Consider the following 72,089-nt stretch of genomic DNA (forward strand, 5'->3'; position numbering starts at 1 on the left):
TTTCGTTTTTAGGTCGAGAGAGAATTTTTTGAGCCTGAATTCATGTTCAGATCCAGTATTGATGCCACCAGAAGGGAGGATGTAGAGCTGGGGAATTAAATCTGAAGGGGCTTGGAACAGAATTTGGTTCCAGGTACATGAATATTTCTATATCCAGAGACTTGTCTGATATTTTTCTCAAAAAAAGAAAAAAAAGAAAGAAAAATTACGGTAATTTAGATTTTAGAAATAAGATGGAAAATGTGTTGCCCTATATAGCGAAAAGATTCAGGTCAAACTATGCGTGTTACTCTGATATAACCAAAATGGACCACCCAAGTATATTACACATTATCTACCATATTTCTGCTTTATATTGACATTTAATAGTTTTAATTTTGGAATTTTTGGAAGAGAACGTAATCCAATAAGCCGTGGAGAATTCTATTCTCTGAATTGGCCTTGCAAATCCATCAGAATGGAAACTCCTGAATAAATTCGAAGATAAGCCTTCTAACATGGCTGCTCTAGAAATTGCAAATTGATAATTCCTGGGGCTGTGGGAACGGGACGTCCTTCCTTGTGTCCCTGGTTTTGATGCCGTGTTCCAGTGGTCGAGGTATATAGATGACATCTTTATTTGGCAAGGCTTGACGTTGCAGTTTGACTCTCTACAGTCATTAAACCATAATGAGCTCAACATACGCCTCACTTGGCATTACAGTCAAACAAAAGTGATTCTGAAGGCTATGTCTCTACTGACGTTTTCAGGAAGGAAATCTCTATGAACACCCTCCTCCACGCCACATCTTCACATTACCCTAAATTAAAACAATCCATTTCTACTGGTCAATTCCTCCGGATGATGCGTATCTGCTCCAGTACCTGCAACTTCGACAGGCCTGTGATTTGGTAGAACGTTTTAAAAAGGTGGGGTTATAGCAACAGAGTAGTCAAAAGAGGCTACTTGTGAGCCAAAAATACCCCACATACTGTAGCTCACTTTTGGTAAGTGAAAACTCTGGGACTACTAGAGGGCAACAAGATGATGCAATTCTGCGTTGTGCTGGGGGATTAAATCTGAAGGGGCTTGGAACAGAATTTGGTTCCAGGTACATGAATATTTCTATATCCAGAGATTTGTCTGATATGTTTCTCTAAAAATCTCACCATAACTCATATCTTTTAGAAATAAGATGACAAGTTGGAAAGTATTGCTCTATTCTTTGATGGATAGGATTGTGTTAATAAAGATCACCCCTCTCCTGCAGCTGATACTCAGTATTTGCTCCAGTCTCTCCCATTTGGCTTCCTTACAGTATGTTTAATAGTTTTGATACTATTAAAATTCTCAGATTAGTAAAAAGCCTCAGGTCACACTGTTACGCTGCGAGCTAAATTCTAAATTTGGAAAAATATCACATTTTTCCAAAATGTGAAATGCTCTGCTTTTCAGACAGTCCTATTATCCAAATACATGATCTACCATCTCTGCTTTATATTGGCATCTTTTAATTGTTTAATTTCGTTTGCCACTGTGGATTTTCCCACAGCACTTATTTGCCACAACCTGGATTGAGCCTGAATTCATGTTTAGATCCAGTATTGATGCCACCAGAAGGTCAGGATGTAGAGCCGGGGGATTAAATTTGAAGGTGCTTAGAATTTGGTTCCAGGTACATGGATATTTCTATATCCAGGGACATATATTTCCGTAAAAATCTCACCATAATTAAGATCTTTTATGAATAAGATCAAAAGTTGGAATATGCTGTCCTAACCCCATTATTGAAGAAATCGCCCTTGAACTGTCCTGTGTGGATAACTATCGACCAGTCTCTAACCTCCCTTTCATCTCCAAAACCTTGGAATACTTGATCTATTCTCTTATTCTTATGGTAGAGTTGGAAGGGACCTCATGGGCCATCGGGTCCAACCCCCTGCGAGTGCAGGTTTTCCTAAATCATCCCAGCTATATGTTTATCCAGATTCCGCTTGAAGATTTCCATTGATGGAGCGCCCACCACCTCCCGTGGCAGTCTATTCCACTCTCTCACTACCCTCACTGTCAGAAAGTTTTTCCTAATGTCTAATCTGTATCTCTTTCCCTTTAGTTTCATCCCATTGCTTCTTGTACTTCCTTGTGCTAATGAGAATAGGGGAGATCCCTCTGCACTGTGACTACCTTTCAGATATTTGTAGACTGCTATTAAATCTCCCCTCAGCCTTCTCTTCTGCAAACTAAACAATCCCAGTTCTTTTAGCCGCTCCTCATAGGACATGGTTTGCAGACCTTCCACCATTTTGGTTGCTCTTCTCTGGACTTGCTCCAATATATCGATGTCTTTCTTGAATTGAGGCGCCCAGAACTGTACACAGTATTCCAGGTGTGGCCTGACCAGGGAAGAGTACAGCGGAATAATGACTTCTCTTGATCTAGATTCAATGCTTGTCTTAATACATCCCAGAATTTTATTAGCCTTTTTTGCAGCAGCACCGCACTGTTGGCTCATGTTGAATTTGTGATCTACTATTATGCCCAAGTCCTTTTCCCCTATGCTATCACTTAGTTCTATTCCTTCCATACTATATATGTTTTTTACATTTCTGTTACCCAGATGTAGAACTTTGCATTTGTCCCTGTTAAATACCATTTTGTTCGCCTCAGCCCATTGTTCCAGTGTGTCTAAGTCCTTTTGAATACACTCGCTCTCCTCTCTAGTGTTGGCTATTCCTCCTATCTTCGTATCATCTGCAAATTTTATGAGTTCCCCAATAATTCCATCGTCCAGATCATTTATAAAGATATTAAAAAGTACTGGGCCCAGAACAGAGCCCTGCGGCATCCCGCTTTTGACTTTCTTCCAGTTCGATGTGTAGCCATTTAGTATTACTCGTTGTGCCCTATCATTAAGCCAGTTGTGAATCCACCTAACTGATTTTTTGTCAAAGCCATACTTAATCATTTTTTCAATAAGAAGGTTATGTGATACTTTATCAAATGCCTTACTGAAGTCAAGATATACTATGTCCACGGCATTCCCTTGGTCCAACCATTCAGTGATTTTGTTGTAGAAGGAAATCAGGTTAGTCTGACAAGATTTATTGGTCATAAAGCCGTGCTGGCTCTGGTTAATTAATGCCTTCCCATCCAGGTACCGAAGTAAATGTTCCTTGACAATTTGCTCAAAGATTTTTCCTGCTATCGAGGTCAGACTTACCGGCCTGTAATTTCCTGGATCGTCCCTTTTACCCTTTTTGTAGATGGGGACAACATTTGCCCTTTTCCAATCTAAAGGGACCACTCCTGTTTCCCATGACTTACCGAAGATTATAGCAAGGGGTTCTGTTATTTCCTCTGCTATCTCTTTCAGGACTCTAGGGTGTAAATCATCTGGTCCTGGGGACTTGGTTTCCTGTAACTTGGCTAAGTGCTCTCTTACCAGACCTTCGCTTATAGTCAGCTTGGAGTCCTCCTTCCCCTCATCTCCATCACCATTAATGTCGATATTTCCATTAGTTTCTTGGGAGAAGACGGATACAAAATATGAATTTAGTAGCTCCACCTGCTGTTCCACCATGTTAACTGTTTCTCCTTTGTCATTCTTCAGGACTCCAATGGTCTCCTTCACTTTTCTTTTGCTTTTAACATATCCCCAAAATCCTTTTACCTTACTCTTTGCCTCTTTTGCAAGCTTCAATTCGTGTTCAGCCTTAGCTCCTTTGATGCTTGTCTTGCAGAGTCTGCAGACTGCTGTGTACTCTTCCTTAGGTATAGTTCCCATCTTCCACTTTTTGTATGTTTCCTTTTTCCTTTTTAGCAGGTTATGTAATTTTTTGGTCATCCATCCTGATATTTTTAGGTGCTTCCCATTTTTCTTCCTTCTAGGTATTGTTAGTTCCTGTGCTTTAATGATTTCCCTACGGAAGATTTCCCACCCTTCATGTGCATTTTTGTGCTTAAGAATTTTGCACCATGGAATTCTGCTAACCCTTGCCTTCAGGCTCTTGAAGTCTGCCCTGCTAAAGTCGAGCCTTGAAGTCTGTGTCTTCTCAGGTCTTCTTCTTCTTGCAACCCCAAACTCAAGTATAGCATGATCGCTGAATCCCAGTGTCCCTGCTACCCGTAGTCCCTCAACCATGTGCTCTTTGTTGGTTAGGACTAGGTCCAAAATGGATGTTCCTCTCGTGTTTTCTTCTACTAGCTGGGCAATGAAGTTGTCTGCTAGAGAGGATAAAAATTTGATGGAGCCTTTACTCTTGGCTGTGTGGGTTTCCCAATGAATGTCAGGGTAATTGAAATCTCCCATGATCACTATTTCATGTTTCTTTGAGAGCGTGGTCATTTGCTGTGAAAAAATCTCATCCATGTCTTCTGTCTGTCCTGGTGGTCTGTAATAAACGCCTAGTATGATGTCCTTATCATTGTTTTTCCCTTGAATTACTACCCAAATAATTTCCAGTAGATTATCATTCTGTAAAACTGTAATTTCTGTGGAGATGTGTTCTTTTTTAACATACAATGCAACTCCACCCCCTCTTTTATTCTCATTTAATCTGCTATCTTTCCCGTAACTTCTTAACCCCTTACAATCTGGCCTCTGCACTCTGCACTACTGAAACAACCCTCACAAAAGTGTCCAACGATCTCCTGACGGCTAAATCCAATGGTGACTTCGACCTTCTTATTCTTCTGGATCTCTCGGCATTTGACACTGTTGACCATCATCTCCTCCTCACTATGCTCTGCTCAGTCGACCTCACGGACACCGTACTCTCCTGGTTCTTTTATCTCTCAGATCGCACTTTCAGTGAATCATTTGCAGGCTGTTTCTTTCCCTTATCGCTGGGGTTTCTCAGGGCTTGGTCCTAGGTGCCCTTCTCTCTCTACACAGCCCCCATTGGGCAAACCATCAGATTCGGATTCGGCTTCTGGTACCATCTTTAAGCTGATGACACCCAATTATGCACATCCTCCATCAGTGACTGTCTTTCTGTTGTCTCAAATATATCTTCACTATCTGAAACTCTCAAACACTGAACTAGGTGTTTTAACCATATTATAGATCTGTCTTTGATATATCCATTGCAGTCTCCGGCCTTACTATAACTCCTAGGCAGTATGCCCGCTGCCTCAGGGTTATGCTCGACTGAGACCTTGCCTTCATCCTCCATATTCACTCACATGCTCATGTCCTCTCCATCTCAAAAACCTCTCCTGAATATGCGCTTTCCTTACTACAGATACATTAAAGAAACTTTGTCTTTTGGAGAGGACTTCATTACTTGGATTTCCTTTTTCCATAGTTCCCCCAGAGCGGCGTTGTCAATTAATGGCTCGCTGTCTCCGTAGTTTTCATTGGGTAGAGGCACGCGGCGAGGCTGCCCACTCTCACCGCTACTGTTTGCCCTTGCTGTAGAACCCCTAGCTATACTATTTAGATGAGACCCTGTCTACAAGGATATAACCATTGGGTCCCGGGAGGAGAGAACCACGCATTATGCCGATCTCCTATTTATGACTGATCCCTCTGTATTGTTACCCTGAGCCATGGCGTTGATAGATGAATTTGGCAACTACTTGGGTCTGCGGACGAACTGGGTCAAATCCTCTTACATGCACATCGGCCATGCATCGGCTGCGGTGGAGGGAAATGTGATGTGGGGGTTAACAGTGGTTTCAGCCTGTAAATATCTAGACATTGTTATTACTAAAGATCATAAGAGATTCCTAGACCAGAATATCTTCCCCCTTATCTCACACTTTAGGACAAGATTTCAGACCTGGGGGGCTTCTTTGCCTTTATCGGTAGCAGGCAGGAATAACGTGGTGAAGATGATCATTTTACCCAAATGTCTGTATGCTCTCCGATTATTTAAACACATGGACTCCTTGATAATTTCCTTGGTATGGGGCCACACCAGATCCAAGTTGCAGTTATCTGCTCTGCAGAGACCAAAGCAGCTCTGGTGGTGCTTCGCTCCTCGACCCATTTATGATCTAGTGCAGACTTGGGCAAAGCCCGCCCCCCGGGCCATATCCGGCCCTCTGACTGATTCAGTCCGGCCCGCACAGCTTTGACTAGGGAGGCGTGTCTAGGGGGCGTGTCTAGGGGGCATGTCTTAATAAACATGAAACAGGACAGATGACTTCCATCATACATATCGATATGTACTTCTGAATAATCTTATATAGGCTTGGTACAGGCCCACCATCATGACTTCTCGGTAAGATAGTTCCCATCTGTAAATTATAGTCATAGATTACGTGAACTAAAATAGATACAGATTGTCATATAGCAAAATACATAGAAATGGAAATAATTCATTTTATAGCGCTATTTACGTGGTGTAAATGTGAAAAAAACGCAGCATTTTACAGTCGCTGCAAATCAAATCCCATCCATTTTGGTTTTGGAAATTGCAGCATGTCACCATCGCGGTTTTTCCCTCAGTGCTTTTTTGTTGCGACTCGCTATGTGTGACCTTAGCCCCACAAATTTTAGGTTTATTAAATTCCCTCTGGGGATTAGATCACTTCCTATAACTAATATTATGTTATATTTTGCGTTGATACAATGTTGCTGGCTTAATAGATTGTAATTCAGAAGTCTGCCACTAGATGGCACATAGGTATCACTCCTTTCATATTCTAAGTACATGTAAGTACATATACAGATATGTGTCTCCAATAATTTCAGAGCCGCAGTTTTCAAGGCTTCACTTCTGATACATTTCTCAGTTTGATTGATTGAGAATCTGAATGTCTCCTACTTTAACAGGAAAGTTTCCAGCAGAGGCGTCAGAAGCTCCTGGGCCCCAGTGCAAAATCTGTATTGGGGCCCAATACCTATAATAGTGGTATACTATGTGACAATGGGACCTTCTGGACCCTCTCAGGGTCCAAGGCCTGATAGTGACTGCTCCCTCCGAACGTGCACACTGGGCGGGCATTCAGGGTGTGTCTTCTTCTTCATCCACGCCTCCTCTTCCTGCGATGTCCTCCGGTCCCGTCCTCCTCCGGCGCTCCCAAACGGACTTTGATAAAAAAAAAAAAAAAAAAAATGGCCTGCGCACATGCGCAGTAGCATGCGGCTTCTACTACGGCTACTGCGCATGCGCCCAGGTCATTTTTTTTTATCAAAGCGCCGGAGGAGGACGGGACTGGAGGACATCGCAGGAAGAAGAGGCGTGGATGAAGATGAAGACACACCCTGAATGCCCGCCCAGCGTGCACGATCCGTAAGTAGATCATTTTTTTTTAGGGTATTATTTTAAAACGGGGGGGGGTAGTTTAATATAACATTTACGGTGCCTGAATAGCCTTTTTAAAGGCTATTCACACATATGTGGGGCTCTAGCAGCATGATTTTGCTGATAGAGCCCCTTTAACATGCAGGACTTTCATCACTTTTTCTAAAAAAAAAAATTTTTTTGGGGGGGAACCAAAGTGACCAAATGTTAATTTGCACATTATGATATAATTTTTTTTACAGCATTCACCATACAGAATACTTCATGCTATTTTTGGATAGTGAGGACTTGTACACATGGCGATTCCTTATTTTTATTTACATAAAGTATTTTGTTAGAGATAAAACGTGTTTTTTACTTTTTGTTCATTTATTTGTAAACAGTCACAGAATGGAATAAACCTACTAGAAAAATAAAAAAAACTTAATATAGTAGGGGCAACACGGTGGCTCAGTGGTTAGCAGTGCAGCACTGGAGTCCTGGGTTCGAATCTCACCAGGAACAACATCTGCAAGGAGTTTGTATGTTCTCTCCGTGTTTGCGTGGATTTCCTCCCATTCTACAAAGGCATACCGATAGGGAAAAAAAAACCCAAAGAGCTTAATATAGTATTAGAAGGTGGACATGCCACCAAAAATTGAGCATCTAAGATGGTGTTAGTGTACCTAAAATACAAATAAGTTGTGGAGCTAAATCACTGAGATCCCATCATCCTACAAAAGGATATAGCATGAATGTAAGGGGTTAATAGGTCAGAGAACACAACCCCTACACCTGATAGTGTATCAATAGGCCTAATGTAACAGCCCACAATACATATAGAACATCAAAGGGAGTATGTGGCCCTTAACCTATTGGCTATAGATAAGATCCTAAATTATCCTAGAGCAAATATTAAAGGGGTTGTCCCATCACAAGGATCCTATCTATACTGCTTGTAAATGTGGATGTAAGACTTTTCCTAAATACACTGCTTCAGCAAAACTGCTTTGTTTGTCCACTATATTACTTTATTCATTTTTTTGTGGCCACAGCCCTGACCTAGCTGCTCCTGAGTCAAGTGATGTGTCTGCTGCTCTCAGGAGGAGGGGCTAAGTACACGGGAGCGAGCCTGGAGGGGGGGGGTAGTTTACCCTTTGGGGGAAGGGGCCTCCAATGCAGGGTTAGACGCCGGCACAAGTGAGGTCAGCAACATCTCTATGCTTTTGGGCGCGGAGGAGCGGAATAACAGCATCGCTTCTGCCGCTGCTTGCTTCATGCAGGGCAGAAGCATAGCGATGTTGCTGGCTTCACCTGTGCCGGCGTCTAACACTCCCCAGCATCCGCTGTAATAGAGAGAGACAGTTAGACGCTGGCACAGGTGAAGCCAGCAACATCGCTGAAGCAAGCAGCCGCAGAAGCGATGCTGTTATTCCGCTCCGGGGTCACATAGGCAAAGCCAAGTGGCGAGATGCCGCCGGCCCTGCGTGCACGCTCATACACCAGTCTAGCCTTCACAATGCGAATACAGACCCGACACCCTGTCGGGTCTGTATTTGCATTGTGAAGGCTAGACTGGTGTATGAACGCGCACGCAGGGCCAGCGGCATCTCGCTGCTTGGCTTTGCCTATGTGACCCTGCTCACCAATGACGAAACAAAGCCGGAAGAAAGAAGATTTCACAGAAACAAAGACGGGTAAGTATGAGACATTGGACAACCCCTTTAAAGAGGACCTTTCACCACTTTTGGGCACATGCAGTGTTATATACTGCTGGAAAGCTGACAGTGCTCTGATTTCAGCGCACTGTCGGCTTTCCCGATCTGTGCCCAGTGTGAAGAGCTTACGGCCCGGTACCGTAGCTCTTCTATGGTCAGAAGGGCGTTTCTGACCATTAGCCAGAGACGTCCTTCTGCCTCGCGGCGCCTATCGCGCTGTGCTGTGGAGCCGGGAGGAACGCCCCCTCCCTCTGCTCACACAGCTCGTCCATAGACGAGTATTATCAGAAGCGGGAGGGGGGAGTTCCTCCCCGCTCCACAGCACAGCGCGATTGGCGCCGCGAGGCAGAAGGACGTCTCTGGCTAATGGTCAGAAACGCCCTTCTGACCATAGAGCACTACGGTACCGGCACCGTAAGCTCTTTACACCGGGCACAGATCGGGAAAGCCGACAGTGTGCTGAACTCAGCGCACTGTCAGCTTTCCAGCAGTATATAACACTGCATGTGCCCAAAAGTGGTGAAAGGTCCTCTTTAAGTCCACAGACGGTACAGAACACAAATATAGAGCATGTATAGCACAGACACTGTGTGCGGGGAGAGCAAACCCCACTGCTAAGCACAAATCAAAAGTCCTGAATCTAGTAGGCCGAAGAGAGCTCCAATCTACAGCTCATAGGTGTATATGGGGATAGCTATTAGTACAGACACTAGGTGTGTCCCCCCCCCAGCCACGCCCCAATAGAACTCTATTGGGAGGCTTTTTTTGGAGGCTGATTTTGAGGCGTATTCAGCATCAAAATCCTCACCAAAAAACTCAGTGTGAATTGACCCTTAGGGGGCATACACATGGAGTAAAGTGGCGCTGATTCTTCCATGGTACCTCGCGGCAGAATCAGCGCTGATAAAAAGACTCTCATTGCTGCCGTTCTCCATGTGACAAATAAGATACAATCACAGGCCTCAGCAGTGACCTGCGAGAGGTGAGTGATGTAATCTATCATTATTATAGTCTGGGTGCTGAAGAAAATTTTGGGTTCAGCCAAGCCTGAAATTTTTGGAAAACTCCGAATGAACCTGGTTTTATTCTCTCCTCTCTAGTCTTTACTCCGGCCCCCCAGTCATTTCTATGGCGGTCATGTTACATGTGGCCGATACTACTATAGCTTGGCCTCTGGAGCTGGCGCTGCCTCTGGTATACAACAGTTTAGACAGTTGTCTGGTATTGTGCGACTGCCGCTGTTACTTGCTGCCGGAGCAATTCATAACTCAAGGACGGACTCGTTTCCCAAATCTTGTGAGTTATTGGTATAACATCAATAGTTGCCCCTCACAACATGTCCGCCTGGCTATCAGACCCTGCACAGACACATGGCTGGCTCTCTACTTCCTGTCTCTGAGTGTGTATGTGTGTTTTTTTTAACACAACTTTATTAACATGACAATATCCCAAGAGACAAGCTCATACTTATAGTACATAGAGAAGTAGTTGTTGCATTAACCACAGCATTGCGTATTATACCAACACTTACTGTATCGGGTCTGCAAAGATGCAGAATAGTGTGGGGGCCCAATAAAGGGAGAATTACTGTATCTAGGCCTATAAAGGGAGCGATATACCATGTGGGGGGACATTATGTTGTGTAGGAGGCTAGAAAATAGGGATGTTATACTATGAGGGGGGTAGCAAAGGGGATATTATATTGTGTGGGGGCCAGGAAAGGGAGCATTATACTCTGTGGGAGCCAGGAAATGGGACGATATACCATGTGGGGGCCAGGACAGGGGGCATTATACCGTGTGGGGACCAGTAAAGGTTGCGCTATACTATGTGAGGCCTTGCAAAGGTGTCTTCTATTGTGTGGGAGCCAGTAAAAGGTGCACTGGACTATGTGAGGCCAGGAAAAGGTGCATTACACTTTGTGGGCGCTAGTAAAGGGTGCGAAATATCATGTGGGGCCAGGAAAGGGTGTAATATGCTTTGGGGGGGCCTGTAAACGGTGCGCTATACTTTGTGAGGCCAGGAATAGGTGCATTATACTGTGTGGTGGCCAGTAAAGGGTGCACTATACTATGTGAGGCCAGGAAAAGGTGCCTTATACTGTGTGGTGGCCAGTAAAGGGTGCACTATACTATGTGAGGCCAGGAAAAGATGAGTTATACTTTTTTGGGGTCAGTAAAGGATGCAAAATACCATATGGGGCCAGGAAAGGGTGCGTTATACTGTGAGGGGCTGGTAAAAAGCTGATCAGTGGGTAAAGCTCTGATTTCAGAAGTCTCCCGCAATCCCTCTTCATTTTCCACCATTTGAATAAGACCTTGCTCTTCCCTAACCTTCTGAGAACTACAACACACAACAGCCCCAGATCCTCAAGAACTGCTGAGAGTTGAAGTTTTAATCTTGTCAACCACTAATAATAATAATAATAATACATTTTATTTATATAGCGCCAACATATTCCGCAGCGCTGTACAATTTGTAGGGTTCAAATACAGACAGAAAGATACATTACAGAGAAAGTCGTTTCACACAATGGGACTGAGGGCCCTGCTCGCAAGAGCTTACAATCTATGAGGTAGAGGGGGTGACACAAGAGGTAGCAGGGGCGGCATTGCTTATGCAGAGGTCAGACACTTTTGTAATAGAGGTGACTGTCATTACATAAACATAAGACTTTATGAGCCGTCACCAGTGGTGTCCTGTAACATGTGGATGGAGCTTGGACCTATAAAGTTAGCATGAGATGACATCATATCATGTGGGGAAATGTGGGAGTGGGGACAGAGGAGGGTTAAGGGTTTACGTTAGACATTGTGTCTGAAAAGATGTGTCTTTAGTTTGCGTTTGAAACTGTAGAAATTGGGAGTTAATCTGATAGTCCGGGTAGAGCATTCCAGAGAAGTGGTGCAGCTCGGGAGAAGTCTTGTATACGAGCGTGGGAGGTTCTGATGATAGAGGATGTAAGTATTAGGTCATTCAGTGAACGGAGAACACGGGTTGGGCGGTAGACAGAGATGAGGGAGGAAATGTAGGGAGGTGCGGCATTATGGAGAGCCTTGTGGATGAAGGTGATAAATTTATATTTTATTCTATAATGAATAGGCAGCCAATGTAACGACTGGCACTGTACTATTATGCTGCAGTAATAGTGCCTGCTAGAGACGAGCGAATAGTATTCGAAACTCTAGCTTCGAATACCTCGCTCCATAGGAATGAATGGAAGCGGCCAGGGCTTAACCTCTTGGTGTTCGGCCGCTTCCATTCATTCCTATGGGAGTGAGGTATTCGAAACTAGAGTTTCGAATACTATTTGCTCAACTCTAGTGCCTGCTCTAATGGTGGAGAAAACAGCCTCACCTATTTAACCCTGCAGATGCTGCTGTCAATACAGACTGTGACACCTCTGACTAGTATAGAAAATATAAACTGCATGAAAAATGTCATGAGTCTCCCATGAGTCATTATACTTTATATAACGTCCTTTGATTTTATATACTACACTCAGACTTGGTTTACATACCTAATAAATACAGAACATGAAACAGTCATATTCCACCATTCTACCCCCTCCCACCTATAAACCAGTTTACCAATTTTTTTTTTTTTAATCTTCTTTATACCAATTGTTCCAGCCATGACATGTCAGTGATGGTCGACTTTCTAATCTGGTAAATCCGAAGATTATGTAAATGATTTAATCCTTTAATTGTTCCTTTCCTGCCGCCTTTTGCATGATTTTGTGGATTGTGACTTTTGCTTCTATTCACATTTTTGATGCCAAATGTGTATTGTGTGTGCTGTGAGTCATGTGCTCGGTGCCAGGATCTGGCTGTTATCCTGCTCTCTGACTCTCAGCAGAAATTACAGACCGGCCATCGCTCTGGAAGGTATTTCTATCCACTTTATACCGATTATTCAGAATTTGTGGAATGCATAGACTATATTCATCCTAATATTGCTACGTACTGACAGCCTTGACTGTTGGAATGTTAGCAATGTGCAAATCGCAACAGACTGTGATTCCAGCCAGATCCCACCCCCTCATAATCTGCGACTGCCAGTGTCACCAGTTTTCTGTTCAGTGCTCTCATTTTACTGTATGTGGCCTGCTATAGGTCTGTGGATAGGTCTGGTCAGTGACGTATCTGTTTTCTGTCCTCATATTTATTTATATGCACGGCCGTCCTTCTTGCATCCGGCTGACCAGATGACTGACAACTAAAGAGCAGACGTCGAAAGATCACAGCCACGTAGCGACATGCCCCTGGTGTCGGTGAGTGTGACAACTTCATAAAGCAAAAATCCAAAAAAACTAAAATCATTCTATAGTCTAAATGAAATTTACTATAACATGTAATAAGCGTTTAATCCGACTGACTGGTTTGGTTGTATTTGTGATTGTTACACAGCCTTAGGCTCTGTTCACAGTGATATTTGACTTCCAGTTTTCGGATTGAAACGGAAAACCTAATGGAGAACAGATGAGCGTCATATTCCAGTTTCCTTTTAGCTCACTACAATATTCTGCCTGCTAAGAAAGTGGATGGGGGATAACTTATAGTTCCCAGAATCCCCCCTTTCACACGGGTGCCAGGCGAGTCGAGCAGACAAATCTCATCTATGTCTTATTGCTTTCATATAGCAGTCATATTTATTTTGCACAGAACATTTTGCAGGATTTCAAGTTTCTTTAGTACGTAGTATATCCGGTGTTCTACTTTAACGTGTTCACATCTGACACTAGGACACCCAGCGCAGAACTGTGTAAAGTCGTTAGATGAAAAAAGCCATGTACTAACTGATGGGCACCCGATGGGCGCCATTGAGATCCCTTAAGTCCTGTTCATGTCCATACCAGAAGAAGCGAAATCCCGCACAGATATGAAGCTAGCCTTAGTGATGCCTACACGTGCAAGGAAAAATATATTTTATCCTAATGGAATGAGGCTGTAAAAACATTGTATGGCTACAAATATCATGTGACGTACATAGTAAAGGGGTCGGGGTCAGCTGACCCTGAACAAAGCTGATGGGTGGGGATCCTTGGTGTCAAACCACTACTGATCTTTGAGGGTATGTTCACACAGAGTTTTTTGCAAGCGGATTTGGACGCAGAATCCACCTGCAAAAATGTCTCCCATTGATTTCAAAGGGAGTCCCTCACATTTTTTTCACCTAGCGGTAAAAACCGCGGTATGGACACTTGGCGATTTTCAAAAACCAGTGCAGTTTTGGACATCGCAGCATGTCAGTTATACCTACATAAATGTTTACCCATAGTTGGAATTGAAACAAAGTCCGCAGAGGAAACCTCTGTGAACTTTCTGTAGAAGGCTAATGCCCCACGTTTCAGAAACGCAGCTTTTTTTTGTTGCAGATTGTTGTTTTTTTGAGCCAAAGCCAGGAGTGGATTGAGCAGTAGGAAGAGGTAGAAGAACTCCCTATATATTTCCCAATCCTTTTGTAGTCATTGTAAAAAAAAAATGCAACAAAAAAAAGCAGCATTTCCGCAACGTGTGGCCCTAACCTAAAGTGCTGCGTGAAGAACGGCAATGTGTTGCCTCTGCAGTTTTTCCCGCAGCAATTTTTTATACTGAAGACCAAAACTAAAGTTAGATTATAAACCCTGAAAAACTCCTTTAACACAAGAGCATGTTTTCAGTTTATACTAGGTTCACATTTGCGCTGGCTCTTGTTCATTTTGCTCCGACAGAGGCAGACTGCTAAAATAGTGTTTACACGTGAAGCCCAGGGGACCACATTGACTATAATGGGATCCCACATTTTAAAACTGAAACTGGCAGGACTTTCCACTGCCACTTTTCGGTGGTCAATGCAATGGAGACTCCAGCGCAGAGGTGAACATAGCCTTAGTATACCACACCATGCAGTTTAGGGGCATCTAGGATATAGATACAGTATATTGGTATGACCCTATAACCCTGTTTTGGCATATCCAAATGCTCCTTTGCTCTTACGTAATCTGAACTGTTTAACCCTTGAAATACTGATGATAAAGGGAATGAAAAATGTCTTGCAGTAGTTTTCATACAATCACTGGTCACCAGCTGAAGGTGAGTCTATCACTGGAGTCCTTTTGATATGTCTGCGCTGTGGAGTCCTCAGGGTTAGTTCACACAGTTTTTTGGTCAGGATTTTGAGGCCGTATGCGCCTCAAAATCCTGACCAAAAAGATGGCTCCTCTTGAAATCAATGGGAGCCACCCAGGCTCCCGGAAAAAGAAGCGAGGTGCTCATTCTTCAGGCTGTTTTGCATTGCGATTCGGCCTGAAGACACTCCCTTCTCCGGACTAGGCCCATTCATTGGGCCTAATCCGAAGCGGAGTGCGCGGCTGGATACCGGTGCAGTGTACCAGCTCTCAGTCGCGGTTACCCGGCTTTTGGATCGGAACCTGAGGCGGCCTCCACCTCAGGTTCCAATCCAAAAAATCCCGTGTGAATTTACCCTCAATGTTTACAAGCTGCCGGCTTCCCCCTCCCACCTGCCACAGAATGGTAGTTTTCTCCCTGTGCAAACAATAAGGAGAAAGCTGTCAATAAACGGCAGCAAGTCGGAGAAGGAACATGTACCTAGCTGATAAATAGTGATTGTATAAAAACTACTGCAAAAAAATGACGTACATGGTGTCTATCACTGAGAAGGGCAGCGTAAATCCGGTGACAGATTCCCTTTAAGTCTGACTGAGGTCTTGGCCATATGCCTGATAATCCTTGTCTCTGGGATGCATGCTTTCTGATTTTCTGTTGACTGCCTCTGTTGTGCAACAGTGAATACTGTCACTAGACCAACAATTTCCATTGCATTCAATGACATTGGCAGGAATCCATCTAAAGTATTTTTTCATCTGAGTCACCCTGGAGCCTTCCACTTGTGCTAGTCACATCAGCTTTTGTTAGCATATAATTACCAGCAAAAAAAAATAAAATATATATATATATATATATATATATATATATATATATATACAGTGCTATCCATATGTTTTAGGCATGTGTGGGAAAAATGCTACAACCTAAAAATATTCTTTCAAAAGTGTTACGTTTATTTTTCTCCATTGAAAAAGGAAGCGAAAAAACATGAGTAATATAAATCCCATCAATATTTGGTGTGACCTTTGCCCTTTGGAGAAGAATTCCTGGAAGTAATAATACGGCCCCCACAGATATAGCCCTGGTCTCACCATCATCCAGTCTGTCTAGGATGACTTGAAGAGACAGAAGGATTGGAGAAAGTCTACAGCCAAAGAAGATCTGAGCTTAGGTCTCCAAGATGGCGGGAACAACCTCCCTGCAGAGCTCCTTTAAAAACCGTCTGCAAGTCCCGAGAAGAACTGAAGGAAGGCAGAAGCCAAAGGTCACACCAAATATTGATGGATTTAGATTTCTCTTTTGTTCATTCACCTCATTTTGTTAATCAACAAAAATAAACTATTTACACTTTTTTTTAACAATTTTTGCTTTGCAGCATTTTTTATACATTTGTTTAAAACTTTTGCACATTATTGTGTGTGTTATATATGTATACATCTATATAATACTGACTAGCGTCTTATTCATTTAATCTATTTTTCAGGGTCCTCCTCCTCAACCTGGTGACTTAATTGAATTTATCCGCCCATTTTATCAACACTGGGGCATATATGTTGGGGGTGGCTATGTTGTACATCTCACAGGTATGCTATCTTCTATATAAAGGAGTATTCCAGTATTTAGAAGCTGTTAAAAGGGGACAACTGTGTGATCATTTGGGGCCCAGTCACTGGGATTAACACAACTAATCACAAGAATAGAAGTCCCCTGTGCCCAGGGGTGAACCTAGGCTTTGTGCCGCCTGAGGCGGACATCAGAAAGGGGCCGAGTGGAGGGGGCGGGACTGAGCAGAGGGGGCGGGGTGGAGTCAGCGGCGTTAGCAGGCAGAGAGCAGGCAGGGAGAATACCTGCTCTCTGTTAAGCGTGAGGGGCAGCCGCTGGAGCAGCGCTGCGTCCACAGGGCCGCTCCAATCCACCGCTCGCTTCCCGTGCCGGGCTGTCGAAACGGTGACGCTAAGCCAGTCCAGGACAGCTTGTCCTGCACTGGCTTATGAGGATCCAGTTGGTCTGACCCCACCAACCACACAAGTGTCTTCTTAGCATTGTAGCCTTGTAGTCTTATGTTCGAATCCAGCCAAGGACAACATCTGCAAGGAGTTTATATGTTCTCTCCATGTTTGTGTGGGTTTCCTCCGGGTACTCCGGATTCCTCCCAAACTTCAAAGACATACTGATAGGGAATTTAGATTGTGAGCCTTATATGAGATAGTGACTGACAGTGTTTGTAAAGCGCTGCAGAATATGTTGGTGCTATAGAAATAAATAGGAACTAACCTGTATTTACAGAAATACTTTATGATCGGATATCACATGCAGCTGCCATTTTGAACAAGAAGGGGGCAAATCTGTCATCTCTTTACTCCAGTACATATAGAGGCCCACCTCTATCATCTCCAAATGACCTAACAGGGCTTATGGAAAGACGTTGCCATAAGAAGGGAACTTCCTATAAGGTTACTGATTACTGTCCTCTGTCTTTACTCTCCTCAGACCAAGAAGGCATGTCTAGCCTGTCATCTGCGTTCGGGGGCTCTGCCGTAGTCAGAAAAGAGCGTCTGGAGAATGTAGCAAATGGATGCAATTACAGGGTTAATAACAAATATGATGAGAAAATCAAACCCTACCCTCCCGAAAAGGTGGTGCGGGCAGCCCTAGAGCTGGTGGATCAGACAATGCCATATAGCGTCACCAGTGCCAATTGTGAACACTTTGCGACAGAACTGCGATATGGAAAAGGTTTCTCTGATCAGGTAGGTCATATTATTTGGCTAAAGTACCAGAATGAATACTGTTATACAGGTGCAAAAGTAGAAAAGCAACTTGGTCAAAATTTGTTAAAGATCCTTGGATTTGGTGCACTACTATATCTGCATATTACATGTTGCGTCAACTAATGACCTAGGTAAACCTATGTTCTGAGTTACATAGACAGGTAGCACAGCGAACTCGGCTGGTTTAGTAGGCGAAAGCACCTCTCTACTGATTCAGTTGGTGAACAGCAGCCTGGGGGGGACTTGGGGAACCCATTTCTAAAGGTTGGTCTGCCATCCACATTTAGGAGACGTTTATGATGTATCCTGTGGATATGCCATAAATGAGTAACACAGGACCCATTTCACACTGTACTTTCCAATGATAGAGGACAAAGCATGCGCACTGCATTCAGTTTTGTCAGTATCGTTCCCCATTACAGAGATATCGGTACCATCATTTTCAGGGTCTGATATCACTGAGTGGTGAGGAATGCCCCCCCCTCCCCCCAATGGTACACCTGTATAGTATAGTACTATTAAGGGGGTTGACATTGAACTTTAAGGTCGGCCCCAACAGGACAGTGATATCGGTAGCCGAAACTAGTGGCATTGATAGCACTCCAAAGGGAGAAGATACAGAACTGGAAGAGCGCTGAATTCAGTGCATTGAGCTTTCACCACTTGGGACACATGCGGTTTTATATACCGCTAGAAAGCCGACAGTGCGCTGAATTCAGCACACTATCAGCTTTCATCTTTTGTGCTCCAGGTGAAGAACTATCGCTGCCGGTACGGTAGCTCTTCACCATCAGAAGGGTGTTTCTAACAGTCAGTCAGGAACGTCCTTCCTCACAGTAGTGCCTATAGCGCTATATATACTGTGAGAGCGGTGAGGCACTACTGTGAGGAAGGGCATTCATGACTGACTATCAGAAACGCCCTTCTGACGGTGAAGAGCTAAGGTACCAGCACTGATAGCTCTTCACCCAGGCACAGAACGTGAAAGCGGTATATAAAACCGCATGCGCCCCAAGTGGTGAAAGGTCCTCTTTAATGGCATATAGCACCCCCTGTCTTAGTGGACGTGAAAGGCACATTTGCCTGGCCACTCCTTTCACATGGGAGAGAAGGGACCCTGTGAGTGAGTTAACAATGCCTAACATACTGGACTTTTCCGCCATGTGTCCCTAGATAAAGGCAATTTTCCAAGAAGAAGTTGGTGCCAGTTGGCTTCAAGAAGTTTAAATGAAAATAAAAAACATCCTCACCTTAACAATCGCTGCATCCGTTCTGTTGCTGACTGAGTCCCTGCTGGTCTCTACTTCCTGATATTTCTTTAGCTTAGAATATGCTTGCATAGCCAGGCAATGGTTGGGGTAGGTCAGCACCGCGAGTGAACGTTTTTGGTGCTTTATGTCAAGATGGGATCACGAAGAAGAGGCCAAGGGAGACCTAAGCATCCTTGGAAAGGGAGCAGTGTGGGTTCTGTCAGAGGAGTATCGCTTCTATTATTTCTTTTATCCCAATCTGAGTTTGAGGCCTCCAGTTTATTTCCACACTAAATTCTGTGTCTTCATTTGCTAGCCCTAGACCTAAGTATATAAATTATTATAATCCTGTGTATAACATAGTGTAATCTACATTGAGGAAACTAATCGACTGTTCTACGTTTCAGGTCGCCAACGTTGCAATGTACACAGCTGTAGGAGGAGGAATCTTTGCGGCAGCGCTCACCACCCTAGCTGTTGTTGCAAGAAGCAGAAGGCAGAATCAATGAATACAATATAATAAGAAAGGACACATTTGTGCCATGGAGTGTTTTGTAAAGAAATATTTTTGAAGAGTAATATATAGAAAAAAACCACCTACCTGATATTATGTAGGTCCCCCTTGTACCACCAAAACGGCTCTGACTTGTCAAGGCGTGGACACCTCAAGGATTTCATGGTATCTGGTGCAAAGACTTTAGTAGCAAAGACTTTAGGTCTTTTAAGTGCCTTTTTGATGTATTGTGAAGATTGTGCCCTAGTAATACCTACCTAACCCATAGAAGTGGCACAACAGTTACCTAGTATAGCACATAGTCAACCTGGACCTGTTCCCTGGTTGTCCTTCTTGGTCCATTTTTCTATGGTACTGGGAACTTGCCCATTCTTTATGCTTCCAACAATAATCTTCAGATACTGACTGCCGAAACATATCTCACCCAATCACAAGTGACTTTGTAACAAGATAACCATTTATTCACTTAATTTTTGCTCCACACTTGCCTTGTGTGACCATTCAGGGATTCCATCTCCCATTCCGCTTGCAAGCAAGACATTTCTCTCAGCATTTTTTGGGCGGAAACCGGAAAGACCCCATAATAGTCTATGGAGTCCATGGGTTTCCATGGGTAACTGCTTTTTTTTTTAGTAGACTGGGTTTCCGTTTTTCAGGTCCCCAAAGAACAGAAACCCCAGCACAGATGTGAATCTAGCCTGAGACTGATCTGTGATCAGGTTTATAGACTGTTTTCTGGTCACAAGTAGATATGAGCGCATAGTATTTGATGGAATACCTCGCTCCCATAGGAATGCATGTAAGCGGCCGAACACCAATGGGTGAAGCGCATCGAATATTGACTGCACTTAACCCCTTGGTGTTCGGCCGCGTACACGCATTCCTATGGGAGCAAGGTATTCCATCAAATACTATTCGCTCATCTCTAGTCACACTCACCGGTTTTCTTCTGTAAATAGGTTAACAAATATAACAAATATAACACTTTTTACAACCTACCAAAAAGGGTTGGGCAGAATTCATCAAAGTCTTCCATTACTTTACTAAGAACTTATTCACACTTCTCTCTAGTTAAAGTTTACGGTATGCCATTATCTTACTGATCAGTATTGCAGACAGTATTTTTGTGTATTTTGTGGTCCTTTCTAGTCGGCATTGCTTCAGATATAATACATAGAATAAGGCCTCAACGTCCATTTCCAACTAGTTGTGGCGCAGTGGCGGATCCAGGGTTTGCGGGGCCCTGGGCAATTGACTTTGGCGGGGCCCTACTTACTGGGGGGGTCTTGCGCGTCTAACCTGTACTTCCCAAGTGTTGAAGACTAGAAAGAGGGAATAAAACATGCGGCGTGCGCCCCGCCCACTTTTATGTTGACTCCGCCCGTTCTCATTCATTTTTCATGTGATTCCACACAGTATAATCCTCCTACAGTCACCCGTAAATTATATGTCCCCCCTTCATCTCTCCCCCATTTTCATATACACCCTTCATCTACCCCTAGTTTCATGCCCCCCCCTCTATCTCTATCCCCAGTTTCATGCCATTCTCCCCCCTTTATCTGCCCACAGTTTCATGTCCCCCCCCCGTCTCTGCCCCAGTGTCATGCCGTTCTCCCCCCTTCATCTGCCCCAGTGTCATGCCGTTCTCCCCCCTCCATCTGCCCCAGTGTCATGCCGTTCTCCCCCCCCCCTCCATCTGCCCCAGTGTCATGCCGTTCTCCCCCCCCCCCTCCATCTGCCCCAGTGTCATGCCGTCCCCCCCCCCCTCCATCTGCCCCAGTGTCATGCTGTTCTCCCCCCCCCCCTCCATCTGCCCCAGTGTCATGCCGTTCTCCCCCCTCCATCTGCCCCAGTGTCATGCCGTTCTCCCCCCTCCATCTGCCCCAGTGTCATGCCGTTCTCCCCCCCCCTCCATCTGCCCCAGTGTCATGCCGTTCTCCCCCCCCCTCCATCTGCCCCAGTGTCATGCCGTTCTCCCCCCCCCATCTGCCCCAGTGTCATGCCGTTCTCCCCCCCCTCCATCTGCCCCAGTGTCATGCTGTTTTCCCCCCCTTTGCCGTCGGCAAAGTCAGTGTCACAGGTGCTTCCATTCATTTCTATGGGTGCGTGCTGTTCGGATCGGCTGATCTGAACAGTGTTCGCTCATCTCTAGTGCTAAACTCAATATCCTGCTTCCAGTGCCACCATAGTAGATAGGGGTACATGGGTGTGCAGGCTGTGTGTGAGAAAGAAGAGGGAATGGGTGGTGCAGGCTGCAGGTGAGCAAGAGTGTGGTGGAATGATGGGTTCCCCGCTCCACATCACCCTCATGCTCGCACACAGTTTGCACCCCCATTCCCCCCTCTTGTTCACATACAGCCTGCACGCCCACATAGCCCTCTTGGGGGGGCATGTCAGAAGATCGCCACGGGGCCTAGTTACGCCACTGGCACTGAGTAATGGTTGCATCATCTCTTTCAATATAGATCCGTGAATTCATGATACCAGGATTCAAGCAGCTCCTTGTAAGGACGCTGTAGGCCATATTTCTTTGCGACACCATACACCATACGATTCTTCTGCAGTTCCATCTTTGTTCCATATTTCTATCACCTTTGCTACAGTATTCTGGCTGATAAGTAAAGCTTTACTGATCTTCTTGTAACTTTCACCTTTCCTGTGTAAAGAAATGATGGTATTTCTCAGGTCTTGTGAACTTTTTCTTCCACGTGGTGCCATTGGTTTGCAAACCAAATGGTGAAATCTGCAGCAAGTTTGTGGCAAGCCTGCATGTAACCAAACATGCCACAAGTGAGTAAAGTTACAGCTGCGGTCCAAAGGAATATATAAAATTGTATATAACCTTTTGGACTATCACTAGTTTAAATCTGCTGATCTCTATATACTGGTAGGCTTCATTGAGTAACAATTTTGCTCAAATACAGGAAGCAGCTTTTAGACTAAGATTATCTTACATTTATAAGTCTTCCAGCAGATAGCAGCATTTTATTATATTATTATTATTATTATTATTATTATTATTTTATTTTTATAAAACAGAAAATACAAAACTGTCTTGCAAAATCTCATATAAACATTAATAATAAACTGGATATTTTAACAAACAAGTGTCTTATATTTTTATGTTATACACACTGGCATCACTATTGGAGTCGTAGCTATGACTGGACCCAGAAATCAGGAGGCCCATGGTCACCCTGATCCTTTCTAGAGCTGGTTAAACTTCTTTGATCCCCCTAATGATTTCCTTAGATGGCGGACTCCTGGCCTCTGGTGAGCTGGAGTGAGAAGATTTAAGATACATAGCCTTCTACTGTCAGAAAGGAGAAAATTAACCATTCAGTCGAGGAGGGAATTTGTGGCAGAAGGGGAGCAAGATTACTATGTAGGGGCACCAACGGGGGATGGGAATGATGGGAGGTTTGTGTGCACAGATGTTGTGAACAAGTCTTCGTGGTGGACTGGGCTCAGATAGAGAAAGGGAAATGTAATTGTACGGATGCGAGGCAGATAACGGTAGTGAGTGAAGTTGTGCAGGGCTCTTTTGCACCTTGCGCAGAAATCTCACCCTGTTGCTAGTGCATAGAAGGCACCATAGCCATGTACAGGCAATCTTAGACCTCCATCTTTCTATACACCAATCCCCTCCCCCACAAAAAAGGCAGTATTCCTAAAATAATTATTTTTCTTTGATTGTTTCACATCACTTTGGTCCTCATAAGTCATCGGAGACAGCAGGACACTGTTATTACGCTGATGGGCTTGCAACCAAATTGGGTGGTCTCTTTAAAAGACCAGGAGTTTTCCCTGATGGCAGGGTTGGACCTATAATAGAGGCAGGGCACATAAGTCAGCGCTCGGTGAACCGATTTACAGCTATTTTGTGCAAATACCACTAGAGGGAGCTCATTAAATACAGATTTGATTTTCAAGGCTCACATTAAGTTTAATAATTCCATATACAGACAGCTCTCCCACGTATTAGGCATGGTTCACACCATGTTATTGCCAGAAACTTGAGACAAACATTTTTAACTGCATGGTGCAAAAAAGAAAAAAAACATTGATGATGCTAGGAAGGATGTATCAGGATGTCTGTACAGTTGGATCCTGTTCGTACTGACTTCCATGAGAACAGGAACACAGTATAACCCCGTCCATCTATATTGGCATCTTACTGCATGCTTTCTAGCATTATACTGGAGGAACCCCCAAAGCTACAGGTTGGGTCAAGCCTGAAACTTCAGGTCGAAACCATTTTGCTCATCTCTTCTAAAATATAGATATAAATGAAAAGACACTAAGGCCCAGTTCACATCTGTGTTTGGGTTTCCCCAAGTGTACTCCCAAACGGAAACCTAAGCGCAGTAAAAAGCAGTTACCTAAGGAAACCACACGGTCCCCAAAAAACTATAACGGGGTCTGTGAGGTTTCCGCACGAAACATGCAGAGAGAAAAGTGCTGCTAGCAGGGCCTTTCTCTCTGCATGTTTTGAGTGGAAACCACACGGACCCCATTATAATCTATGGGGTCCGCGGGTTTGCCTGGTAACCACTTTTTAATGCACATAGGTTTCCGTTCATGGGGTCTCCAAGCAGACTCCTTGCAGGGGCGGATCCAGGGCTGGGCGAACCGGGCAACCGTCCGGGGCCCCGCGGCGCGGCCCGGACCTAACAAAGTGGTCCCGGTCGGCATGTCCCGATTTCAACTCATGCCGATGAGCTGAATACATAGCCGTTTAAAGCAGGAGTTGTCACAGCTCAGCTCCTGTTTTAACGCTGAGCACCGGCATTTGTAGCCGCGATGTGACGACGTCACATCGCGTCTACAATATGTGTATGAGGGAGAGAGCTGCGAGGGAAGGTGAGTGTGTGTGAGTGTGAGAGTGAGAACAGCATGACACTGGGGCAGATGAAGGGGGGGAGAACGGCATGACACTGGGGCAGATGAAGGGGGGGAGAACGGCATGACACTGGGGCAAATGAAGGGGGAGAGAACAGCATGACACTGGGGCAGATGAAGGGGGAAGTACGGCATGACACTGGGGCAGATGAAGGGGGAAGTACGGCATGACACTGGGGCAGATGGAGGGGGGGGGAACGGCATGACACTGGGGCAGATGAAGGGGGGGAGAACGGCATGACACTGGGGCAAATGAAGGGGGAGAGAACAGCATGACACTGGGGCAGATGAAGGGGGAAGTACGGCATGACACTGGGGCAGATGGAGGGGGGGGAACGGCATGACACTGGGGCAAATGAAGGGGGAGAGAACAGCATGACACTGGGGCAGATGAAGGTGGGAGAATGGCATGACACTGGGGCAGATGCAGGGGGGAGAACAGCATGACACTGGGGCAGATGAAGGGGGGGAGAACAGCATGACACTGGGGCAGATGGAGGGGGGAGAACAGCATGGCACTGGGGCAGATGAAGGGGGGGAGAACGGCATGAAACTGGGGCAGATGAAGGGGGAGAGAACAGCATGACACTGGGGCAAATGAAGGGGGGGGAGAACGGCATGACACTGAGGCAGATGAAGGGGGAGAACGGCATGACACTGTGGCAGATGGAGGGGGGAGAACGGCATGACACTGGGGCAGATGAAGGGGGGAGAACGGCATGACACTGGGGAAAAGACGGGGGGGGGACATGAAACTGGGAGGGGGGGAGAACGGCATGACACTGGGGCAAATGAAGGGGGGGAGAATGGCATGATACTGGGGCAGATGAAGGGGGGATGGCATGACACTGGGGCAAATGAAGGGGGGGAGAATGGCACTTCACTTCAATGGGAGCGCTTGTAAAGTGAATGGGAAGTGTTTAGAAGCGCTCGCGTGTACGGCTCGGAATGAGCCGAGCGTTTACGCCGTGTGAAGGGGCCCTAATAGGTTTTCATCAAGGATTTAATCTGATTCCCAGGTTCATTGGGAATTAATTTTTCCCCTAATGTAGGGCAAATGGCGTCAGACTCACAGATAATTTTATTTTACTCTGGATCAAAACTGTAAGATTGTAGGTTGGACCTAGGGATGCGCAAACCAATTTGTTTAGAACCAGATTTACCATGGACTTTCCAAAAGTTTTGGGATCGGCCTAACACAAAACTTTTGGGGTTCATCATCCACATATCACTATTATAATCTGGGGTTTCATCAGACTTCAATTATAATAGATTAAAGGGATCCTATCACTCAGACACAATTTTTTCTATGTACCAAGTTGGAATAGCCTTAAGAAAGGCTATTTGTCTCCTACCTTTCGTTGTCTTCTCCGCACCGCCATTCGCCTAAAATCCCATTTTTTCGTGGTATGCAAATTAGTTGTCTTGCAGCACTGGAAGTGTCCCCGATGCTGCGAGAGAACTCTCTCCAGCACCGCCTCCATCTTCTTCAGCAGCGTCCTCTTCAGCCTCTTCTTCCGGCGGTAGCTTGTAACTTCTAGGCCTTGGGCAGAGCAGACTGCGCATGCCCACAGGCCACGAGAAAATGGCCGCTTACAACACAGTGCTGCGAGAAAGCTAATTTGCATACCGAGAAAAACCCGGGATTGTAGGCGAATGGAGGCGCGGAGAAGACAACGAAAGTTAGGAGACGAATAGCCTTTCTTAAGGCTATTCCAATGTGGTACCTAGAAAAAATTGTGTCTGAGTGATAGGATCTGCTGGTCTCTCAGTGTCCTCTTCAGGCCTTTTGTGGCCACCAGTTGATGTTCTATCCAGACAAGTTTGGCCGAAATAAACTGAAGGGCCGAACCTCATGAATATTTGTCAGAAACAACCGCTTGAGGTTCGTCCATCTGTATTTGGACCTGACGGACCCATGTCTTTTTTTTCAACCTTGTCGTATGGTGTCAGAAAGCACCATAAACCATCTCGTGACTCCATACCAGCTCGTGGAAGGAGGATGAATGATTCGGTACTGTTGCCTTTTCATAGCAGGAACACGAGTTCCTGGAAAGAATCCCATATAAATACCATTATATTTTGCACAGACATTATATTTTGACCTCTACATATTTAATATCAACCTGGTAACACAGTTATGTATGGCACGGAAAAAGCTATACCAGAAATCTCTGAACACATAAGGAGATAGAAAACCAAGTAGCAAGCGCAAGATGGCGTGAGCAGGATCAGTATGACGATCATCTTCACGCAAGAAACAGCTGGGGATCTACAAGGATTGGGGGATGAGAAGAAAGGGATTAACGGAAAGATTATGACAAAAGGAGAGAGAATGAGAGTGTGACAAAGGGCAGAGAGACAAAGGAAGAGATAGGAGAAGAATAGAGTAATGGTCAAAGTGACAGAGACCTGGCAGACAAAGAGGTCACCAGTAACTGGATGATGCGAGAGGAGTGACATCACCACCACAGGCTCGGCGGTAGGGTTACGGAAGCTACAAACTACAGGAAAAATAGATCAGGAGGCCGGTAGGCAAGAAATAGAAGGGGACCACAAACTGCAGTAACGCTGGACCCTTTAACTCAACTCAACACCTATCTGAAGCAGAGCAGTCGCTTCTACGGTGAGATTCAACTTCTTTGTTTTTATTTCTCCCAATATCATCCACTAGCAACCATCTTCTCGCTCCTATTAACCCGTCCTCCACCTGTAGGATCTGTTCCTATAGCACCCTCCTTTATAGCTTTAGCATTTCTTGCTATAGACAAGTCCAATAGGGACTCTCTAACCCTGTTCTCACGATTGCTTGGGGTTCTAGTCGTCAACCCCCCCCCCCCCCATTGATTATGGGAGATAACATACTGTCCTACTCCATTGGAAGAGTAAACATTGTCACAGTTTTACATGACAGCGAATGATGAAGAAGGGGCCATCCTATTAGCGTTTAAGTATGTTGCTTGAAACCTATGACAGATAAGAGCAATGGACTTCAATGAAGGCATTGTGAACCTAGCCAAAGTCTACCTGTAGGTTCTTCATGTCATGGCAGGGCAAGCAAGAAATCCTAGAAAAATGTGCAGACTCTATCCATTGACCATAAAATCATCAATGTCCGAACATTTCAATGAACTTTTTATACTCCACTATTGGGCTGTTTTGGGTACAAAATGCCTATAAACTTGTGAAATGGATATTTGGGCCACTAAAATTTGCAGTAAATAGTTCCTAAACTGATCAAACCAAAAAAATAACACTAGAATAGTTTCCTTGGGAATAAACCTATGTAAGGCTTTTCTTTTTGCACTGAAGGTTTGTTGTATTTGTATTGGTTCTAGGATACTTGTGTTTTATACTGAAGTTATACTGTTATTATATTATAAAACATAGATAATATTTGTATGTTTTATATACAAATCCTATAAAAAGCACAGTAAAAACAATGTAAAGCAAAAAACATCAAGCATTTGCAGAAAATCACAATAAAATAAATAAAGAGGAGCCTGTCACCTGCTAGCTCGGCAGCTAGATAGATTAGGGTCACCTGAATCAAACAGTGGTTTTCTCTTGTGAATCGCTGCCTCCTATTCCGATATATCATTTTGTTTGTCAATATGCAAATTAGGTCTTTGAAATTCCATAAAATTTCAAAAATTTGCAGAAATTCACAGTAAAATAAAGAGGCTGTACTGAAGCTATACTGTTATTATAATATATACCGGTATATATAATATTTGTATGTATTATATACAAATCCTATAGAAAGCACAGTAAAAAAAACGTAAAGCAAAAAACATGAAGCATTTGCAGAAAATCCCAATAAAATAAAGAGGAGCCTGTCACCTGCTAGCTCAGCAGCTAGATAGATTACATAGATACATTTCTGATATATCATTTTGTTTGTCAAAATGCAAATTAGCTATTTGAAATTCCAATAAGGTAAGTGACACCACCCTCATTGCTCCAAATAGCTCCTTTACAGATGGCAGAAAGGGTGATCTCTCAGTAATATTTTGAGTTGATATTTTGGGTTCTGGTAACAGAAAGAGCTTGTCGAGCAAAATCTGATTAATATCATAGCATGAGATGGAGGATGGAATGACGTGATTGCCGCCAAGCAGCTTTACCCCTTCTCCGTAGTCAGCACAGTGTCAATCCAGCTATGACGGTCAGCTTACCATGGGTGCACCAAGCATCAACTGCATGGTTTCCAATAGGGTTGATATGCATCTCCTTCTTAGCAACCAGACTAAAATCCTTAAGGTTTTTGGCTCAAGGATTCTTGGATTATTCCAAGGTTTAACATATTAATTTCTCCATTTATTACTAGATTACTTACACCTTCTCAATACAAATACAGGGAATCATGCTGAGGCATTAGGTCATATTGGGAAATGATCAATGGGGGGGGGGGGATTAAGTGGTCCAAAGGCGTCTCGACAACATAAGACGACTCCTGAATCATAAATTGAAGATGGTAAGTGGTGGCCCCATCACAGAAGAAGCTTCATGTTGCATCTTTGCCAGCTGTAGCATGTCCTATAATGGTATGAAAGATCTGCCATGCATAGGCAGAAACTCCGTCATGTAAGGGGTTGTATTTGCTTTCTCCCCAACACACCTTTCATTGGGTTGTGTCTGGTATTGCATCTCCATTCCAATCATTTAACTCGATCTGAGCTGCAATACCAGCCACAGTCCATGGATAGGGGTGGCACTGTTTCTGGCAGAAATGATTTTTCTTATCCCTTTAATATTTTTACTTTATAAACTTGTTGTTTTTATGTTTTAGACTATTGCATCTGTCTTTGCAGATATGTCTCGGGAACAATTGGAAGGAGTGGTCCGCACAGTTGAGACCCTTTTAAGTGAGGCAGAGGCACTGAGAGCACGGTGCCAAAAACAGAGCGATGAAGTGAAACAACTCTGCGAGGACCTGAGGAACGAGAACCGGGACCTTGTAGAAAGATTCTCCCAGGCGGAACGAGACCTGGTGGAGGTGAAACGCTCAGTCAATGAGTTAATGGACACCAAAGTCGCATTCGAAGCCAGAGAAAGGCAGGTGCGAAAACTGAGCAAGCAACTGTAAAGAAGAACTCTAACAGACATGGATTCCGAAGTTCTTGAACTGAGTCCTGTCTATTGGCTAGACACCAGAGTACATAGATGACTAACAGCTTGTAAGGATCCATTGTCCACATCAACTAAGCACATCCAATACCAGACAAAGAGCAGATCCGCAGATGTAATATCAGAATTTTGTATGAGGTTTTCTGGTTACTTAGGGATCTCGTAGCATATTGGAGTAATGTACTGTAATGCAGTAACAATATGGACGTTGATAGACAGCGTGCACATAATCTTAGTATAAATGCACTAGTCTATGCTCATTCAGCTACGACAGGACCTCAGATGTAGAGAAGACCCTATTCATTGGTTTCCCCTTCTCCCCCATTATTGGTATTTCTTATAATTTGCATAATACAAGTCCCAAAAGAATGAAAATGATTTAAATTGTTGTATTTAGGCAAGCGATCCTCAGTCTTATTGATAAACAACTTCTTATTTGCTATCATGTCCCCTGGTAAGGTATGTGGGTAGCATGGTGGCTCAGTGGTTAGCACTAATGGCTTGCTGCATGGGGGTCCTGGGTTTGAATCCAGCCAGGGGCAACATCTGCAAGGAGTTTGTATCTTCTTCCCATGACTGCATGGGTTTTCTCTCATACTAAATTTGCAAGTCCTACTTGGAAGAATATTTTTATTTAAATATATGGTCTACCATAGAAAGTGTAACCGGTTAAGATTGTTTGGAACCAGTAAATGTCCATATTCTGCCACTGATATTCTTAGGTATCGAAAGTTTAAGATCCCCGGTTCCAACTGAGATGAGTCCTCTGTGGACACACACTGCATGGCTGGTGAATTGAAGTATACTGACGTAGGCTTCAATATATACCATTTTCATTCTCATTTTCATTGATGTAAGATACATAGGTTTGGGACCCTAAATCCCGGCATGCTGCGATTTAGTGGTCCAAAACAGAGATGGGAGAACCTCTGAAGAGTCAATTCATTTTGGGTTTGGCCCAAAGATTTGTTTTGGGTGGAACGAGTTTGGACAGAACTCTGGAGTGTCTTCAGATCCCACAGTATAATAGGTGAAAAAATAAAATAATTTTATGTACCTTCTGTCTCCTCTCCTGGGCCTTCATGCAGAATCCAAGATGCCCTATGTGGCCACTAAGACCCAAACACAGGCCTCAGCAGTGACGTCAGCCGGACCCAGAGAGCACCAAAGATGCCATGAGGAGGCCCAGGAGAGGAGATGGAAGGAGAATATAATTGTTTTTTTTTCCCATTTCCCCTGGGCCTCCACCTATTATAGTCCGGGGTCTAAAAAGAACCCAGAGTCTAATAATTTCACTTCCAGTTTGTGGGTAGCAAATCTCCAAAGTTTTGGGTTAGGGACAAACCTGAAACTTTTGGAATACTTGGTTGGAACCCAGCACGTTATGAATAGCTACGCCCAACTCTAGACCCAAACAGACTGACAGGTTCCCTTCAAATAAGGATTCTCCTAAAAATCCCCTAACCCCCGGATAGAGGAGAACTCTTAGATCAGTGAAGATTCCACAACATGGTCTGGGTCTATGTGAAGAGAAGCCAAGTTTACTGTATCTCCAGTCACAAAAAAACGTAATGGGGCAACTGTATACATGAGAAACCCCTGCTCTGTTTAAGCTACAGGACCCAAATTGTTGTGATTCCTGTAGTCAGACCATTGCATAGGGAATAAGTTGGTATTACTGGAATAACCCTTTAAGTTTCAGTACAATATTAACGGAACGTCCACATGTGGCTTATGGGCGATGGACACGTACGCAATGAGACTGCTGGAGATGTGTATTCACGTGGACATATTTGTTCTGTTTTGTTAGGAGATTAAACACAACTATAATCCAAGTGACATTTACTTTAACTCATTCATTGCCAAGCATCACATTTCTTTTCATCAGCTGACTTAAAATTTCAGGTATAGGTACAAAATACGTCGAATGACCAATATAACGCAAATAAACGGCAGCAATACAGTGTTTCATATAGATTATACAGTAGTTGAGTGACGTAGGTAAACATAACGTGAAATAGACAATACCCTAAAATAGGGTCATGTAGGTAAAGACTGGTGTGTAGTAATGCAGCAATCCAGCACTGCTACACCATCATCGTATAGCAGCAAGGGTTAAGTAGCGCGCGCTGTCTTGTGAGGAATACTGAGCGGATTAGAGATGATTAACTGGGAATTGGGGACAGGGTGACAAAGCAGAAAAAATACTTAACCGCTTCTTAGCTGATGCAGAAGGGAAAATCTATCCGCAAAATGTTGGATTTATTGTCGTTACCCATCGCATTATAGATTGCAAAAGAAAAGATCTATCTTTCATACTTAGAGGATTACGCGTGCAGTAAATTCTGGGCCCGATTTATAAAAATTAGAGCCAAGAACGATCCATTTTACTTGTCATTTCTCCATTAAATGTCTAAAAAACGGAGTTGTCCCTATCGACATGGCGGTGATAAATTTTTTTTGCCATTGAAAGACCACATTAGCCCAGAGGAACAATGGAGGCCGCTGCGTTCAAGCTTCCCATTTCATTATGTCCTAGGCACAGAGGTTTGAGATGACTGTCCCATGAGATTTGGCACAAGTAAGTAGAAAAAAAAATTGTACAAAAATTATTGCCATTAAGAGTTATTGACCTATAGCCGAGGCTCCGTAATGACCTCTAGTAATCTTATACAGATAGTAATACTTGGTTTAGTTGCATATATAGCACAGTGTGAGGGTCAAGAGAACAATCGAGATATGCCAAGCTGGTTTGGAGATAAAAGCTGGTCAAAGTAGCAAACCAGGGTCTACCCGTCAAGGCAGGTCATGTAGGTCTTCAGAGCTGAAATACGGGATTTCATTGATCGAGTCCCTACGTTCCTTGGATCAGCATTTTACAGAATATATCTTCGCGCTACCATTTATCTCAAGCTCATCAATGGATTTCAGATCTAGTGCAGGAGGAGAGAAGTCACCAAGTGGAGTCCCGTTGATGGCGAGCCGAAACTTTCCCGACTCAAAGAGGACTAGGATCTGAATGGAGGAAAAAAAAAAACTGAATATATTTTACTTCTTACTTATACCATCTAAATATACAACATAGGTGTCACCATTTCTACCACTTCAACAATTCATCATTGGGCATCACTTGCACTAAAAACTAGGCAATAAAACAAAATAAACTTTTACAATAAAAAACATTACTATAGTTGTAAGGGAATTGCAATAGGAGCAGCAATTCCTCAGTAGCTGTTGGAAACCCTGGGAAGGGGCACAAGAGACAGTGAGTCCTAAGCTGGAGCCCCCCACTGTCCCTTCCTGCTTGCCTAGTCCTAGCCCATGTAATAGGCGGCAACTTGGAGACGATCCCTTCCTATATACCGTATTTTTCGGACTATAAGACACACTTTTTTCCCCCCAAATTTGGGGGGAAAAGAAGGGTGCATCTTATAGTCTGAATGTGGCCGCAATACAGACCCGGCATCCGCTGTAATAGGAAGGCGGATGCCGGGGAGGGTTAACGCCGGCACATGTGCCAGGGCCTGAGACATCGCTATGCTCCTGTCCTGCATGAAGCCAGCAGCGGCAGGAGTGATGCTGCTATTCCGCTCCTCCGTCCCTCCCCGCAATAGCAGCATCGCTCCTGCAGCTGCTGGCTTCATGCACGACAGGAGCATAGCGATGTCTCAGGCCCCGGCACATGTGCCGGCATTAACCCTCCCCGGCATCCGCCTATTAACAGTGGATGCCGGGTCTGTATTGGCGGCCCCTTCCCCCCACCCAAAGTGTAAAATACCCCCCCGGGGCCGGTCCCCACTGGCCCCATACCTGTAAAGTTGCAGGCCGGCTCCTGCGTGGCGATATCGCAGGAGCCGACCTGTTCGGGTGACAGCCGGGAGCCTAATGAAGGCTCCCAGGCCTGTCACGGCTATATTAGTATTGCAGCTGGGTCTATGACCAGCCGTAATAGTAATATACAGAATGTCCCAGAGACGGCAATACAGTTGTATTGCCGTCTATGGGACTTGCAATCAGATGACCGCAGGTTCAAGCCCCCTAGGAACTAATAAAATAGTTTAAAAAAAAAAAGCTTTAAAAATATATAATAAAAAACATTAAATAAATAAGAGTTCTAAATCACCTCCTTTCCCTAGAATATAATGTGGCCTTGCAGCTGTTGCAAAACTACAACTCCCATATATTAAATATTTTTACCATTTTTTGCTTCAAAATTTTTTTCCACTATTTTCCTCCTCTAAAACCTAGGTGTGTCTTATAGTCCGAAAAATACGGTACATGAAACACAAAACGCAGTCAAGACAAACAACAACAAAAGGAGGTCAGCTAGCCAGGGTTCGGTAACAGTCGAGCAATGCAGTGTCAAAATCGATATCCAAGAGTAGTCAATAGGGAAAGCCAGAGGTCAATAGTCAGAATACACGAATAAACAGCAAGAGAAAAAGCCAGCACGCACAAAGCAATAGCAAGAAACAATGTGAATGTGAACCAAGAATAAAAAGGGAGGAAGAACCCGCCCTGAACCTGATAGGAAGGCAGGCTGTCAATCACAGGGTAAGACAAAACTTAACTCTAAGGGGAGCAGAGGGAAATGAAGGTGAAGGAGACGGGTGTGGTGGGAAATCAATTAACAAGCAAGTTATCAAACTGCACACACCTCGAGAGGTAGATTCAGGGCAGAAACACCTCAATATCAGTACAAAGTAATGTCATGAAAATGGTCTTTGTATCACTTGTGTCCCAAATTGCTGTTGCAAAAACATCTTTCGCCAAACCATGATCTCGTGGCGACTGCAGAGATGTCCACACCCAATCCACATCCATCTTACATTCATGGCATATCCCGTGACTGTACCACAATTGCTTGACATAGGAATACATCTGGAGGATACATCCCCTCTACCTCATAAAGTGATTTTTGAAAAATAAAAAATATATTTAGGAGGGCTCAGTATGGGGGTCCTAACAAAGATAAAATGTCACTCATCAATCCCCCATCACTCCAATCCAATGCTGCCCAGTTCCCTGCAAGGTTCTACCTCCTGGTGTCCCACAACCCAGGTCAGGCCTACAAATGGCCACTTAGTGACCCACCTTGGCCAGGGTTTGGCTGAACAGACATTTCCAAATAATTCCAGTTTGTGTCTCTAGACTCCAGGCAGTAAAGAACAGCATAGACCTGGGCAGGATCCTTTACCGGATTGAAGTATAACTTTTTGTCCAGCGTGTCACCTTCACCTCTATCCTACAGCCAAAGATCTTACCTCAAAATATCTCCCTGCGTGGAATACAAAATACAGAGTCTGGATCTTTTGTGGGTCACTCCATGACTGTCCCATGGAATAGTTGTAATACAAAGATTCGTCTTTGAAGCTTGTGGTCAGTTTAAAAGGAGTGACGTCTTTAGACTTCAGTGATAGAGTCATCCTATAAGACATTATGCAACACGTCAGATACTAGAGGATATACTATTTTTATTTTTAATGCGGCCCTGGATTGCGAAATAACAGTGCTATCTGGGGCACAAAACCCCTGGCCCATAAGGACCTGTGGGTGGTTTTGTGTCCCAAATGACCCTTTAAGTCAATTTCATTGAATTTGTGCTTAAAATTCAACATATTGATCTTAATAACTGTCCTGAAATTTAATAAGTCAAAAGAGAATGTTTATTGCAAAAATATAAAACACTTTTCAGTTTAATTTACTTTGTGTAGTAGAGTAAACAGTAATATTAAATATTTTTCTAGACCTATGACATGCATGGTGAATAGGAGTAGATAACATGTCCATCACCTATTTAGAATGGTGGTACCTATATTTTCTAACTATACATGATATCAGTCATTGTAATCCTGCTTGGGCAGATAATGAGGGGACTGCTGTTAAGTGATCTCTACAGAACAGGAAGTATCATCCTGTTATTAGGCTTAGTGGTCAGAGTTAAAACTGTTGGATTTTTAGATTTTTTAATATATAGATTGATGTACACCGCCACTCCGGTGTCACAAGTATTGCTAGAAGTCTATTCTATCTTCATTATTAAATCGACACCTATGGAGCAGAACAATACAGTGCTTCATTGAGGTGCAACATGCAATTTGGACCCATAGGAACTTTATTACCACCCGTAACCCCTCAACCTGCAAATAGTGAAAAGCCTATGATTTCCAATATACAAATTGGGCGAGAGCTGCACCCTTAGCACAGTGCCATACATTGCATAGCAATGGTGCTTGGGATTGCAGCTCAGACCTATTCACTGGAACAGACACAGGACACGTGCCAAATAAACCTGAAATCACTGGCCACCAGGGGTGAACCTGCCCTTTTCGCCGCCCGAGGTGGACGACAGAAAGCCGACCCCCCCCCCCGGAGGAGGGGGCGGAGCGAAGGGGGCGTGGAGGAGCCAACGTTGGCGGGGCAAGGCGAAGGGGCGGGGCTTAGCGGCGTTCACAGGCAGAGAGCAGGCAGGGAGAGGACCTGCTCTCTGCCTGAGCGTGAGGGGAGGCTGCTGGAGCAGTGCTACGCCAGCGGCCTCCCCAATTCACCGCTCAGTGCCAAGCCAGTCCAGGACAGCTTGTTCTGGACTGGCTTAGGTAAGCAAAAATGCCGCCCTCCCTGGGGCCCTGGCATAGCACCGCCTGAAGCGCTCGCTTCAGGTCGCCTCATGGGAGGTGCGGCGCTGTGGCCACTGACACAACAGCTAAATTTGCAGGGTGTCCCGGGTATCAAACATCAAACAAAGGAGATATTTATGACCTATCCTTAGAATGGGTCATCACTATTGGAAACCCCTCTTAAGTTAAGTCTCTGCTTCAGCCCTGAATGTATCATACAATATTACAGAAACCCATACAACATAATAAATTATAGTCAACTGACTCTTCTGGGTCTTCAGTCACTAAACCACGAACCAGGATCAGGTGACCTTCGGATAAGCCCGCAGTCAACGACTTGTGCAAGGGAGTATTCTGCAAAAAACAAAGGTCCTTCTAAGAATTATATCGTATACCAATATGGTCCATGTACAGACAAACTCAAACACATAGAAGGCTGGGATCTCAGTAGAGACGCATACATGGGATATGATGGCACAAAATCTACTCACCAGATCGGAATTTCCAAGTTTTAACGGCTTAAAGGGAATAAGAAAGAGTAAAATATTAATTTTTAACAATTTGATATTCAGTTTTGCGCAAGATTTTAGCAACTAACCCACAATTATTGTGCAGGGGTGGACAGTAGGGGGCGATAATATGGGGGCCTTGCACACACTACAAAGTATATTGGGGCGTTGATAGCATAGATCAGGGGTACAAGCCTTAAGGCATATGTCTATTCAAAATCAGAAGGTTTCGCTGACATTTCTATTACATGTCGGAGGCTTCTAGCCCAAGAGCTAGACGGCATAAACAGCGGGAAGAAGGGTCGCGTCCAAACAAAAGTTTCTGAAAATCGAGAATATATACCAATACACTAAGGTCGGTTGCAGACGACCATACTGCAACCGGCTGGCCCTGAGTTAAAAGCACGCGCTCGCACAGGGGACACGGGGATGGAAGCAAAGGGCCGCAAAATAGTACAGGAATAAGACCCGTCCTATCTGATGCGACCCAGAATGTCAGCCTGCACATGGGACCGTGAAAATCAGTGTCGTGTGGACGAGCCCATAGAAAAGAATGGGTCAGTGTGCTCTCCGTAAAATACACGGATATCACACTGCGACCGCCCTAACGCTCCATCTAGTGTATAAACCAACAATTGCAACCAACATTGTATTTCATTATATAGGCAGAATTCTATAGGTTACCTGACATAGCGGATAATCTGTCATTTCATCATGATAGGGCTATTGTAACGATAAAAGCAGTTGTTATAGTTTATCATAAACCGATTTTACATCATTCACATATAAAATGCAAGTCAACAACCTGGATAAAAGCTGTATCAAAATATAAAATAAGTATAAAAAAAATGTAAAAAAAATAGGAAAAAAAAAATCAAAACAAAACACAATGGTATATTGAAATATTCCAACTTGCATTACTGCTCAGAAATGAAATCTCCTTTACGGTGACATCTCCATAAATCCCTAAAGTGTCCACATCCCGAAGAGGAAGGCGATAAGGAAAGTCCAGGAAATGTTGTCCTGCAATGCTGACCTGTACACAAGAAAAGACATGTTATTCACATGCACTCCTTGTACGTACCTCCACATACACACAAGAGATATGGAGGGCCCAGCCATGTATACAACTACTTCTAAACTAGGGCTCTATTCACATTACATTTTTGAATGACAGTTTTCAGAACAATAAGCGCCTAAGGGGATATTCACATGTCCACTGGCTGTGAACAATGGATCATTTTCAGGGTTGTCAAGTCAGTAGACCAAACCACTGACTGACTACTACATTTTTCCACAGCCCAACTTTGACCCTGACAGTCATGGTTGTCAGACGCAGTAAAGACCCTCCGATTCGTTAAAAACCCATTGACTGATTTCCTATGAATAGGGTTGAGCGATTTGGACCGGAAAAGATCGGATTCCGATCGGCGTTCGAGTAAATTTCACGATCGTAATCAGAATTCCGATCCCGATCTTTTTCGGTGGGATCGAGGTCTCACGTTAGTTCCCACAATGCTTGGCTACCGGCCAATAGGGTAGTAAATATGTAACAAGCTTCAAATATAATTAATTCTATAATATTAATCATTTTATAATATAATTAGAGTCAGAGCCGGCAACCAAAATGTGTCCCAACTCTGACTCCAATGAACCTAAGGAATCAAAGTGTTGGCCGGAGTTGGTTCTGTTACCTTAGCATCCCCTGTATGTTTAAATAGGACCTTCATGTCCTCGGGCACATGTGGTTTTATATAGCGGTAGAAAGCTGACAGTGCGCTAAATTCAGTGTATAGTTGGCTTTCCCGTTATGCGCCATCAATGCTGTTACCGATATCTCTTCACTATCAGAAAGGAGTTCCTGACAGTTTAGGTGGGCTGTGAGGAACGCCCCCCACCTCCTCACAGCTTAGCGTCGTGGCTGAGCAGTAAGGAACGCCCCCTCTGACAGTAAAGAGCTATGGATGAGTATAGTCAGGAGGGGCACAGCCTAGCTAGACTGACTTCTGACAGTGAAGAGATATCGGTAACGGCGCCAATATCTCTTGCCGCAGGCCACATAACGGGAAAGCCATCAGTGCATTGAATTCAGTGGCTTTCTTCCAGTATATGAAACCGCATGTGCCCGAAGACGTGAAAGGGCCTCTTTAAGCAAATGAAGCCATAAAGCTTGAAGAAACTATTCATCTAACATGGGTTGCCATTTCTCTTTCCTCGTACCTTACAATGTTACCTGATCACATCCCATAAACCTCTTACCTTTACTTTATCCGAAAGGAAAAGGAAAAGTAGTACAAATGATTCCCCTTTCCGAAGTGGGAACCCTGAGAACTTAAGTTCATCTAGCCATTGGTCCTTGCGCAGCGTATTGCAGATTACGTGCGCACTTGAAGAAGAAAAGCGTGGATTGAAGTGAAAGGCGACATCGGAGCGAGGGCGAGTGCTACAGCCACACTGGAAGTCAATCTGGAATCTGAGAATCAGAAGCAGATGTTACTAGGGGGTCACAGTCATACTAATGTAAAATATGATTTTTGCATCAGTTTTATAGCCTTACTGCGGATGCTATGACCTGAATGCGCAGCATTATACATGCCTGCGATACGATAAGTTTAGGTCACGTGACCCAACGTTGGGATGGAGATTGTAGTTGTAATACTATGATGCGGCCCATGATAGGCCCAAGTCTTTCAAAATCTGTATTCACATACGACAGGTCAAAAGACAAAGTGCACCAGGTCACCTACCTCTCAGCACTGTTACCAACACTTCCTTGAATGAGGATCAATCGTCCATGTTGTAGACCACCAAATATTGTACATACATAAGGAACGACCTGTGAAACCACATAGGATAGTGACACAATAAGTAACACAAATGCACATATCATACTATATAGTAATGTGTCCAATGATGTATGAGAAAACTTCTGTTCGGGCTTAATTAAAAAAAAAAAAACACAAAAAACATATATTTAAGGCAGTGGCGTAACTAGGAATGGCGGGGCCCCGTGGCGAATTTTTGACATGCCCCCCCCCCCCCCCGACTGACACCAACGCCGAAGACCTCGACTGACCCCTCCTACGCATTCCTGCGTACTCTATTATGCCCCATAGTGGCCCCTTCACAAAGTATTATGCCCCATAGTGGCCCCTTCACAAAGTATTATCCTCCATAGTGGCCCCTGCACAGAATATTATCCCCCATAGTGTCCCCTGCACACAGTATTATCCCCCATAGTGGCCCCTGCACACAGTATTATCCCCCATAGTGGCCTCTGCACACAGTATTATGCCCCATAGTGGCCCCTGCACACAGTATTATCCCCCATAGTGGCCTCTGCACACAGTATTATGCCCCATAGTGGCCCCTGCACACAGTATTATGCCCCATAGTGGCCCCTGCACACAGTATTATCCCCATAGTGGCCCCTGCACACAGTATTATAGACCATAGTGGACACCCATAAACAATTATTATACTCTGGGGTCTTTTCAGACCCCAGAGTATAATAATTGGAAACCCAGGGGAATAAAAACATAAAAAACTACTGTTTCTTACCTGTCCCCCGGCTCCTACGATGTCGGCCTCCGATGCCGTACTTCTTCAATGACGTCGGACGTCACATGACCCGGGACGCAGGCCGGGTTCATGTGACGTCAGACAACTAGGAAGGAGGCCTGGCAGGATGGTGGAGAGGTAAGTCACAGTGTTTTTTATGTTTCTTACCTCTCCCGTTCCGCCAATCATTATACTTGGGGGTCCGAAAAGACCCCCCCCCCCCCCCCCCCCGAGTATAATGATAGCAGCGGTAGCAGCTGTCGTTGGGCCCCTAATGTCCCGGGCCCTGTCGCAGCTGCCTCTGCTGCTATGGCGGTAGTTACGCCACTGATTTAAGGGATTTTCCTACAATTAAAATTGACAGCATACATTATATTTAGCATATTCCACAATATTCTAAATAGTAGGTGACCTACACAAGGTGACCACCTCATGATCTGAATTATGGCCTTATGCCCACCACCCCTTAAAGGTCATGGCCACCTTCAAATTCACAACAAAAATCACACAATTATTTTTCTGCTCCAGATCTCCATCAGAAATGCTACAATGGAGAAGAATGATATCGTGGCCCTTTCTTGAGCCAAACATGGGCCACAACCCCCATTCTGCACCTTGCTCGCTACATAGTGCAAGTTTGGGTGGAGTGGGGCAGACCAAGACAAGACAAATTGGCCCAACATTTATTAGAACTCATGACAAGTTTCTGGTAGAAGACACCAGTCTTAATAAATCTGCCCCATTGTGGTTTATACTGCAAAGATATAATTACACACAACAGCAGATTTGTCAAAGAAATTTCTACTACTGGATATCGAGTCTGTTCCTTTAAATGGGGATACTTTAGAGGCAAGCTCATTGCCTTCATGAGAACCTACACCGATGGAAAGTTGAAATATGTCTTCAACACACATTACAAAGGGTTTGCTAACCTCCAAATGGAAATTGGTGGCAGGGAAGGGGTTAAAATAAAAAAAGGTAATACCTATTCCTTGCTCGGCCATCTCAGTCCTCCGAATTGGTATCCAATTCCGGCCTTCCGTATTGACGACCAGAGTCGGTCAATGGATTTTGTCATATTTATTGATAATATATCATTCTGCAACAAGTTATCATGCTTCAGAAAGTCAAGTTAAACCCTGCTACATCTGTACCAGACTACCTTGAAGGCAGAGGCCAATGACTGGTTGCAGAGGCCACTTATGGGCCCACTTGAGCACTGGAACTGGAGACTGATGCAGAGGGCTGGCCGGGAATGGTGGAGCGAAGAAGAGGAAAATATCACTTTTTTTTTTTACGTCTACCCTGCCCATATCTATATTGCAAAGGAGGCTTCACACTTGCGCCCATGTCTGCCCGCCGGGACTCCATCCTATTTCCCAGAGGAACTGAATAGGGGACGGCTTCCCGGTGGTCAGTTTTAAAATCCATTCAGTCCTGCACGTCCAACTTTGAGTCTGGCCAAAAAAAGTGGTTTCACCATGGAGAGGCTTCCTATGGACTCAGTTTCTCTGGGAAACAGGATGGAGACCCGGCGGGTGGAGACGGGCGCAAGTGTGAACGCCCCCTTATTCTGCATGTGGGTTGTTTAAGATACAAGTGGCTTTATATGGAGATTCGGACGTACGTTTTCTGTACGAGGTTTCCTTCTACAATCTGTTACGAAACCCACAACAATTATACAGTGTTTTGCTCTTTTTAAGTTAATGCATGAGAATGACCTGTTTTCTAGTGACATACGGGGTATGTTGGGTGTTGTCATTCACACTTGCATTTCTTAAAACCAAAATGTTTGGTTTTTTTTTGCAAAATTGCTTTCAGTTAAATGGATTAATGCCGAAGTGTATTTTACATCCGTTATCTGGGTCAACGGTTGCCAGCTATGCTGGGTGGATCCTGGGACACTCCAGGTCATACTCTATGGACGTTTCGACATCCGCTGCATAAAGATACACTGCATACAAAGATCCAACTACTAAACCTTGGAAGAAAATTTCAGTTTGGATCATGGCAGGTCTGGGTGCACATTGGCAGCTTTGTACAGAGCACATATGGCGTGAATATTGTGTAGGACAGTGTGCGGTTACTCAAGGCTCAGAATTAGCAGGCAACATGTTGTATAAGCAGCACCCATCCTCCCCAGCCGGGTGACATGACTAAGAAATAACAACCACAAAGTTAATCTGCTTTGTCTCAATGCACACAGGTAAGGTTTGTCTTAGACAGCCAAAACATGGATACAGTTTGGTGTCAACATTATGGCAGATTCGTTCCAGGACTAGTATGAAATGACTAGAGTCACCGCCGTATCCTCCGTGTATATACAGTTATACTTATTTTTCACACCCACTGCATGTAAATAGGCCTGTCTATCCCTCCCAAAAATTGCAAATGTAGAGCAATGCATTTCAGACAATAGACTGTGAGACTGTCCCACCAGTTACTTGTTGCACATCGCTACATGTATATACACACATGACATGTGGCTTCTTATCTCACTGTACACACCGGGTAGAAGACAGGCGGCTGTAACAGCAGGGAGAGGGGATCCATAGCTGTATGTATCAAGCAATGGTTGAGTCACACACCCGGGGAAGTACTCACAAACCACGCCTTGCTTTTTACTTAACCCTTCTCCTGCTAGACTCTTGTACATCTCTCCTATTAGATAGAGTGTTGCAGGCAGGGGTGTAACTTGAGGGGGAGCAGTCGCATTGGGGCCCAGGAGCCTTAGGGGGCCCATAAGCACTGGCATCAGTATTGAGATTGCAGCTTCCATCTGGCCAATAAGGAGACCCCCAGATTCCCCAAACCACACTAAGGTGGATTAAACTCCTTAGCTCCTGTAACCGTCACTATCAAGAATTCGCTGCAGAGAATGCCGGACAAAAGATTGCATCGGGGTCCACAAGACTTTAGTTACACCACTGGTTGCAGGGCTAAGCTGAGATGACACTATATGTTTGTGACGTATTATTAAAAAGCAGCAGCGCTCCACATAAATAGTAGAAGCTGTGCACCAGACTCCACTGGTCATACATGTACCCCTTTTAATAGTTTTTATAAAATTGCTCCAATATACTTATAGTTCCACCAAGTCCATATATACAGTACATTTGGTCACAATACCACTGTGATATACATAGTATTAGGATGGTACAAGCAACACAACAGTATACATATTATACAGCAATAGCGTAACATGGGTGACATTAGCTCAATAAGCAGGCCATAACAGCAGTCTGAGGATGCAATATGACAGCACTGACAGCTCAAACCAGGTTCCAACCCTATTACAAGGACCTTATTGTTTTTATCTACTGTATGGGGGAATTTATTAACCCATCTATGACAGTTTTCTGGCATACACATCTTTGGCACACGGTCCTTTCTTGTCCTGAAGAGTCACCACATTGTTTGTTCGGAGCCTCTCTCACCACTGTATGTGAAGGTGGGGAGAGCAGACAAGGGACGGCTCAGCCCCACAATTTTATTAGAATTCTCTTCCTGACTATTATTGATTCCAATTCTGATGTATGGCATGTCTCACACCAGTCAGAGACTCCTAGGCAGTAGGCCCGCTGCCTCGGGGTCATGTTTGACACAGACCTTTCCTTCACTCCTCATGTTGAATCACTCGCACGTTCATGTCACCTCCACCTCAAAAACATCTCCGGAATACACCCTTTCCTTACCAGAGATAGACTAAAGACACTTATTGTCTCTCTGATTCATTCTTGCCTTGACTACTGTAACTCCTTACTAATCGGTCTTCCCCTCACTAAACTCTCCCCTCTACAATCTATTCTGAATGCAGCGGCCAGGATCATCTACCAGGCTAGACGCTACAGCGATGCCTCCGGTCTGTGCCAGTCGCTACATCGGCTGCCTATTCAATACAGAATACAATATAAAGTTATCACCCTCATCCACAAGGCTCTCCATAATGCCGCACCTCCATACATTTCCTCCCTCATCTCTGTCTACCACCCAACCCGTGTTCTCCGCTCACTCAATGACCTAACACTTACATCCTCTATTATCAGAACCTCCCACGCTCGTATACAAGACTTCTCCCGAGCTGCACCACTTCTCTGGAATGCTCTACCCCGGACAATCAGATTAACTTCCAATTTCTACAGTTTCAAACGCAAACTAAAGACACATCTTTTCAGACAGGCCTATCACAATGTCTAACGTAAACCCTTCCGTACTATAATTAGAATCCCCAAAATTTAACCCTCCTCTGTCCCCACTCCCACACTTCCCCACATGATATGAGCCCTTAATAAGTTTGTGTAATGACAGTAACCTCTATTACAAACATGTCTGACCTCTGCATAAGCAATGCCGCCCCCGCTACCTTTTGTGTCACCCCCCTCTAACTCTTGCGAGCAGGGCCCTCAGTCCCATTGTGTGAAATGACTTTCTTTGTAATGTATCTTTCTGTCTGTATTTGAACCCTACAAATTGTACAGCGCTGCGGAATATGTTGGCGCTATATAAATAAAATTTATTATTATTATTAATACTGGGGTCTTGGTCTCAGGGGGAGTTCACACTAACGTTACTAAAATCTATTGTCTTCCGTCAATGGATGACAACAGACTCTGGCTGTCACAGAGAATGGTCATAGAGTGATTCTGTGTCCGTTCCCATAAACAACATGACGAAAGCTAGCCGTTACTGTCGTCCTATAACAGAAGACAGCTACAGACTTTAGTAACAGTAGTGTGAACTCCACCTTAAAAGGATTTTCTCATTTCAGGATTTCAGCTGTCCTCGTGTCTCCTCTTCCCTCCACTTCCTGTTTTACAGATCAGCCCAGCATGGAGCTCATGCTTGTTGTAAATGGCACGGTTCTGACTTGATTTACATACACAGATAAAAAGAAACTTATCTAGCACTTATCAGGGCTCAAAAACTGAAAGCAATATGCAGAGAAAAAGAGAAGCTAGATGGCTAGGAGCAGGGGCTGAGTCACCATCCTGAACTGAGAAGAGGTCTGTGACCTAGGCAACCAGCTGCAAACATCTAGCTGTGTCTAACAAATGTAGTAAGGCAAGAATATCCCTTTAAATCTTAACAATCACCCTATGGATTCAATTTCATACTGAGGTATATGGTGATTTTCTATAGGATTGTGTAAGAATAGTGAACAGCATCATACAGCGGCACATGCAGTGATATGTGCCCCAGTCCAGGCGACATGCCTCTGCCTCTACACAGTAAACATGGACCTATTTGACCCTTTATTTTATTACCAAAAGACATTCATTGACTCCTAGTGACAGTCCGTAGGGGGTCGATAAGCAATAATTAACCATTTCCTGCATACATATCAGATGACACGACTGCCATACACCATGACCAGTCTTATTATACATAGAGCCTTGTGAAGAATTAATGTGTGAAATTATTCAGACTTGTTTCGCAGACGGAGTAAAAATTACATTTTGTGTGAGAATAGATATAATTACGGGGGTGAAAATTGATTTCCTGCTATTAGTTTTTTTGATCCTTTTTTTCTATACATTAGTATAGGCCGACTAAGCCATAGGTCTGTATACAGCAGCTATATACTGGATATCATCAGAAACTGGTGTCTGGAGATAACTCATATATATCCACATAACTAGGGTTAAGCCGATCTTGAGATTTCAGGATTGATTTTAAAATCCGACTTCTGATCATTTTCCAGCCGATCCCGATTGTGAAATTTGCTTGAACGCCGATCGCTCATCGATCTTTCCCCATTCCGATCGCTCAACCCTAGCCAATGCTTCTCTATGGGAAAAGTCACTTTTAGGGTTGATCTTGAGATTTTAAAATCCGACTTCCGATCATTTTCCAGCCGATCCTGATCGCGATCATGAAATTTGCATCCGATCTTTACCGATCTCGATCTCTCAACCCTAAACATAACCAAATTTCTCTGTCATGTAGGGTTCCGTAATCCATGAAAAATAGGAAGGACGGGCTCTACATTGTCATGGATTGGACTCTTGGACCCACTTTTACAGACCAAATTTGATCATTGAGATTAGAGATGAGCGAACACTGTTCGGAACAGCCGTTCCGAACAGCACGCTCCCATAGAAATGAATGGACGTAGCCGGCAAGCGGGGGGTTAAGCGACCGGCCGCCGGCAAAGTGTACACGCCAGCTGCTTCCATTCATTTCTATGGGAGCGTGCGGTTCGGAACGGCTGATCCGAACAGTGTTCGTTCATCTCTAATTGAGATGAATGAGTTTGTGAAAAAACCTACCCCACGCAGATCTATGAACCGTGTGGTCGAGATTTGGTTTGCTTATATGAATATATATCAACTTAATATTCCAGAATTGTGCGGACGGAAAATTAGGTGAGAGAAACATAATAAATATGAACAAGCCCAATTTCCATATGAGAGCAAGGAGGGGGAGCCAGGACTCCTAATAGCATATATCCGATATATCCGTGGGCAAATTGAGGAATTTCTGTCATGTGGGGCCTCGGCCTTAAAGGGATTCTTCGGCCCAAAAGCAATTTTTCATACTGATGTATGCAGGCAAGGGTGACGTAACCCACCGAGCAACCCAAGCGATTACATGGGGCTGCAGAGATCAGGGGACCCCTAAATAAATACAGATCACCATTCATTTTTAAATACGCTGTTACCTATTGGACTATTTCATAGGTGCCCACCTACAGCTAGGAGGAGTGCAACAGTATTGGGACCCTGCGGGTGGAGGGGGAAAGGTATGGGCAAACAACTGAGATGAGTTGGTTTGATCAAAAACCATTCCTTCCATTGTCTGTGATGTCAGGACATTTTTGTTGTCATGTTTTTCCTGAGATCAGCATGTTTGCAATAAAATCATTGAATTGTATCCAAAAATGTAACAAAACAATAAATACTGTAAATGTATCTCCGGATAGACCCATGTTAGAGTATCCAAGCACCGTTCCCTTGCACTAGAATACATTGCAGCCATGTAACCTGCACCTGACTTTCTACCCTGAAATTCCCATCTGTCATTCCTTGTCATGATGTGACTATGACCTCAGCTGTTTACACTTACAACGTGGCTTCTGGCGCTATGTAAACTACTATAAGGAACTAAATCAGACCCTTGAAAAACCTTCTTTTTGTGAAGTACTTTCCTGTCCGCATGTTCCCTGCGGTGATCTTGCGGCAAGCACATGGACCCCTTTATAGCCTATGGGGTCCGTGTGATTTCACTGCACACCGCTTGCAAATGCGTTCGATATGGCGTTCGGGGGGTCCCAATGAGGACTCCCCCAAAAGGATTACAGACGCAGATGTGAATGAGGCCTACTTCTGTTAGGACTTCAACAATTAAAAACCCTCTAAGGACTCACTATGATCCAACACCAAAGGGATAACAGTCTGAATATGGGTGAGACAAGAGGGATCAAAAGTCTACACTTGTCATGTTCTGCTCCATGATTTTCACTCTAAAATAATTCTCTGACTTTTCACCTTTTCACCAGGTCCTTACACCATAAATCCCAAAACAGCAAGCGCAGGGTTAGCAATGTTTAACTCTGTTCACTGGATAAAGGCTCACAAAGAATAGGATACCGAAAGATGTTGCTTATTATACTTTGGGGAATACTATGGGGAATATGCAAATCTGTTTCCCAGGATATAATTAGGAAAAAAGTGCCTCTGTACGCTGCCTCTTAGGACAGCCCCCACATCATGCATGACATTTTCAATAAGCCAAATAACATGATGCGGGGTTATTGCCAAACCAGTATATCAATTCCAAAAGGAACAGAAACCCAGATGTGGACAGCACTGTTTCGATCTGGTTGGATCTCATCAGCACAGCGTAGAAAACCTGGTTTGGCTGTGTGAGAGACTATAGACCAGGGTCAGGGAATAATAACACTCCTTGAGGAGTGGGCACCTTTGCAGGCATATGGAGACTTACAAAGCCATTTACTTTACCTATGTCATACAAATTTTTTTAGTCTTTGAGTCTGTAGATCCGACATTCTGATAAATCAAGACATTTATAGCAATGGAAACCCAAAATAATATGGACGTTTTTAGAAACCTTTATAATGCTCAGTGTTATAAAGCTCATGTTTTTATCAGATCTGCACAACATGTTGTACTTCTCTGGCTGTCTTATGGAGTATATACCCCAACCACGTACACCCCAGTATTTATTGAAGTCTTGAGTGTGACCCCCAAGTAGAACAATGATGTTTGTTGCCTATTCTTCTGCCATTGCTGTTTCTCGTGAGATACCGATTTGCTTTATGGGAATGCTTCATTGTCTGTAGGAATAATCTTGTTATCTTTAAGGGATCGAGCCAGGAGCTTGGAGTACTCTGCATATAAAAATGTCACCTCAGCCTGAAGTGTGCCTTATATCTCTGAAGTCAGTAACAATGCCTTAAAGGGATAGTATACTAAGCTTAAAAGGACTCTATCAGCGAAATTATGCTGATGAGCCCCACATATGCGTGAATAGCCTTTAAAAAGGCTATTCAGGCACCGCTAAAGTTATATTAAACTACCCCCCAGTTTTAAAATAAAACCCTAAAAAAATATATGTTAATCTTATCTATCGTGCACGGTGGGTGGGCATTCAGGGTCTGACGTTATCTTCAGCCACGCCTCCTCTTCCAGCGATGTCCTCGGGTCCCGTCTTCCTCCGGCGCTCCCGAAATGCCATTGATAAAAAATGGCGTGGGTGCATACACAGTAGCATGCTGCTACTACTACTGCGCATGCACCCGGGCCATTTTGTATCAATGGCAGTTCGCGAGCGCCGGAGGAAGACAGGACCCAAGGACATCGCTGGAAGAGGAGGCGTGGCTGAAGATAACGCCAAACCCTGAATGCCCACCCACCGTGCAGAGGTTACAGAGGACCTTTCAATAATTTCAGTGCTTAACATTTGTTAATAGAGGCCGCTCCACTGATTCCATCACAGTTGGAATTTTTTCTCTAGCCCTCACCGTTCCTGAGCAATTAGTGCAAGTAGTTTTGGTGCCTGATGTGCTATTTACACTGTGTACTTGTCAAGTGGCCAATGTTAGACAGGAGGGCATGAATCAGAGTTCCAACCATGGGCAGCCAGCATCAGAGCTCAGGCCCTATTCACATCTGCATTCGGGTTTCTATTTGGGGAGTCCGCTTGGGGACCCCCCTGAACAGAAACCTATACGCACACCTCTTGTCTGCTCCTGCCTGACCCTGCGCTCCTGACAGCACAGAGCCTAAATAATAAATCAGACACCAAAACTAACAGCATTGATTGCTCAGGAATAGTGGGGGCTAGAGTAAAAATTCCAATTGTGCCAGAATCGATGGAATTGCACCTACTAAAGAGCTGTAAAGAGCAGGACTTGTTGGAGGAGGTAAAAGGTCCTCTTTAACATTTTGTAATCCACTAAACACTGAAAAGTTTTCTGTATAAAAATTACATTGCTTCTGTTTTTCCTTTACAAATTTCTGTGCTGTAAAGTATTGGATAAATTTTGTCTAAAATATCTATTTAGTTTCAACTTTTCAACTTTTCAATTTCCTGATAGTTCTCGGGATTATGTAGATACTTTATGAATAAATAATGTTAATGTTGCGAATGGTTCCAGCGCCAGCGACGCGGCATCTCCTGTCTTACAGCCATCAGTGGGCGGATGTATAGTTCTACAGAATAATAAAAATGATAGAAAAACATATCTATAATTTAAAGATGTAAAAAGCTTTGTTCCTTTGGGGTAATATCTTCCATTTTAGAGAAGTCATCTCTAATTCACAATACAAAACTGGAGCTGCATGTAAGGTCAGACAACTGGACATGAAAAGCCGGAACGTTGGTCAAGTCATTCTTACATGTCTGATAGACTGCTACATCAGTGGTGTAACTACCGCCATAGCAGCAGAGGCAGCTGCCACAGGGCCCGGGACATCAGGGGCCAGGCGACAGCCGCTACCGCTGTGTTTTTTTTTTGTTTTATTTTAATAGGCGTAACTCCAGCCAGTAACGGGCCCTATATACTTACCGATCCTGGCAGGAGCCGGGATCAGTAAGGGACGGCGCGGGCCCCACAAGCACTATTATACGCGGGGGTCTTTTTGGACCCCTGAGTATAACGATCGGAGGCCGGGGAGAGGTAATATAACATAAAAACTGTGTTACTTACCTCTCCAGGCAGGCTTCGGCCTACTTGCGTGACGTCATATGACCTGCGACGTAGGGCCCCAGTCACATGACGTCCCAGAAGATGGCCGACAGCGATGGAGAATGCATACTGTGTACTGGGGCCAATACAGGATATTTTAGTGTGCAAAGAAATGCGCGCAGGTTGAAGGTGTGCAGCATTAGGGGTCATTTGGTCGAGGTCTTCAGCGTCGGTCGGGGGGGGGGGGGGCATGTCAAAAGTTTGCCACGGGGCCCCGCCATTCCTAGTTACGCCGCTGCGCTACATATAATGGATCCACCAGCATTCCTGCCATGTAGATGAATTGAGCAAGCTGCTTCATTCTCCTCCGACTACAGACCAAATCCCACTAAGAAAAACAAGAAAGTGTTGGTTCCTTATATAACATACTGTAAAACATGATAACATGAAAGCCTGCCACATTTCATTTTCTAGATTTTCATTCCAGGACTCAAATGTTTCATTGACAGATGTTTTTCCTACTAGACATATATCAGAGACACAAGAGAGGGAAGGAAAAGGAGCAAATGTCTTAGCACGTCCCCATTTAGAGACGTCTACAGCAACTATAAGCCCTAGAGGCATTGCTCTAAGACTTGGGATCTAAGCATCATGATCTATTATTTATTACCTATGTGGTAGCTTTATGGATATTAATAAGGTACAATAAATGGAGACTCTAACCAGAACCCAGCAGATCAGCCCAGACCTGCAGATAGATAGGTTAGGGTCACCTGAATCAAATACTGTTTCCCTGTTGTGAATCCCTGCCTCCATTACCAAGATGTTGTTTTTGTCAATATGCACATAAGCTCTTTGGAGCAATAATGGTATTGCCTCTTACCTCTTCGGAGCAATGGCTACTTACCAATTGGCATGTAGGAATCCTTATTTATAGACTGGATACACCACTGGTGTTCTGGTGACACTAACCTATCTATCTGCAGGGCTGGGTGATATGCTGGTTCTGGTGACACTAACCTATCTATCTGCAGGGCTGGGTGATATGCTGGTTCTGGTGACACTAACCTATCTATCTGCAGGGCTGGGTGATATGCTGGTTCTGGTGACACTAACCTATCTATCTGCAGGGCTGGGTGATATGCTGGTTCTGGTGACACTAACCTATCTATCTGCAGGGCTGGGTGATATGCTGGTTCTGGTGACACTAACCTATCTATCTGCGGGGCGGGGATGATATGCTGGTTCTGGTGACAGACTCCCTGTAAGAACTGTATATTTCTGTGCATTGCAGTGCCATTATTTTGTGTATCACTATGCGGTGTTATCCATGTGTGACATTGTTATGTACTTATAGAGCCATTATTATAGTGACGGTGCTACTGTCTGTACTGGTAGATAGATAATCCAGAATGTATAATAAGAAGGTGTGAGCTGGGGTCTACTTATGGGCAAGTTTCCTTCATACAACCAGTAGGATGATGAATTTGTGATGAATACATAAGCATGACAATAAATGAAATTTCCCCAAGGTGGGACTATTAAAGGATTATCTTATCTTAAAAAAAAAAAATCAATTTCTTTAACCTTCATTAACTTTGGTCTTGAAGATCTAGACATCCAGCATCGTCTTGTCTTGTTGCCTATCTATCTTTAGGGCTGGGTTGTGGTGACAGACTCCCTTCAATCCATCTACATCATTAAGGAGTCTCCAGTCACTTGTGTTGTGCTGTACATTATTATACTGCAATACGGTTGGACATTCTGAGTATTAGTCATTGGAGTCTTCAGAAGAGTTTGGAACAGAAGCGCCTTGTTTTTTTGTATACACTTTGTATTGTAGCTGTGTTATTGGGAGGTTTTCACTTTTTCTTGCCTGGGGACACATTTTGGCAGCTTTGTCCTTGAATAAAGAATTTTAACACTTGCAATATTCCTAAGGCTAGAGCCCAGCTACTGATATCTCCGCATTTCTAGAAGTATTATAGTGCAGTAGTCACCCACACATAGACTACGCAGTGTTCATCCCTTGTAGAATACAAGAAGCTGTCTCCACTTCAGTCTGCATAGTCTGTGATGAATTTGTAACCATCCGTCTCATGTTAGAGATTGCCGCTGGCAATATCCTGGGAAAAACACGAGAATAATGGATATGTGCATTTAACTCTATCATGGATGTCACAGCTGCTTATGTAGGGTATAGCAGAATCTACCAACCTACATGTTCCATTATGTGCATACATCCTATATGAATGGGTATAGAATAGATAGATAGATAGATAGATAGATAGATAGATAGATAGATAGATAGATAGAAGATTAGATAGATAGATAGATAGATAGACAGATAGGAGATAGATAGATAGATAGATAGATAGATATGAGATGATAGAAAGATAGATAGATAGATAGATAGATAGATAGATAGATAGATAGGAGATAGATAGATAGATATGAGATGATAGAAAGATAGATAGATAGATAGATAGATAGATAGATAGATAGATAGACAGATAGGAGATAGATAGATAGATAGATATGAGATGATAGAAAGATAGATAGATAGATAGATAGATAGATAGATAATAGATAGACAGATAGATACTGTAGATAGATAGATAGATAGATAGATAGATAGATAGATAGATAGATAGAATGATTTGTTCACGTGACCTGAGAACCAGTGTGAATCCCTAAGATCCTGATTGACGAAATGCATAAAGGAAGTAAAATAAACTAAAGCCCCTATACAACCCCTATAACTAAGGAGTAAAGAGACTTAAAGGGGCTCTATCAGCAAAATCATGCTGATAGAGCCCCACATATGCGTGAATAGCCTTTAAAAAGGCTATTCAGGCACGGTAAATGTTATATTACACTACCCCCCCCCCCCCCCCCGTTTTAAAATAATACCCTAAAAAAGAATGTTATCTACCTACGCACCGTGCACGCTGGGCGGGCATTCAGGGTGCGCCGTCTTCTTCATCCACGCCTCTTCTTCCTGCGATGTCCTCGAGTCCCGTCTTCCTCCGCCGCTCGCGAACTGACATTGCTAAAAACAATGGCCTATGCGCATGCGAAGTAGCTTGCTGCTTCTACTACGGCTACTGCGCATGCGCCCAGGCCATTTTTTTTTTAGCAATGTCAGTTTACAAGCGCCGGAGGAGGACGGGACCCGAGGACATCGCAGGAAGAAGAGGCGTGGTTGAAGAAGACGGCAGACCCTGAATGCCCGCCCAGCGTGCACGATGCGTAAGTAGATCACATTCTTTTTTAGGGTATTATTTTAAAACGGGGGGGGGTAGTGTAATATAACATTTACGCGGCCTGAATAGCCTTTTTAAAGGCTATTTACGCATATGTGGGGCTCTATCAGCATGATTTTGCTGATAGAGCCCCTTTAACCAACAAGTAGATATGATGCAAAACATGGTGATTTTTTTTCTATTACAGTGCTCTATTGTCTTAGACCTGGTTCACATCTGTGTTCGGTATTCTGTTCGGGGAGTCCGCTTGGGGACCCCATGAACGTTATACCGAACGCATTAAAAGGCGGTTAGCTAAGAAACCACACGGATCCCATAGACTATAATGGGGTCCGTATGTTTTCTGTGCGGTGTCCACGCAAAGCTTGTGGAGGGAAAATGTCCGCAGAAAACACACGGACCCCATTATAGTCTATGGGATCCGTGTGGTTTCTTTGCTCACCGCTTTTTAATGCGTATAGGTTTCCATTTGGGAGGTCCCCAAGCCGACTCTCCGAACAGAATACCGAACGCAGATGTGAACCAGGCCTTAGACAACGTTTTGAATTCATCAGTCTTCATCATACAAAATTATATGGCAAACATGTAGCAAAAATTGTTACAAATGTATCTGAACGCTCACTTTCAACGATTTATTAGGAGGGGTACACCTCTTAGTACTTTTGGGGAATCGTTGTGGTCCTTGTGCTCAGAGCACCACAGTTTTCAGCTGTTATTTACCAATCTGGCGAGTGCATAGTAAATAGGGGGAAAAAAGTTGCTAATTTTTTTGCTCAAAAAAGGGCTTGTACAAGATTTGCAAATTTTTGACACCAGAAAACCTCCATGTTGCTTTTAGGACCAAAATGTTGCATTAGTTATTATCTCAATATCAATATCTATTTAGGGGTATAGACACAGGGTAACAAGTTTAGGATTTTACTTCTATTTTGTATATTGTACAATACGCAGTAATCTCCCCCTAGTGGTGGCTGTGGACATTCAAATGTGTTTTTTTGTGAATATGATGGTCCATAGTATATATCATGGGAAAACATAGTTACAAAATGTCGCGGCATTCCAGGAGACATAGACTTTTTAAAAAAATGTTGTCGATTCCTTTAGCGGGGTGTATCACGTTTTTCACATTGCGGTATATATGAATATAACGTGCATCTAATGTGCAAGCAAACCATTTCTATAGGTCATACCCACCTACACAGGTCATACGACCTATACACATCACCGTGTTCCCACAGAAGTGACTCCTCTTGTTCTTCAGTAATATAATAGAGGAGAACTGCCGTAATACTCATATGTGCCAGTAGATGGTGCTGTGGGTTAGCATTAAACATAAAGCCGGCCATAGACATGATCAGACCTAAAGGCTTCCTGACTCTGAACAAGAAGGATTGGGCATGTTGGATTTTCTCGCTTTCCTGAGAACACATGCATCCTCGGCTCAGAGCTTCTTACCTTTAGGCCGGATCGGATGGACTGGATAAAACTTATTTTAGCCCAGTGTCACATTTATTTTGCTTTTTTGGTGCCTTAGCCTTAAGGAGATTTATTAAACAACATAGATCCCATCCCGTCTGTATGTGCTGTGGCCCTAGTATCGAGCTGATATTTCTACATTGTATCCCATAATACTAGTCCATAGCCTAGTGAGAGTTACTGATGGGATCCGACCATTCATCTGTTCCTACGTTCACCAAATATCTCCGACGTCAATGTAAAGACAAATCCTAGTGTGATTCCAGCCATAGCAGCCATACAATACATAGCCGACATCTGCCCTTTAACACTATGCAGAGACTTGTTTGAAGTCCAAAGACAACAATTGACATATTCAGCTGCGCTACGTCTGACATATTCAGTCCTGCCGCATGATAGTGGTTAGATAATCCCATTTCCTCTCCCTTGACACGTCCAGCTGGAAGTAAGGTTATGTGAGGTTTTGTGTTCAGGGCGCTTGCGTCATTGTATGGGGTCAGCCATGCCACGAGGAATCATCTCCGAGCTCTCCTTATCCATGGAAGAGTCTCTGGGTCGCTCATCCGCCCCTCAATGTCCTATTTCATTTCCCTAAGTAACAACCCCAGGGACGGACATGGCCCAGTACGGCTCGGCCACTAACTTGTTAAATCCAATACAACGTCAGAATAATCCTCGGCCATGCGGACATTGAATTCACACTTTAACTGCTGGTTTACCATTACCATCCTATTACCGTCCTTAGATTTCGTGTCTAGCACTCACCCCCCCCTCCTGTCCTCATTTTCGGCACTCAGTGATATGACAGTCTCATGGGTCAGTCTGGCGGTGACAGCTCCCACTGTCATCTAGGAACGTGACATTTGATGACTAAAGGGCAGGACTGTGGGAGACTGAGGAACTTGGAACACCAACGCCGCAGCTGGACCCACATCTGCTTATATAGATCTATATAATGTTCTATTTATATTGCAGCCCTTTGATGTAGGAGACAGGCCGGAGCGCGAGCAAGACTTGCAGACAGTACAGTCTCAGATACCTTCCAAAGTAAACGCAACTGGATTTAGTTAGGAGATTAGCTTTGCCCCATCCATAAGGGTGGGCCGTGACATGCATGTTGTGGCGCCCCCTATAAGGTGGTGGGGCCAACCTTAGAGTGGAAGTTCCCCTTTAATTACTTACTAGGCAACCTGACTAAGCAGGTTCCTATTCCGTGTGATACTTCATTATAATTAGGGTTGAGCCAATCTTGAGATTTCAGGATCGTTTTTAAAATCTGATTTCAGATCATTTTCCATCCGATCCTGATCCCAATCGCGTTCCTGAAATTTACTCGATTGGAATCCCATCTTTTCTGATCCCGATCACTCAGCCCTAATTATAATGTTATTTCTTGCAATAGGAATGTGTCTACCTGTATTTTCCGCAGTGACATGTGCTTGTAGTGTTATCGATGTGTAACCAGATGGTTAACATTATGTTCTCTTTCAGTGGTTAATAAGTTCCATTCCATTCCCCTTTAAAGATGACTTTACTCCACCTCCACCAACTCCAGTTCTCCATCTATTAATAGCTGCTGCATTGATTCTGGCACACTTGGAATTTTTCCTCTAGCCCCCGCCATTCCTGAGCAATCAATGCTGTTAGTTTTGGTGCCTGATATACTATTTAGTCTTGTACTGCAAGTAAGAATAAGATATAGGTTGCGAACCAAAGATGTATATGGACATAGACAATATTACAAAGTATATTCTCAATGTATTGCAACATTATATACCCTGTTAATACTTTGGTTTCTCATTCACATTGTTATCTCGTATTCCAAGCCTCTTATACAATTCTTCCGGTTCCTTAGGTTTCTGCTAAGAACAACACTTCATATTTGGGTATGACCATTGCTCCTTACAAGTCAGACTTGTTTCCAAAGCTTGCAGCAATGTAAGCTAATCTTTCATGGTGGAAACAGACAATGAGTCCTTTATACACAATCACAAATCCATTTTTTTTCTGATCACGTTTTTGCCTGTAACAATGGGCATATCCTATATTAGTACAACTCATGACCCATGACTTTAGGCTTAGGCCTGGTTCATATTAGCGTTCGGTATACTGTTCTGGGAGTCTGCTTGGGGACACCCCGAACGGAATTCGAACACATTAAAAAGCGGTGAGCAATGAAAGCACACGAACCCCTTAGACTATAATGGGGTCCGTGTGTTTTCCGCGCGGTGTTCGCACGAGTCATGCGGAGAGAGGAGTACTTCAAGCACTACTTTTCTTTCTGCATGATTCGTGCAGACATTGCGTGGAAAACACACAGACTTCATTACAGTCTATGGGAGGGCGGCATTTTTACTGACCTAAGCCAGTCCAGGACAAGCTGTCCTGGACTGGCTTTGCGTCACCGTCTCGGCACCCCGGCATGGGAAGCGAGCGGTGGATTGGGGAGGCCCTGTGGACGCAGCGCTGTTCCAGCGGCTGCCCCTCACGCTTAGCAGAGAGCAGGTCCCCTCCCTGCCTGCTCTCTGCCTGCTAACGCCGCCCCCTCCGCTCCGCCCCCTCCTCCCCACACGCTGGGTGACGTGGCCATGTAATCAGGCCCGCACCCAACGTGTGCCTGCGTCCTACGCAGGTGGGGGGGTGGGGGCTCTGAAGACCGGACAGAGGACCAGACCAAGAAGAACAGGGAGCTGCAGGTAAGCGGACACCTGTGGGGGGAGGGGGTTAATCACTACACAGCGTGGGGTCCAAAAATTTAAACAATTTTTGGACTACATGCTATGTAGTCAGGGGTGAACCTAGCCTTTTTGCCTGGGGGGGGCGGGGATTGGGGGGGGGGGCAGCTTTCTGTCGTCCGCCTCAGGCGGCAAAAAGGCTAGGTTCACCCCTGTCTATGGGGTCCATGTGCTTTCATTGCTCACCGCTTTTTAATGTGTCCTCTATTCCGTTCGGGGGTCATCAAGCGGTCTCCCTAAACAGAATACCGAACACAGATGTAAACTGGGCCTAAGGCCCACATGACAGCAATAATGTGCTGCAGGAAAAAAAACGCAGTGGAAACGCTTTAAGGGTATTTTTCAAAAAAGGAAAAGGTTGCGGAAATCTTTTCTGCAGGGGGAGCATTCCACAACAGAATGTCGATGCAGCATCGGCAATCCGTCACCGCATCCCGCTCCAGTGTAGGCCTAAATGAATGGGACCTACATTGATACATTGAGCTGCAGATGCCATGGCTGATTCAGCCAGAGGATCCACGGCAAGATAGGGCATTTCGCTTCTTTTTTCCGCTACTAGCTAGTGGAAAAAAGAAGCGAGCAGCTCCCATTGAAGTCAATGGGAGCCATTTTTGGCAGCGGATTTTGAGGTGGATTCTGTGTCAAAATACGCTACCAAAGAACTCTGTGTGAACTAGCCCTCAGGTTCTTCTCTCAGCACTGGACACAAACTTCGTAGAGGTTTCCTCTTCGGACTTTCTGCTTCAATTATACCTATAGGGAAACCGCTGGCCTTTCCGTAGGTATAATTGACTTGCTGAGATTTCCAAAACTTGGAATATACAGTTTGTATTTTTCCACAAAGTGGGGTGGAATTCGCTAGAATCCACTTTGCTGTGACTATAAAATGTCCCATTTTCTTTCGGGGAGTGTATGACCATAAGCTTTGCCACATACATTTATAACACAGCCGGGTGCAGAGCAGAAAATCATATTCACGCCAAATGAGCAAGAAAGATAGAACGTAATAGAAATATTTGCACGAAATACAATGGAATGAAGTCGTCGACTTCTGCTCCCCAAGCCAACTGGTTGCCACGAGCAGCAAACACCATTGGATTTATCTCCGCTAGAGAACGTCTCTCTGTAGATAAACAATGAACAAAACCTTCTCACCCGGGGCAGACATGACAAAACCATAGCTACTCGCTTATGAGAGATTATTGCTTAAGATACCCATTAGCAAAGTTATTTGGATTCTCTTAGATCATGTTTTAGTGATACTGGAACCATGCAGGGGTAATCTCCTTTAGTCATATAGTTCTTGGCAGCGGCAATCTTTAATAATCCTATTATAAGAGGCAAGCTATTGGGCAGCCTTACTGTAAACCGGCATAAAAGACCGCAGCGGCGTAAGCAATAGAGTGCTATACGTGTACAATAGTCAAGCATTGGCGATCAGGGACAGATTCGTCATCCAATTCCTTACGGCGTCTAGTAAATTAATTGTGTAGAAAAATAGTCTTGAGGCTGAGTTCACATTGTGCGGTTTTTAGTTACGGTTTTTAATTTCAGCTGTAAGCTAACCATTATAGCTAGCCATTATAGAGGATCTTTCACCACTTCCATCAACTCGAGTTCTTTGTATCCTTTGAAATTGTTCTCTCTACTGATTCTGGAGCAGTTGGAATTTTTTCTTTATCCCTTACCATTCTGGAGCAAGGGGATCGGTAAGTAACAGCGGGATCGCTAGCTTCTCAGCACAGGCAGGCGTGATGACGTCACAGCATCCCCACTGATCAGTCGCATGAAGGGGCTATGGCGCCTGTTTATATCTCACGCTGTCGGTCTATTGTGACCCTGTAATGTAATTCCAGTCTTGTCACACAAACGTCTATAGGACCAGGCTGTAGTTACATTACATGGCCACTATGAGATGTACACATGTGAGTGTCCAACAGGTAAGGGCTTGTTCACATCTGTGTCCGGCACTCCGTACTTCAGGTTTCCGTTTCCTGCCTAAAACAGAGGCAGGAGACGGAAACCTGCAGGAGTCTCTCTCACCCATTCATTTGAATGGGTGAGAAAGCTGTCCGGCCGTGAGCGGCGGTGAGCGTTTTAGGCTCTCTGCCGCAAAACCGGGTTTTATAATCCGGACACAGAGTCGGACATGCAGTACTCTGTGTCCGGATAAAAAAAAATCCGGTTTCGCGGCGGAGAGCCTAAAACGCTCACCGCCGCTCATGGCCGGACCCGGTCTATGGCTTCCGTCTTCTGGCATGCAGAAGACGGAAACCATAGAGCGGAGACCCGAACGCAGGTGTGAACCTACCGTCAGTTACTATGACATCCAGTTTTTCTGGCAGGAGACATCACATTACTTTCCTATAGTGTATGCTTACAAGGCATGATAAGTGTATTCTGTGGTGATCCTATTAATATTATAAATGTGAAAGTTTGTGAGTTTGGATGTTTGTGGGTTTGTGTGTTCGGATGTTTTTTAGTCAATCACGCAAAACCCGCTCGACCGATTTGGCTGAAATTTTCCACAAACATAGTTAATACACCCCATTGCGCAATAGGCTACTTTTCGTCACAATAGCGCACATACGTTTTTCCCAGGACCCCAAACTCACATCACCATCTCTGCAATCTCACACACTTTGGACCATAGCAAGCCACAAAATTCATATTGCCCTCTACAGCCTCGCCCCTAACCCCACACAATCTCATATACATATACTTTACCACTTTGCCCCTCACCTTACCGATACTCCAGGAGGCGCTCTTTAACGCTCCGGAGCAGCCATGTTTGCCAACCCCCACCGCTCTGACAATCCGCGACACCGCCCACCCATGTCAATACCCCTAGGCGGTCTAATAAATGCAAAAAAAAAGTTTAAAAAGAGTAAAAAAAAAATATTAAAAACAAACAAAAAAAGGATTAAAAATTCAAATCACCCCCCTTTCCCTAGAGCACATATAAAAGTAGTTAAAAACTGTGAAACACATACATGTACCCGCGACTTCGTCTGCGGTGATTGTAGCAGTGGGTATATACAGGCGCGGGTAAGGTTTTCGTAGTGTGTATAAGGGATGGGATATGAAATGTAACTTTGTATCTTGTTTTTTCTGTAATTCAGAGAATACGTGAGACTTTTGTGTTGAAGTTACTTTGTATTAGAGCTGCTATATATACGGTGTTGTGAGAAACTGTACATAGTGACTTTGGGATAGAAGTATTTGAAGTTAACCCTTTGCCGCCGATGGCATTTTTTGATTTTCGTTTTTGACTCCCCTCCTTCTAAACCCCATAACTTTTTTATTTCTCCGCTCCCAGAGCCATATGAGGTCTTAATTTTTGCGGGACAAATTTTTCTTCATGATGCCACCATTAATTATTCTATATAATGTACTGGGAAGCAGGGAAAAAATTCAAAATGGGGTGGATTTCAAGAAAAAATGCATTTCTGTGACTTTCTTACAGGCTTTGGTTTTACGGCGTTCACTGTGCAACCAAAATGACATGTCCCCTGTATTCTGAGTTTCGTTACGATTCCGGGGATACCAAATTTATATGGTTTTAGTTACATTTTGACCCCTTAAAAACAAATCCAAAACTGTTAAAACATTTTTTTTTTGAAAAGTCGCCATATTCCGACAGCCGTAACTTTTTTATACGTGCGTGTACGGGGATGTATATGGCGTCTTTTTTTGCGGGACTGGGTGTACTTTGTAGTTCTACCATTTTCGGGAAATGTTATTGCTTTGATCACTTTTTATTCAAATTTTTATCAGAATCAAAACAGTGAAAAAACGGCGGTTTGGCACTTTTGACCATTTTTCCCGCTACGGCGTTTACCGAACAGGAAAAATATTTGTATAGCTTTGTAGAGCGGGCGATTTTGGACGCAGGGATACCTAACATGTATGTGTTTCACAGTTTTTAACTACTTTTATATGTGTTCTAGGGAAAGGGGGGTGATTTGAATTTTTAATCCTATTTTTGTTTGTTTTTAATATTTTTTTTACTTTTTTTTTGCATTTATTAGACTGCCTAGGGGTATTGACATGGGTGGGCGGTGTCGCGGATTGTCAGAGCGGTGGGGGTTGACAAACATGGCTGCTCCGGAGCGTTAAAGAGAGCCTCCTGGAGTATCGTTAAGGTGAGGGGCAAAGTGGTAAAGTATATGTATATGAGATTGTGTGGGGTTAGGGGCGAGGCTGCAGAGGGCAATATGAATTTTGTGGCTTGCTATGGTCCAAAGTGTGTGAGATTGCAGAGATGGTGATGTGAGTTTGGGGTTTGTGGGGGTCTTGGGAAAAACGCATGTGCGCTATTGTGACGAAAAGTACCCTATTGCGCAATGGGGTGTATTAACTATGTTTGTGGAAAATTTCAGCCAAATCAGTCGAGCGGGTTTTGCGTGATTGACTAACAAACATCCGAACACACAAACCCACAAACATCCAAACTCACAAACTTTCACATTTATAATATTAATAGGATTTGTTGTTTTTTTTTTCTATGATGTTATACGTAAGATTCCACCAAGTTACTTCTTATGACATCACAACGTGTATCGTTCAGATGAGTACTTAACCAGTCTCTTCTCTCCTCTATCCAGGTGCAGACTACTGTCTTGTGCTGATACTGCAGCATGTACTGCGAGGTGAGATGGCGGGGGTATCTACAGGAGTCGGGCAGGAGAAGACCAGGACTGCAGAAGGAGGCCACACAATTGGCAATTTCTATTGGCAATGAAAAATGAATACTGGCCTGTTGGTGTTTCCAATGGCGTGGACAATGGATTTGTGGCTCAGTGCCACCAAAGCTCAGGGGTAGAACTCATTAAAAAAACTTGGAGTCCATATTCTTGCACTGGAAATGTAATCCTTAGGGTATGTTCACACAGCAGAAAATGAAGAGTAATTTCTCGTCATTTTCTGCCACCGGTCTAGCCGCTACTGGATGCCAATGCAGTGCATCAGCATACCGTCACGACATCCCGCTCCTCATTAGGCCCGGATGAATGGGCATAATTAGTAGGGAGTTTCGAGCTGCGGACCCCGCAGCTGAATCATCCACCAAATCCGTGGCAGGATAGAGCTGGAGGCTTCTTTTTTCCGCTTCCTGCTGCGATCTCTGCTTCCCATTGAAAACAATGGGAGGAGGATTCCAGGAGGAGTCTGCTCTGGATTCAGGGGTGAAATTCACCCCCAAATCTGTGGCAAAGTCCTCCATATGAACACACCCGTAGATGCTCTCAGTAGAGCAGTCACACACTATGGGTCTATAAATTTGAGATATTATTCTCTGTCACAAGGGGCCGAACAAACTCTCTGGATGCCAAAGGAAGTCGCTTCAGAATACACAGAATACATCTCACAGCCACCGGTCCCTAAAGTAAAGCATAATAGCTGTCTGATGGATTCCCGTTGTTTCCCCTGTAAGTGCAATCCGCTCTCAGTATCACTATGTTAAAGTCCAAATTAGTATAATTGGTATATGAGCCGGCTCAGAGAGACACACATTCACAAGATGCAAGTATGTGACCATTATGGATTCTATCCTGAGGCCTGCGTTTGGTAATCCGTTCAGGAAGTCCACATGGGCCCCGCCCCCCACAAACGGACTACTGAACGCATTGGCAAGTCGTGTCGAGTCGTGCGGACAGAAAAGTAGATCGTGAAGTACTTTTCTGTCTGCATGTTCTGTGCGGAAAGCACTCGGACCCCATTATACTTATGGGGCTTTTCTCATGGGAATGCATTGACCAGCGTTGATTGGCCATTAAGAACCAATGATCATCCGGGTTTATTTCATCAATTAAACTAAAGGACTGTAAAGTCATTGAGCAGCAAATCTGAAACGTTTCGGAGTTTCCATGTTGATTTACTATTCACAAAATTTGGATGTCCGCTGTGCTTGCAAAAAAAACCAAACAACTTGAAAGGGCCGCACGTAGGAATTCTGCTAGTCAAACATTAGTGGCCCACCCTGCTTATTCCCAAATAACCCTCCAGCAAGAGAATTCCCTGCGGTTTCAGTGCAGCATTAGGATACGTCATGTTCAGTTCCTTTGTAACAATGCAAATGTGTCCCAGCCATGAACTGCGTCTCCTTCTCTCTATAATCTTTCCTACCTTCCATTGTCACTTTGGTATTTATTCTACTTTCTGCTGCTTTTCTATCCCAGTGCAGTCTTAATATAGCCGCTTGAACATGCCCATGGTATATATGCCTCCTAGAAGCCCATTCTGTCTGACTGGCGTCTCTGTTTTTTCCGCTTCACTCTGTAAGGAATTTTAATAAGTTTTCATGCTGCTTCACACCTGCTGGTAAATCCACCTGAGCACACGTAACCGAAAAAGAAATGTGGCTACAGCTTATGCATGTGCTTTATGGGAATATATACTCACTCGCGGTATAATTGATAGATGGAGGAGCGTTAACCCGAACTTCTGCAATGGGTTAAATGGCTGCAGCGAGATATCTTATCACAGAAGATACAAAAAGTCATTGGAAAAACATTGGTGCAGACCACCCACTCTTCCCCATCTTCCTCCATACCACCCCTATAAAAGACCACTTGTCATGTAGTCATCTATGGTATAGATGGTAACTTTTTTTCATTCCATTCTGAGGCTAAAGCCCCATGGGACGACCCGCAGCAATAAAGTGCTGTGGAAAAAACTGCGGCGGCATTGCATCTTGTTTCTTCCCGCAGCGCTTTAAACAGAAAGTTTGCAGAGTTTTCCTCCACAGACTTTCTGTTACAATTATATCTATGGGGAAACCGCCGGCATTTCTGTACATATAAATGACATGCTGTGATTTCCAAAACCGCACCGATTTTGGAAATCATGGCGTGTCCGTACGGTGGTTTTACCGCAAAGTGGGCATGGGATTCGCTTGAATCCACTTTGCCTGTACTGTAAAACACCACAATTTTTGCTGCAGTGTATCCGGCCAGTGGGGAGGTAAAAGGGTTGTCCAGGCATTGAAGCAAACCATGGGATGGCCAGGGGAGATGTAACGTAAAGAAAAAAGCATACTTACCTATCCACAGCACTCCATCGGTGTTCTTTCCGACTCATGCTGGAGTCACATTGAGCAGTAACCTCAGCAGTCACTGGTAAGGAATTGGAAACATATGTAAGTGACGTCACCAGTCCTTCTCCAGCGACACTAAAGCTCTGGCACAAGATGGAAAGACCATCAAATTTTTTTTATCACACCCCCGATCTTTCACAAGTTGCTTGAATTCCTAAACAATAAGTCTAGAGGCCCACCTTTCAATAACCCCAAGGAAATAGACCCTATCAGCCTCCAAACTGGGTTGTCTTGTGCTGGGCTGTGAGGCCCTTTAGTGTATTAGAACCTGGGCCTCTGGTACTCTGATGGGCCAGTCCAACCCTACCAGTGTCTCCATGTTCTGGTTTACTACTCCTTTGTCATCATGTCAACCCTGTTACTCCCGTTTTGCCAAGTTCGATTCTGCTTTTCTTGTCTGGTTCGACTTTCCAGCCTCTGTCCCGCTACCTAGTCTGTTATTTCCATACTCCTGTTCTGCCCTTCATACTTGGACTTCCTGGTTATCACTGTCGGACCTGTCCTACTAGCCAAAAAAGTTCCATGTTACTTTTTATTTCCACTGACTCCAAAACCTGATTCCTAGCTTTGTTCTGTTGTGGACTGTCTACAACAAAATGTCGCCAGGTGTAAGTACATACCTGGCGACATTACAATAAAGAAGGTGAGAGCCCTACCTGTAAGAACGTACAATGATGATATATATCACACATGACCTGAACAACATGTCATATATACAGTAACATTTATAGGAACTAAGTCATCCGAGTTTAATACCTTACGCTGAATTCATTGCCATCAAATACAATTCAGTAATCTAGCCCTAGTAATTCTTTAACACATTTTACACCGGCATACATGTATAAGTAACCAGTAAATGTGTAATAGGGGAGTAATATTTTGTATCACACTGTAAAGGGAGGGAGAAATAGTTCTGCTTGACTGCCGCTGAGCACAAAACACAATTTCATTGTAATGTCTTTATTATTGCAGTGAGATTATAACTTTGCATTTCCAGAATTATTCTTCATGCAAGTCTGTACTATTGCCTAGAACGTTGGCATTCGTGCAAATATAATGATATAATTGAATACACTAAAAGGAAACGTAAGGCAGGTAGATAACATCATAGTGGAAACCAGCCTGCTATGGGGTGACAGTCGTATCAACGTGGTGAAGACGCTGGAGGCGAAGTCAACTGAGGAGACTTCGGGTGGAGTATTTGGCGCCCAAACAGTGAGGAAGACCACGAATGAGAATCCTGAGATGCCAACTGAGACAAAGTGTGCTCGCCTATAGAGACTGTAGCAAATACTTTTGAACTGCCAATATTACAACAACATTTCCAAATTTAAGACCTATTTGTCGGTATAGAAATGTCAGCCTTACTGTGTATAGTATATTGTGACAACCTTAAAAAGAGTGTGTAGCTATAATATCCTATTGAACTGGGCATACATCTTCTATGGATACATATCTGTCTCCATGGTAACAGACTACAAAATCCGGTGTAGTCTGATACCACAATCATGGTGTCTTCTGTCTGGCTCCTATAAGTCTATTCGCACCAGGTCTTGAGTTTGATCCCCACTTCATCTTCCTAGAAGTACCTGTGGCTCAGTCAGTAGGGTGATGACTTTGTATGTCTAGTCCCACCAGGCCTTGAGTTTGATCCCCGCCTCGCCCTCCTAGAAGTACCTGTGGCTCAGTCAGTAGGGTGATGACTTTGTACGTCTAGTCCCACCAGGTCTTGAGTTTGATCCCCGCCTCATCCTCCTAGAAGTACCTGTGGCTCAGTCAGTAGGGTGGTGACTTTGTTTTACTATTCCCACCAGGTCTTGAGTTTGATCCCCTTCCTTATCCTCCTAGAAGTACCTGTGGCTCAGTCAGTAGGGTGATGACTTTGTATGTCTAGTCCCACCAGGTCTTGAGTTTGATCCCCGCCTCGTCCTCCTAGAAGTACCTGTGGCTCAGTCAGTAGGGTGGTGACTTTGTTTTTCTATTCCCACCAGGTCTTGAGTTTGATCCCCTTCCTTATCCTCCTAGAAGTACCTGTGGCTCAGTCAGTAGGGTGATGACTTTGTATGTCTATTCCCACCAGGTCTTGAGTTTGATCCCCTCGTCATCTTCCTAGAAGTACCTGTGGCTCAGTCAGTAGGGTAATGAATTTGTATCTCTAGTCCCACCAGGTCTTCAGTTTGATTCCTGCCTTGTCATCTAGAAGTGTCTGTCTCCCATGTTTTAAGAGCATATCTACTAAGCTAGGTAGTGGCTTTGAGTTATACTGTAGTACTGCTCCTTTTAAATGGAATAGGAGCAATACTGAACTATTAGTCCAAGGTCCCAGAATAGTCGCAGACTGCCAGAAGAACCACAAGTGATGGCTTATCAATGTTGTATCCAGAGCCAAAGATCATCACTGGGGATCAATCAACGAAAAGATGGAAACATAGAGCCAAATACAGATGAAACCAGCAGAAGTCCTACAAGACTAAGGCCGGGTTCACACGGAGTTACGTGCCGCGAGATTTGGCACGTAGACGCCGCGTGACCCTTTGCGTGCCGTACACGCTCCCATTCATTTCAATGGGAGCGGGGAGCGTATGCGCCGCGCTAGTTTGCGGCCGTGCATTTATTCACGGCCGCAAACTAGCGCGGCGCATACGCTCCCCGCTCCCATTGAAATGAATGGGAGCGTGTACGGCACGCAAAGGGTCACGCGGCGTCTACGTGCCAAATCTCGCGGCACGTAACTCCGTGTGAACCCGGCCTAATAATGGCCAGCAAATGGAAGGTCAGGCAATCCAAGGTTTAAGGATGGATAGACAAACATCAACAACAAGTTAAACCCAGGAGAACAGTCAGGGGCAATTTGGGTCAACAATGAAAAACAAGTGTACGAAGTCCAAAATGCAACCAGGTTAGATTAAAAAAACTGGCACTGAGGTTAAAGCCTGAGCCCAGAGCACCAGTGTACATAACTACACTATGGGTCCATTCACTTGAATAGAGCTGTGCTGTAGGTAGCCAATGTGCAGGAAAATCAGTGAAGGGGATGGAGCACTAAATGGGTCCCGATGGTCAGACCCCTGCAAACCATAGCATGAAATAGATACAGTCCTAATTTGTTTTATCTGGCATCATTGCATTGGGTATATTCCTTGCCAATAATTTCACTAAAAACCTAACTAACCAAAAAAAACACTTAGCTTCGAAAAGAGTCACTTTAGGAGTGTTCTTAGGCAGGGTCAGTACAAAGCCAATGCACACAAGTCAAGGGCTGGATTTCCAAGTGCATTCTTAGAAAGGAGATAAGACTCCATGCATCATAGTGATCTATGATAAGGAGTCCCTGCACCCTTGTGGCTCTACAGTACAGGACAATGAAGCTTTGGGTAAGCAGGGACTCCTAGCATCATAGTGATCTATGATAAGGAGTCCCTGCACCCTTGTGGCTCTACAGTACAGGAGAATGAAGCTTTGGGTAGGCAGGGACTCCTGCCATCATTAATTAGGTTTTTATCACACAATGTGGCCAGATTTTCTGCTCTGGATTGACCTGTATTTATGTGGCCTTAGGATGAATTACAAGAAATATTAATTTCAAGACGTGTACAATGAACTACGGGACATTATTTGAGAGAGAAAAAAAAAGTTAATTGAAAAGCAGACATTTCTATCTACGAAACGTATTTCTAGTGCTATGAGGCAAAACTGACCCAGTTATCCAACCATCCATTGTTTCCTTGCTCCAGATAGCTAGGTCTAACAAAGGATGAACCATATGGTTGCAGTGGAGCCCTTGGAGAGATGGAGCCCAGCCCTGGTTTACTACTTGGTAACCGGAATCTGTGTAAGATTCTTTCCAGGAGAACTGCATCATGTCCTCAGTGGTAAATCTGTGCAAAAGTTTTAGGCATAGGGAACTTGCTGCACAGTAAGAATGCTTTCAGAAATGGAAGTGTTAAGAGTTTGTTTTTGTCACTTTCCAAAAAGAGGGGAATGAACGCAAGAGAATTATAAATCCCATCAATCGGGCTCACTGCCATATACCAGAATAGAAAGCTATACCAGTCAGGAACTGGCACTGAAGATGCTCCATGTCATCTACCTAGATGGAATAATAAATTCCTCCAATGCCTTTACATGTAAAGCGGTTGTCCAGCCATTCAACGTTTGGCATCATTGATTTATTATCAGAATGAAAAACTTACCCGAAGCAATCCTTTTTTTTAAATATAGCCCCCAAATCCCTTCTTTCTCTGTGGTCACATGACCATACCCTTGCAGCTCTGGATATTTTGGCATGAACTACCATCTGATGTGGTGTCATGTGACCTGGACATTTGGCAGTCACTCCCATCAACTTTCATTTAAAGAGAAAAGAGCAGCACATTTCTCTCTGCATGATTCATGCTGAACCTTCACGGACCCCATTACAGTCTATGAGGTCTCCCAGGAATCTGCTTTTTAATCTGTATAGGTTTCCATTTGAGGAGTCCCCAAGTGGACTCCCTGAACAGAAACCCGAACACAGATGTGAACCAGGCCTAATAAACCTAATTAATAAAACGAACATTGTTTGTGAGTTCTATGGCCAGTCTCAGGCCAGTGTTTCCATACATATAATTGACATGCTGCAATTTCCAAAACCACTACCTCTTTAATGGAGCTAAGATGCAATACCAGACAGAAACTGTACACAGGTGAGTAACTGTATTTAAAAGAAAGAAGCCATGTTTACCTAATCCTGTACACCCCCTCTAAAAGTATAAGGTAGCCATCATACCTAATAAGCCATATTGTTTTATACCTCTATGATTGGTCCTCATGATCAATAATAGAGCACAAGTCATTGACCAAATGTCTCCAAATTGGAAAAAAGAAACGTCTTACATAGGTCACTATGAAGCTGAAGAAAATGTCTTATGGATGCCAGTCGAATATTGATGGTAATCTTGAGTATGTACATTATTAGCAGGAGGACCCGGCTTCGCACGGGTATATTTAATTTGTCGTTTCTGTAGTGGCTCCATAAGAATTGCCCAGTTTTGCACCGGTGTATTTTGTATGTTGTTTGTGTGTGTATCCACAAGCGTCCTGTGATCATGTGTATCTCAGTTTGGATATCAGTGAAAAACCTGTGATTGGTTGTTATGGATGCCTGGAGTAAAGCTGTGTGTATGTGACCTTGTGTAACAGAGTCATCCACAGAGCCCTGCCCCTTTAAAGCTCACATACAGCAGTGAAGAAAAATGGCTGGGTTGTTATGGAAACCTGGAGTAAAGCTCTGATGTGTGATGATGTGTGTTGAGCTGTGTATCTAATTCCCTGATGTGTGATAGTGTGTTCTGAGCTGTGTATCTAATCCTCTGATGTGTGATACTGTGTGCTGTTTATCCAATCCTCTGATTTGTGATAGTGTGTGCTAAGCTGTGTATCTAATCTGATGTGTGATGCACACCTCCCAACTTTTGAAGAACCGAAAGAGGGACAAAATGCAAATTTAGCCCTTCCCACTTTTGTGTTGACTCCGCCCATTCTCATTAATTTTTCATGTGCCCGCACACAGTATAATCCTCCTACAGTCACCCGTAAATTATATGTCCCCCCTCTATCTCTCCCCCAGTTTCATATACACCCTTCATCTGCCCCCAGTTTCATGTCCCCTCCATTTCTGCCCCCAGTTTCATGTCCCTCCATCTCTGTCCCCAGATTCATGTCCCCACATCTCTGCCCCCAGATTCATGTCCTCTCCATCTCTGCCCCCAGATTCATGTCCCTTCCATCTCTGCCACCAAATTCATGTCCCCTCCATCTCTGCCCCCAGATTCATGTCCTCTCCATCTCTTCCCCCAGATTCATGTCCCCCATCTCTTCCCCCAGATTCATGTCCCCCCTCCATCTCTGCCCCCAGATTCATGTCCCCCATCTCTGCCCCAAGTTTCATGTCCCTCTATCTCTGTCCCCAGATTCATGTCCCCCATCTCTGCCCCCAGATTCATGTCCCCCATCTCTGCCCCCAGATTCATGTCCCCCATCTCTGCCCCCAGTTTCATGTCCCTCCATCTCTGTCCCCAGATTCATGTCCCCCATCTCTGCCCCCAGATTCATGTCCCCAATCTCTGTCCACAGATTCATGTCCCCCCTCCATCTCTTCCCCAATTTCATGTCCCTCCATCTCTGCCCCCAGATTCATGTCCCCACATCTCTTCCCCCAGATTCATGTCCCCTCCATCTCTACCCTCAGATTCATGTCTCCACATCTCTGCCCCCAGTGTCATGATGTCCTCTCCTTCATCTGCCCCCAGTTTCACGTTCCACCTCAGTTTACAACTTACACTTACCTTCTCCTCGCTCCCCCGCCACTCTCTCTCGCACACAGTTGTAGACGCGATGTGACATCATCACATCGCATCTACACAGCCAGTAGGCGGCGTGCAGCGGCGAAGCGAGGAGCTGAGCTGTGACAGCTCCTTGCTTTAGCCGCGTATGTGTTCAACTCAGATCTGCGTCCTCTGGATTTGTGATAGTGTGTGCTGAGTTGTGTATCTAATCCCCTGATGTGTGATAGTGTGTGCTGAGCTGTGTATATAATCCTCTGATGTGTGATGGTGTGTGCTGAGCTGTGTATCTAATTATTCTGATGTGTGATAGTGTTTGCTGAGCTGTGTATCTAATTCTCTGGTGTGTGATACTGATGTGTGATGGTGTATGCTGAACTGGTCTATGCTGTATTCTAAACTGTGTGTATGCTGAGCTGTGTAATCTTCTGATGTGTGATACTGTGTTCTGAGCTGTGTATATAATTCTCTGACGTGTAATGGTGTGTGCTGAGCTGTGTATCTAATCCTCTGATGTGTGATGTTGTGTGCTGAGCTGTGTATTTAATCATCTGTATTGGCTAATGCAAGTAATTGTTTTGGGAATACTGTATTTCAGGAATGGTACATCTGAAAGAGAGTTTAGGCCTAAAACCTTCCTGGACACCTGATGTATCTGAGTGCCAAATTTGGTGAAGATCGGTCCAATGGTTTGGTCGCGCATAGAGGATAGAAAGACAGACAGAAACTCATTTTTATATATATATATA

The 72,089-nt window shown here is 44.2% G+C and overlaps 2 protein-coding genes across 2 annotated transcripts; one reads left to right on the forward strand and one right to left on the reverse strand.

The window, feature by feature from the left end:
* Positions 1-13,038: 13,038 nt before the first annotated feature.
* LOC142213201 (phospholipase A and acyltransferase 2-like) lies at positions 13,039-21,276 on the forward strand. The gene is made up of 4 exons (XM_075281456.1): positions 13,039-13,203; positions 16,524-16,623; positions 17,531-17,790; positions 19,469-21,276. The coding sequence occupies exons 1-4, from the start codon at positions 13,189-13,191 to the stop codon at positions 19,568-19,570; spliced, it is 477 nt and encodes a 158-aa protein (XP_075137557.1). The 5' UTR covers positions 13,039-13,188; the 3' UTR covers positions 19,571-21,276.
* A 9,928-nt stretch (positions 21,277-31,204) lies between these two features.
* LGALS12 (galectin 12) lies at positions 31,205-42,869 on the reverse strand. The gene is made up of 9 exons (XM_075281454.1): positions 42,803-42,869; positions 39,481-39,569; positions 38,993-39,206; positions 37,650-37,769; positions 37,418-37,456; positions 36,716-36,742; positions 36,490-36,578; positions 34,872-35,034; positions 31,205-32,622 (listed from the first exon to the last, which is right to left on the reverse strand). The coding sequence occupies exons 1-9, from the start codon at positions 42,845-42,847 to the stop codon at positions 32,476-32,478; spliced, it is 933 nt and encodes a 310-aa protein (XP_075137555.1). The 5' UTR covers positions 42,848-42,869; the 3' UTR covers positions 31,205-32,475.
* Between the last annotated feature and the right edge of the window lie 29,220 nt (positions 42,870-72,089).

Source organism: Leptodactylus fuscus, chromosome 7 (assembly GCF_031893055.1).
Source record: "Leptodactylus fuscus isolate aLepFus1 chromosome 7, aLepFus1.hap2, whole genome shotgun sequence".
NCBI lineage: Eukaryota > Metazoa > Chordata > Amphibia > Anura > Leptodactylidae > Leptodactylus > Leptodactylus fuscus.

Coding starts and splice junctions, on each gene's coding strand:
- LGALS12 (XM_075281454.1), bottom strand. CDS start 42,847: ATGGATCCCCTCTCCCTGCTGTTACAGCCGCCTGTCTTCTACCCG. Junction 39,207..39,480: donor GTTGGTAACAGTGCTGAGAG/GTAGGTGACCTG, acceptor TCTGATTCTCAG/ATTCCAGATTGACTTCCAGT. Junction 37,770..38,992: donor TCCTTTCGGATAAAGTAAAG/GTAAGAGGTTTA, acceptor TCTTGTGTACAG/GTCAGCATTGCAGGACAACA.
- LOC142213201 (XM_075281456.1), top strand. Junction 16,624..17,530: donor CTATGTTGTACATCTCACAG/GTATGCTATCTT, acceptor TACTCTCCTCAG/ACCAAGAAGGCATGTCTAGC. Junction 17,791..19,468: donor GAAAAGGTTTCTCTGATCAG/GTAGGTCATATT, acceptor TCTACGTTTCAG/GTCGCCAACGTTGCAATGTA.